The following is a 60,948-nucleotide window of genomic DNA, read 5'->3' as shown; positions in this document are numbered from 1 at the left end:
GGATTTCTATTTCTGCTTGATCTCAAAATTTAAAACTTCCAGTGAAATAAAAATTAAACTAACCACATATGTCCACTCATGAACATAAAAACTGAAAAATGCTCGAGAAGTAGAACATTCAAAGTTCACAAGCATCTCTTCAGAGTATTTTGCCTCCAGTTAGAACACTAAGGACAATCCGATTATAAGGAACGTCAGTCATTAATAGAGAACAGTTCACGTAAGTGGTAGACTGGAAAAGCATATGTAACCATAAAGATTTATGTGGTGACCTCCCTGCTTGCTAAAAATAAGAATCAAATCGGAAATGAAGCCACATTTCAACTGTTCATCTTATATTCTCCAAATTAAAAAATGTAACTTGGTATGAGCAGACCTGACTTAATATAATATGAGAAAGCAGCAAGCAGCCCTTCAATAGGCTAAAAAAGAGTTTATATTTGAATGATAAATCTATGAGAAAAAAATGGGAAAAAAGCAGTATCAACTCAAGAAAGTCCTTGGGACTGTTCCTCAAGTAAGTCTTGACCCTAGCAATGGTACAAGGCTTTAAAGACAATAAAGTTAAGTACTGAAAAAGCCTCCATTTGGTATCTGTGTAATGCTGAGATGTGGCCACTGTTACCTTTAAAAAACGGATTTAAGTCCAGATAATGGCTGAGAACTCAAACTCCTCCACAGTTCCCTTTTCCATAAACAGAGAGCAAGTAGGAATAAGTTTTTTAAAAATCACGGGTGCTGTACTGTATGTGGGAGAGAACACACCACGTACTGCAACTTTTAACTTCGTAAAGGACCCAATCAAGTTTTCAACCCTGAGTCTGAGTCTCAAGCATGTTCAACCTGATGTGCACATATGTTTAAGGCTTAATCCTGCAGTTCTCATGTTCAGAAGCATTCAAGTTGTGACTAGTCTTAATGCGTTTCATTACTCCTATGTAATATGCCACTGATGAAGAGTCGTTATATTTTGGGCAATTTTCCTGAAGACCACAAATCCTGCCGGGAAGGAATACTCACACAGTGGGGGAAACTGGAAGTTTTCAGATTGTTCCACAATACATCTCACTAAGAACTGTATTGTGTGACGTGCTGATTTAAAAAATCTGCTTCTGTTAAGGGTGGGGGTGATTATTTGCTTAATACCGGCTTTCCTGTGTAGCAGATACTTTCTTATGGCTATATTCACTCGAATAAAGAAATCACAGATGACTACCTGAATTTTCCAGTGTATACTCGCAGTACACCTCATAAAACGGTTGCTTCAATGGTCTCAAGTATAGAATTCAGAACTGGTGCCCTTTACTGTACGTTTATTTAGAATAAAATAAGGTATAGCCAATGAACTAGGCTGCAATTTACATCTCTAGTAAAAAGTGATTTGAGTATCATAGGCTTGGCCATGAGATAATGATGTCTACATAAAGGTGCAGACCCAAAGCTTGCCATGGAATTCCCAGGAGACTGAGGGAGCGACATCAGGTGGCCACCAAAGGTGGAACAAACAGGGAATTAACTGTCCTTTTTCGGTTGGGTACCTGGGTGTTCAAAGGATGTATACAAATATTTAAAGTAGCAAAAGTAGCATTCTTTAGAAATTAGATCCAAAACCAGGAAGAAAAGTGTGTTTTGAGATACTTTTCTGCCTCGCTCCAAAATTTGTCTATGCTCATTATAGAAGACAAAGGCAACAATCACAATGGGGGGAAAATGGACATATTAAACCAAAAAGCGAATAGAGAATGCAGTATTTTTAAAATAGGACTTAACCTCAATGGAAAAAGTTCAACTTTCCCCTCATCAGAGCTAATCAGCCAGAAAGGTGCTTACAGTATGTCCGCTGATTTACTACTAACAATAAATAAAAGCCGGGGTTCTGACTCAGGCAATGACTTACCAGCCGGAGGACAGAAAAACGAAGACATTTCAGGATTAACAAAATCAAGAGCGCTCCCCTTCGGCAGCACCTGGGCTGCGAGGACCGGTCCGAGAGGATTCGCTGCCTCTGCACAGGGACGACACGCAAACTCATGAAGCGTCTATATATTTTTAAATAAACAAATTTTCAAAAACCAAAAGAGGAGGAGAGAGAAAGTAAGGAGACTCCTAGCTTTGGAACTCAGTTCTCTGAGATGAAAAAGGACAAAAGTTTTAGTTGTACTAAATCTGGATGAATTTGATCCGTAAGTACATTGACGGTTAGCCCTTCTGTACAGCCTTGCCTACAATAAGCTGCTGGTTGGTTGTGCTTTCAAAGTTCTCCAAACTTAAAAAGGAACCTGCCGCAAGGTCTCAGAGAGGCCGCCCTCCGCATCGCCCACGCGCGCTGCGACGACAGGCCTGCAGAGCACAGGCCGGGCCGCAGTTCACGGTGGGAACGGGCTCCGGCCGTGGATCTGTGCAGTGACACAGACACGGCAAACTCCAGCTCTGTGTTCCCACCCACACTGCTCGGCCCTCTCACCGCCACGCTTCTGATCTTGGTGTGCTGCCACCTTTTCCTGACGATTCCAGAAAAATAAAGCGACCTCAAAATGAGAAGTGGACTACGAGACTTCACGTCACGGTTCCAAGGGAAGTGAGAAACAGACGTGACTGGGATGAGACCATCCCCACTACTTCCTCCTCTGGACAGTGAGCAGCTCTCCTCGGATTTTCGAAACAGGCCACTTCCGGCGACTTCCCTGGAATAGGCCCCACACTCTGCAAACTGTCCATTTAATGCGCGAACTGAACTGAACGAAGGCTGGAGGACAGGAGCACGTCAGTGAGCCCAAAGACACCGACTATTAAGCAGAGATTAAAAACTACGCAGGACTGACGCCAAGTTCTGAAAGCAAAGCCTCACTTCTGCAGTGGCCTGGTCTGGAGACCCTCTCACACATCTAGCCCCTGAAGCACCTTTGAGTTGTACGGATGTAAGAATAGTAACTTTGAACTATAGAAGTTATATGCATCTTTAAGAATCACATTTTGATGATTATAAATTTTTTTTTCTATTTTACACCATAGGTCCAGCGACACTGAAAAAATTACACCGCTTATTGAAATACATTTCATTTTAGAAACAGACTACTAAAGAAGTCTATACAAAAACTCTAAAATAATTTCTGTAGTAAAATAAAGAGTGTGTTAGGAGAGCTACACAAAGAAGAAAATTTCCATCTTTCTCTATAATGCTTGATATACTGTGAAAACGTGGCTAGCTCAACTGGGTAGCCAGCACCAAAAGCTGAAAAGAATTCATTACGATACACAGTGATACAATTAATGCTCTGGGTTAACCTCACAGTCTTCCCGATTAGTACAAAGGAAACCAGGCCTGTCCCCTCTTGGAGGAGACGTCCGGGATAGAAAAGCAAGCATACCTCATCAGCTGATATGAAATTATAAAATTCCACAGTCTGAGTGTTTGAAATTTATAAAAGTCACCAGAAAATGCAAGCACAGTGGGCTTTAGTTTGGTGGTTCCCCTGGTTTGGATGACGGGTCCCTCCGCGGCTCCAGGTGTTCTTGTTCGTCCCCTCGATGTGTTGATTCACCAAGACAGTGACGAGCTCCTGGGGGGCCGAGCAGACAGGGCGGCAATGCCCCCAGCTCGCCAGCTGCCTGTGGGCACGCAGCGTGGAGAACACCCTGGAGACGGATGTTAATGATGCTGAGCCGCGCTGTTCTTCTCGGCCAGGTGCCGCAGGAAGCTGTCCTCGCCCTGGCCCTGGCCGCGGTGGTTTAAAGGCTCGCTCTTGAAGAGAGCTGGAGGGGGGGGGAGGTGAGGGACGGGCGGGATGGGAAGGTGGTGCGGGTGGTGCGGGTGGGGGTGGATGTGCAGGTGTGAGAACGGGTGGGGGATGGGCCGCGGGGGGAGAGCGTTGACAGGGTTCATGTTGATGGGAGGGGCTGGGGTTGTGGGTGTGTTCACCACGGAAGGAACGGGGGCGGCGGGAGAAGTCGTCAGTGGGATCTGGACAGCAGGCGGCACGTTCACAGGGCTGGTCACCCGAAAGCACTTCTCCTTGTGGGCCTTCAGCATGTTGGAGAAGCGGAACCGCTGGCCGCACACATCGCACGGATAGGGCTTCTCGCCTGTGTGAGTTCTGCGGTGCCTCTTCATGTTGGGGCGGCTGGTGAAGCTTTTGCCACAGATTTCACAGATAAAGGGTTTCTCTCCTGAGATGAACAGAGACACACAGAAATGATCAGCTACTCGGTGTAATTATGTGCTCGTCATTCGTTAGATTAAGAAAGGAGATTACCACTCCTCTCCCTTATGGCATATTATATCCGAATAGCAAAACACGAGTCTCCCAAAGCGGGGACTTTTGAACAGATACGAGTAAAACGAACAGACAACCTACATCTGGGCTTGGTTTACAAAGAAGGCACCGACAGTAGCGATCGTTCGCGGCCTCCGGGGAGAACTGCTCACACAATGCCCTGGGCCCAGGAACCCACACCACAGACCAACCCCCGCCTCCAATCCAGGCAAGCTGGTCCGCAGGCAGGACCCGGCATTCCAGCCACAAGTGGGACTCCGCTGAAAATGCCCCGTGGAGCGAGTCCCTTGGTGGCCACTCGTGCATCACCCGCAGCCTGGGGCTTCCCCTTTGGACTGGACGGGGAAAGGGGCTGGACGCAGCCTTCCGTGTGCATTTCACGCTGCGGTGTTTCTGCACGGGAGCTACTGGCGCTTCTGCAGACGGTCCTTCATCACGGGGACTCCGCACGTCCGAAGGGCACGCAGCATTCCTGGTGCCAGCTTCCTAAATGCCCCCGAGATTTTTATAACAGAAAATGTCCCCACACCATTTCCGAATGTCCACAGGATGTGGAGAGCTGAGAGCGTGGATGTCTTCCTGAAAAGCAGTGAGTTTTGGTAAAGCAAACCCAATCAAACTTGAAGAGGACTGAGGGTATTCTATTTAAAGCAGTCAGTGTCTTCCAGCTTTTAAAGGTCCAGAACCCTTTCCTTAGAAAAAATACACACAAAGCAAGTTTCATACTATTTCAGGAGACCCCACGCCCCGAGTAAAGAATCCATTTTCTTGAAGGAACCTGAAGTTAAAAGGCACTAACAAGTAATCCTTTTTAAAACAGAGTTATAAAAGCCTAATCATTCAGTTTATAAATCTGAATTTTTATTTAAAGTGAAATTTCCACTTGGCATGAAAATTGGTGGTTTACGTTTTGAAATAAACAGACTCACAGGTGATCATCAAGTACTTGAGACCGAGCTGAACCTCCCCCAAGGAGCCCTTACCAGTGTGTGTCTTCATGTGCTCGTCGAAGTACTGCTTCATGTTGAAGTCCTTGCCACACCACTGGCACATGAACTGCTTGTGGCCGATGTGGATGCTCATGTGGGAGCGCAGCTGGTACTTGTACTGGAACCTCTCGTCACAGTTCTGCAGGGACACGGGGAGGCTTCTGGATGCCGAGCACAACGGCTCTCCTGGCCTGAGCCCACCCTCTGCACTCTGAGAGGCTTACTTTTCTTACTCAACACAGAACCTGCTTTTGTCAACTATTTGGCTCTGCTATAATTCTGCAGCTGAGTTATTCATAAAAGGGGACTTTCTCATATGATGATTACTGACTTACTAAAAGAAAAATAACTCATGTGTCAGTTCAAAATTTAACAATGTGTTAAAAAAGGACACTTCTCGTCCTGGCTGGTGTGGCCAAGTGGTTAGAGCATCCGCAGTGCACGGAAGGGTCTTGTGTTTGATTCCGGGTCAAGGGCACGTACCTCGGTTGCAGGTTTGATGCCCGGCCTTGACTGGGGCGTGTGTGGGAGGCAACCAATCCATGTCTCTCTCGCTCTCACATTGATGTTTCTCTCTCTCCCCCTCTATCCCTCCCTCCCACTCTCTCTAAAAAGCAATGGAAAAAATATCTTGGGTAAGGATTAACAAAAACAAAAACCACAAAAAAAGGACATTTCTCTACGGAGCAGTGAGATAACACGATGCTCAGAGCATGAGTCTGCAGGCTCTGTGGCCTCGCAGCCTGACGCCCCGCACCTCAGAACCCGCCTCGCGGCTGCCCCACACGGACGAATGCTACTCCAGCCCCGAGGCCTGCGCCTGGCGGTGGCACCTTCCTTACCTCACATCTGAAGGGCTTCTCTCCAGAATGCTGCAAGGAGTGCACCTTGAGTGACATGCTGCGTTTGAACGACTTCCCACAGGTTTCACATGTAAAAGGCATGTCTTTCGTGTGCGCTGCAACACAGAAGGCACTTTATTCAAAGTAAGTTCACCCAAAAGCTCCCACTGAAAAAGGTAGGTGTCCTACTGTAAGGCCTTCACACCATCTTACTTTCCCACACGCTAACATGGGAGGCTTTAATCTGAAGAGGAAATAAATAGCAACCGTGAAAAGAAACCTGGGTGTGAAGCCTGGACCGTTCAATTGGATGCTTCCTGACGACATGTTGCATTTGGTTTCAACCGAAGTGACTAAAGTGAGGCAGTGCCTCGTATCCTGCCCCGTACAGAGCATGAAACTCACCAAAGCACGAGGGAAAACTGTAGGTGAGAAGAGAAGCCAACAGAACTTACCGACCATGTGCTTCCTCACGTGAGCCATGGTGTAGAACTTCTTCTCACAGATCTCACAGGAGAACTTCTTTTCTGCGTATCCATGGACGATCTTGATATGTTCATGAAGGGACCAGAGCTTCTTGAATGACTTGTTACAGGAAACACACTGGGCAGGACAAGCAGAAAGAATCTTACTCACAGGGGCTGCGGGAAGCCAGACCGGCCTGCTGGCAGGTGACACGGTGTGCCAGGGTCCCGGCGCAAGGCCAGAACCCAAACACGTGCTATTCGGCCATGCAGTCCAGGTCCGACACCAATATCTGTGTGTCCTACTTTCCAAGATGCATCTTTTAGACACACTTTGGGAGTATGAAAACAGCGGCAAAAAATAAGACAGGAAGAAATGGGAAGTCCCACTAATATCAAAAAAGTGACTGCTTTTATCAAATCTGTGTTGTACCTATAAAAAGAACCTGCCAGCTTTTAAAAAATATATGCATTACCCAAAGCGGCTGCCTCCTACACATGGGTCACTAATAGGTATTTACCAGAAAATACAAACTAATTTAAAATTAACATAAATAAAAGAAGGAAAAACAAAATACATATTAATGGTTATAGATCTGCAGAAGTATATCAATATTTTTGTACCTTAGAGAATGTATTTGGAACCTTCGTTAACACAAATTACTGAGATTTTATTATATTTTTCCAAATGTAATTTGCTGTATTAACATTTCCCTCTGGCAGAATTTAACATAAGCTCTAACCGGTTAGTATCTTTCTCCCTTTTCCCTTATAGCCCAGCTCCAGATGCCTCATGCAAGTCCCTACGGCAGCGATTTTCAGTGGGTGTGTCACAGAGCTTTTAAAACATGCAATACCTGACTATTCAGTTAGGGGCACTGACCCCTTATCAGTGGTTCTCAACCTTCTGGCCCTTTAAATACAGTTCCTCATGTTGTGACCCAACCATAAAATTATTTTCGTTGCTACTTCATAACTGTTATGTTGCTACTGGTATGAATCGTCATGGAAATATCTGATATGCAGGATGGTCTTAGGTGACTCCTGTGAAAGGATCGTTCGACTGCCAAAGGGGTCGCGACCCACAGGTTGAGAACCGCTGGCTTAGACTGTCAAATAAAATATTACAACAGCCAACACGATAGCCATCCAGTGTGAATGAACAAAAATTATGCCTATATTTTTGTCAGATAGGCAGGAAATGTATTTCTTGATGTGCCGCAGAATTTTAGTAATTAGTTTATGTGCCACGAGATGAAAAAGGTTGAACATCGCCGACGTATAGAATGCAACACTGCTTAGCTCCTTGTGTTATGAATCATTAATGGTCTAGACCAGCGGTTCTCAACTTGTGGGTCGCAACCCCTTTGGGGGTCGAACGACCCTTTCACAGGGGTCGCCTAAGACCATCGGAAAACACATATATAATTACATATTGTTTTTGTGATTAATCACTATGCTTTAATTATGTTCAATTTGTAACAATGAAATTGGGGGTCACCACAACATGAGGGTCGCGGCATTAGGAAGGTTGAGAACCACTGGTCTAGACGATCAGGCATAAAGTGTATGAAAATAAAGTGCTTCTGGTTAAATCAAACAATACTAGAAAGTTCTAGGTAACAATCAGACTCTGAGATACTTAAGGAAACACGATAGAATTCACTGTAAATAGAATGAACTGGTGATTATAATAGAATCAAGGGTATAGAAAGGGAGTGGACTGACTATTCTTGGGGGGGGGAAAGGGGTGTGGGGGATGCGGGAAGAGACTGGACAAAAATCGTGCACCTATGAAAGAGGACAGGGGGTGGGGAGTGAGGCGGAGGGTGGGGTGGGAACTGGGTGGAGGGGAGTTATGGGGGGAAAAAAGAGGAACAAATGTAATAATCTGAACAATAAAGATTTAATAAAAAAAAAGAATTCACTGTAAATAAAGATCTTAACATCACTGTCACTTCAGGAAACAAAGACTCTGAGAAGGTTAAAAAGCTAAGCCGCTGACGAATACGCTTGAGAGAAGGACTGACAACTCCTGTAAACCATTCTGTGGGACAGGTTTTAATTTCTACTTGTTACTAGGTCGTCATGATCACGAGGATCCATACTGAGGAACAAAGCCGTGTTCCTGAGGAATGTAGAGAGTACATTCAGCAGCACCCCAGAACCTACACGCATGCTCACACGCATGATGGTGAGAAACAGTGAGGAAAGTCACAAAAGAAGATTCACCAAATGCTTCCATTTCTGTAACTTAATAAAGTAAATTTAAGTTAAAAAAAACCATATAAAGGTCTTCAAGTTCAAGATACACCTTTTCAGCAACGAACGCACCGACCTAGTGAGACCCCTAGGGTGCAGCACCACTTCACTCCCTGTGGCCTGAACCCTGGCAACCAATTCATCACCAAGCCATGACTCTGTTTTCTCCTATTTACCCAGCATTTGGGAGATCAAATCACAACTGATGAATCAAAAAGCAGTGAAATTTTAGCAAATATAATTTATATATATATATATATGTATATATTTAAAAAAAATTGATTTCAGAGAGAGGAAGAGAGAGGGATAGAAACATCAATGATGAGAGAGAATCATGATTGGCTGCCTCCTACATGCCCCCCACTGGGGATACTGCCAGCAACCCCAGCAAGTGCCCTGACCAGGAATCAAACCCTGACCTCCTGGTTCATGGGTTGACACTCAACCACTGAGCCACACTGGCCGGGCTATACTTGATATATTTAAAACTCTCTTTAAAGTAAACAATGATCTCAGTTGTTGATTAAAAGCAAGAGGAGCCGTAGCCGGTTTGGCTCAGTGGATAGAGCGTCGGCCTGCGGACTGAAGGGTCCCAGGTTCGATTCCGGCCAAGGGCATGTACCTTGGTTGCGGGCACATCCCCAGTTGGGGATGTGCAGAAGGCAGCTGATCGATGTTTCTCTCTCATCGATGTTTCTAACTCTCTGTCCCTCTCCCTTCCTCTCTGTGAAAAATCAATAAAATATATATTAAAAAAAAAAAAAGAGGAAATGTGAAAAATAAGGAGCACTCCAGGAAACAAACCAAAACAAAACAATTGCATCTTTTAAAAGAAATTTAGCGTAAATATGGTACAAAATATGTCTATTTTACATATTTTATGTAGGCATTAATAGACTTACCTTCATAAGTATTCATTGATATGCACTCGCATGTGTGAACCAATATAGCTCAGCACAGTAATATTATTCACTTGACAAAACATAATTAGCACAACTTTTACCCTATTGCAACACAGTTCTCTCAAGGCACCAGCCTGGTTTGAGCACCATGTTTTGTTACCTTAACCATATGGTACAGTAGCATTACATAGCCCTACTGCCAGGCGGGCAACATTTGCAACCAGCTCAGCCTCTGTTTAAAGTTTGCATATTCCCATGGGCTCAGCCTCTTGACAAATTTAGTGTTGTCATCTCTCCACTGGTGAAAGCAAACTCACTCCTGGAGATCTTCCATTTCCACGGGTCTGAGTCATTATGGTTTTTGTCCCCATCGGCTGCACCTGCACTAGAACCTGGCATCCTTTCCAGCCTAGAAAGGGACTGCTCTCTATTCCCGCACTTTGCCCAGTGCTTCCCACCTCGACAGAGAAGATGCCAGAATGAATGATAACAACTCTGAATCTCAGTGCAAAGTCGGCGTTGACTTCACCTACGGGGCAATCACCTACAACAGATCCCCCTTCCAAGTACCTGGGTTCCCACTAGTCCAGCGTCAGTTAAATTTAATGCTTTTGAATAAAATGTTAAGCCTGGGTTTGGCAAAGACCAGAGCAGGAGCTGTTAAAGAGCTAAACTGGCGAAATCTGTCCCTTCAGCCTCTAGTGTACTCATTCTCTCGGGCAGATACCAGGTGAGTCTGAACAGCCAGGCTCTATGCTGCGAAGCGTGCCCTCTCGGTGATGAGACAGACCTACCTGGATATTTTTCTCACAGTCTGTTTGCTGGTGAAGGGACAGCTCACTTTCCAGGACAAACTTCTTGCCACACTTATCACAAATCTGCATGCGCCTGTGAGTAACGTTCATGTGCTTCTCCAGGTACCAGCGCGTGTTAAACACCCTGGGGCACTTCTCACAGGTCAGAGTCTCTTTCTCTTCACACTTAGCTTTCTGGACTGACGCTTTGGGCTCCTTGGCAGCCCGCTTCTTCCGCTTAGGCGGCTCTACACTCTTCCTACGACCTCGTGTAGTTCTGGGCGTAGGGGAAGCGGTCGCTGCGGCCACAGAGGCAGCTCTCCTCGTCCTCCTTTGTGCAACGCCGACTTTCTCCGCGGCCTTCTCCTTTTTCTTCTGCCTCGCGTTCTCTCCATAGTCACTGCTGTTGTCCGTGGCCTCCTCCTCACTCTCGTCATCGTCCTCCTCGCTGCTCGTCTTAACAACAGGAGTCTCTTTGGACTGAGAAGAGACACCCTTTTCCCCTTTAGACACATTTAACGTTTGATTATTAAGGTTTACCTCCACGATGATCTGCTCCCTTTTGTAAGAGACCTCCTCCTCCTCCTCCATGTCATCAGAATTCTCCCGGTCTTCTTTAACAGCATGCACGTCAGAGCCGGCTCTGGTCTCCCTGAAATACGGCTGTTCCTCTGTCTCGTGGAGATGCGGTTTGCTCACCTTGGTGTCCAGTAACACGGAATAAGGACTTCCCGACTCCCTTTTGTACACTTTGGTGGACAGGTCAAGTTCTTGGTTGGCACCATGATAAAAGGTAGACGGCACCGGAGCACGACGGCTGTCCTCTTGTGCCATCCCTGCTACATGCGCAGCACAGTTTTCAACCAGCTCCTGACAGGAGCCGGCTGTGTGGCTCATTGGTAAGTGGTCCGATTTATGAAACAGTTCAGACTATAAAGAAATAGCTTTAAAACAGCGTAATTATCAAGACTCAAATCTTTTTCCATCCACAAAGAATCACTCAAATGAAAAAAAAAAAAAAGGTATTCCTGGAACCCGTGAGCAATTCTTCCAGTGATGCAGCACCAAAGCGTAAGTCAAAGGTTTGGTATTATGGCAAGAGCAGAGCTAGTGATTTTTCTTTTGAAGATCAGCTGCAAGTGACTTGGAGTATCTTATCTACAAAGAAAAACAAAGAAGAAAAAAGTCAGATACCACTATTTCCTTTGTATAACATGCACTTACACCATACAGAAAACACAGCCTAAAATGATCAAACTCTCTCTATATACAATTCTTTCTTCTGCTTTTAAATGGTTCAGTGTGGGCCATTATTTTACTGGGTTACATGAATTCAACAAACATTTTGTTAGAATTAGATTCTAAGTAAATTCTAAGGTAGCAGGAGTCACTGTCCCTTCACTGAGATATCTTTAGAGCTTAGCACAATGCCTAGCCCTTAGTAGGTGTTCAGTATACGTTTGATGACTAAATGAATAGCTGCTGCTGCATAGCACTCATTATCCTAGATGCTATGAGGCATACTGATGCGGCAAAATATATCTGTCTACAATTGAGCCTGGTTATATAAATGTGTTGTACATGGGACACACAAGAGCATTCTGCTGCTGGCTTTCTTTTCAATATCAGACACCACTGTCCACCACCGTGAGGGCTCACAGACAAAGGTGGTAGTGGGCTAGGCACTGCAGACCAGGAAATAAACCTGCTACTTGACATAACTACTGAAAAGAGAAAATGTCCCTGGCTTTAAGCAATTTAAATCTAGATATAGATTATTACTTTAGGTACTACTGTTTTTAGGTTTATCAGAATAATTTCAAAATTGCCAAGTATTTTAAAATTTGTTCTATGCATAGCTCACTAGATCCACTCAGTAACTGGGTGAGTCTTCACGTGTCAGTTGCAGAAATCTAAATTCTAAGAAACAGTAACCATCAGGTTGATATGGTTCCAAGAAAAATAAAACCATCACTTAAAAAAAAAAAAAGATCAGAGAGGCATGTAATTTGCTTTGTGACATACCTCACATTGCTGTTTAGCCAACCACCTAACCTCTGAGTCATATGAAATGACTGCAAACACATACCCTGTCTAGTTGACAAAAGAAGAAAACCAGTATTTACTGAATGCCTGCTACATGCACAGGCACTGTGAAGGTGCTTATTATCTATTATTTCTATTTAATAACCACTGCAAAACTTTGGGGTTGATTTTTACATTATCCTTCTCTTCCATTTTCTTTCTCTGTATGGATTTGTTCTTTAAAAATTATTTTACTTTCATTTTAGTGGAATTTCAGAAAGGAGTGGTGATAAATGCTACTATATTTTACTTGACATCTGCATAGATATATTTACTTTTTTGTATTTATTAATGAGAAAATTATGCTTCTGAGAGGCTTATTTGTCTAAGATCACATATCTATTCAATGACAAAAGCAGTGTTTGATCCTAGGCCTGCCTGACTCCAAAGCTCATAGTCTATCTCTACTATGACAAGTGACACTCCAAAAAATAACTTAAAATTAATTATTCCTGTAATCACAGATCTTTTTGCAATAAACAGTTTCACACTTCATATTTTAAGTAGGAAAATCCCAGTAGCTTTATTTCACATGTACCAAAACTTCTGACCCTGGAAATAATGTAAACTACTACGAGTACTGTTATATAAACTTACATTAATGATCTCAAATTAAGCAAGGGAAGAGAAACAATAAAATTCATCTAACCAGCAAAAGCTAAGCGTTAAATAAAAGTCAGGAAGACAAAAAATAAATAACGGAAGGAAGGAAGGAGGGAAGGAAGAAAAAGCCTCTGTGGTCGGCCATTAATACCTTCTTCCCAAATACTTCTGGGCACAGGGTAGGACTGCACTTTCCAACCCTGCCCCTGCCCGGCAGCACATCGGGAGTAGATGTGACACACAGAAGGCCAGGGCATCTTCTAACCAAGACGAGAGCCTCCAGACCTCGTTCCCTCTGCCACAGGGACCAGCGATCTTCAAGGTGATGACGGCTACCTTTGCTATCAGCTGGGGCCCTGAGGGACTAAAAGGACTTACAGGATATATGCATAGTGCAGTGGATTTTTTAAAAATTTACTTTTACAGAGTGTGTTTTTAAAGCCACTGGGATTCTGTGTTGTTTACGCCTACAGCGTAACCTGATCTATCCCAGCTTATCCAAGTGGAATCTGGAAGTGGGGTGCTGCTTCATCAAAATACCCAAAATACATAAAAAAGGATTAGGAAGCTGGCAGGAGGCAAGGAAACTGCTACTGGAGGCTAAAAGGGTATGATGCAGTGCTGAAATGATTGGTGAACTCACCGAATTACCTCATGAGATAGATAACATGCCACAGAGTGAAAGCTCTAGTGGGGAAATGGACTATAGGACTGTTAAGAGAGAGTGCTGGTTACTGTTGGTTGTATTTGAGATATTACTTCATGCAAAGGGTAAATTCACATTTCCATATCTAGAATAATAAGAGCACAATATGCTAATTAGACCGGACAGCCGAATGACCTTCCGGACGTCATTCCAGATGTCTGTCTGGATGAAGCTGCGGTGGCAGGGAGGCAGAGGCGGTTAGGGGCGATCAGGCAGGCAGGTGAGTGGTTAGGGGCGATCATGCAGGCAGGTGAGTGGTTAGGGGCGATCATGCAGGCAGGTGAGTGGTTAGGGGCGATCAGGCAGGCAGGCGAGCGATTAAGGAGCTAGCAGTCCCGGATTGCGAGAGGGATGTCCAACTGCCAGTTTAGGCCATCTCCCGCAGGGATCCCTGTGGGATCGGGCCTAAACCGACAGTTGGATATCCCCCGAGGGGTCCCAGATTGGGAGAGGGTGCAGGCCAGGCTGATCCCCTCCCTCCTCCCATGCACGAATTTCATGCACTGGGCCTCTAGTAAGATAATAAAAACCAATGTGCATTACTCATCACACAGTTGCTGAAACTACCTTAACTTTCACCAATAACCCCCTAGGGCCAAACAAGAAATTAAATACTAAGGAGGCTACACTTCAGGACCTGATGGTCACAATGTATATTTAAAACATCTTTCCACTGTTCAATTCCATTCACAAACATCATCGAAAGGAGAATATAATTTCACCAAAGAGTTTTTTTTATTTTTACTTTTTAAAAGTATGTTTTTATTGATTTGAGAGAGAGAGGAAGGCAGAGGGAGAAACATCAATTGGCTGCCTCCTGCACTCCCGTTACTGGGGATGGAACCCACAACCCGGGCAGGTGTCCCGACAGGAATCGAACCACAGACCTCTGGTGCATGTGCTCAACCAACTAAGCAACACAGGTCAAGGCAACAAAGGAATTATTTTTAAAAGAAGGGTAAGAGTTTTATTTTATCTTATTTATTTTATTTTGTTAATATTTTTATTGATTTCAGAGAGAACGGGAGAGGGAGGGAGAGATAGAAACATCAATGATGAGAGAAAATCACTGATTGGCTGCCTCCTGCATGCCCCCCAATGGGGATCAAGCCTGCAACCCTAGCATGTGCTCTTGACTAGAATTGAACCCGGGACCCTTCAGTCCACAGGCCGACGCTCTATCCATTGAGCCAAACCAGCTAGGGCAGGTAAGATTTTTATATTACTGTTAGCTTTTCCATTAAAATCTGACTAAGTCCTGGCTACATGAACATGCAAATAAAATCCAGTGCCCTAAAAACAACCAGGAGAACATATCCACAATATACATAATCTTGGAAGGTCTCAGTTTAGACTGACCAAATGTTGTTTTATGGAACACAATTATTTTAATGCACTAGTCCATTTTTAAAATGCTGTCAAGATGAGTATCTTGATAATTATTAATTGAAATCCCGCCTCTTAGCTTTATTAAGAAAAATAAGAGACTTAAAAGGCCTTGCGAATCTTCCTTTTCTTAAACTCTTACAAGGAACACCTTAGTTTAGACGGAGATATATTTAGCAGGATGTCCACACTGTGGCTACCTGTGATGTGAGCCATTATGAGAGGCCTAAGTACGTGTCAATTTGACTAGATCATTGTGAACTTGAATTAAAAACTCATTAAGAAAATGAAAATAAGTGAAGTGCCCTTATTACATTCCTATATTTTACAAAAATTTAAATCACAAATATTTTAGATGCTTAACAACATCAGGAAATTATGGAATTTAATGTATATACTTGACCTACCAAAAGGAATGTTATTGTTTTTTCATTAACAAAAATTAACACTTAGAAAAGAAGCTTAAATGAACTAATCTTAAGCCAAGGGGTATATACAAATAGTCTAAGGCAAAAATATTTGAAACCAGAAGGGAAGGTTTAACTCAAACCATAACATACCCAGAACATGGCCAATGGAAAAAGACAAATTGCTAATATATCACCTGCCTTTCCTTCCCATAAGTCTGTATGTTCCTCTCCTTAGCAGCAACTCTTAAACTTTGGAGAATCTTTAGAAAAGCACAAATCTTCCCTTTCATAAAAATGAACAGACAACATTTTGCATGTGATATCAAGGAGTTCGCCCTTTTCTAGAACTCTGTCCATGGGTCTCCTAGGGATCCCAAACCCCCAATCTAAGAACTCCTGCTAAAGAGCAGATTTAACTTTTTCATATTTGAAATGTACGTTTAGATTATGTTTGTAAATTAAATTCTTCTTTGCCTCCTTTGCTCTTCTCCCTGCCTTTTTCTTCTAATCTCTCCAGCATAACTATCATCATTAATGAATTAAATGAAAAAAATCTTTAAAAATAGAAATAAGAGATCTTAGTATGAACCCCAATATGCCACTTCACCAGGTATATCGCCTTGGACAAGCCAACTCATCTTACTCAATCTCAATGGGTTCCTTGTAAAGCTAGAATAACAATACCCACACCTATTTAATCTGATGACACAGGCAAACTTCCCAGTACATGTGGATTTCACTACTGGCTCCTTTCTCATTTCTATTTGAGAAGATCTTTCTTTTTAAAATATATTTTTATTGATTTCAGAGAGAAGAAGGGAGAGAGAGAGAAACATCAATGATGAGAATCACTGATCAGCTGCCTCCTGCACGCCCTCTCTTGGAGATGGAGCCCACAACCCTGACCACTTGGTTCATGGGGGGATGCTCAACCTCTGAGCCCCATGGGCTGGGCGAGAAGATCTTTCTTAAAGAAGTTGTAGATTACAGATGGCAGAGCAGAGATTTATGTAATTTTAGAATTGGGTACGTGCATTTTTCCACAGTGAACATGAGGTAGTGAAGATGAGAAAAAGGAAAAGATTGTGAAGAGAAATTAAGCTTAAAAAATGAAACAGACTACAAGCAAAGAAAGAATAAAACTGAAGTTTATAAAATTAAAAACTTTTGTGTGTCAAAGGACACTATCAAGAAAGTAAAGAGATGGCCCGGCCATTGTGTTCAGTGATTAGAGCACCAGTCTGCGCACTGGAGGGTCCTGGGTTCAGTTCCTGGTCAAGGGCACATACCTGGGTTGCGGGTTTGCTTGTGAGAGGCAATCTATTGATGTGTCTCTCTCACATCAATGTTTCTCTCTCTCTCTCTCTCTCTCTCGTCTCTCTCGTCTCTCTGTCTCTCCTCTTCCTCCTCCTCCTCCCTACCTTCCTATCATTCCTTCTGAAAAGCAATGGAAAAAATATCCTCATGTGAGGATTAATAACAACAACAAAAAACAGTAAAGAGACAACCCAGAGAATGGGAAAAAATATTTGTAAAACTAGATCTGATAAGGGTCTAGTATCCAGAATATAGGGAAAAAACTCCTACAATTCAACAATAAGAAGACAAATGCCCAGTTTTAAAATGGGCAAAGCATTTGAATAGACTTAAAAACATATACAAATGGCCAATATGTACAGGAAAATAATGCTCATAATCTTTTGTCATTAGAAAAATGCAAATCAAAACCACAATAAGATACTACTTTATACCTAGTAGGATGGTTATAAGAAGCAGCTGGCAAAGAGCTAGTGTTGGCTGGGATGTGGGAAACTGAAGCCTCACACGTTACTGATGGAATATCAACAGGTACAGCCACTTCTGAAAACAGTTTGGCAGTTCCTCAAACTGTTTAACAGAGAGTTACCATATGACCCAGCAATTTCACTCCTAGGCATATACTCAAGAGAACTGAAAATATACAGTCAAACAAAAACTTGTGTATAAATGTTCACAGCAGCATTATTCATAACAACCAAAAAGTGGAAACAATCCAAATATACACCAATTGATGAATCCATAAATAAAATATATATCCACACAGTGGAATATTACTAGTCATAAAAAGGAATGAAGCACTGAGAGATGAATCCTGAAAACGTTGTGCTAAGTGAAAGAAGGCACACACAAAAGGCTATACATTGTATGATTCCATTTATACGAAATAATCAGAATAAGCCAATCTATGGGAAGTAAATTAGTGACTGATAAGAGTTAGGGGTAGGAAGGTTCCAGGTTTCTTCTTGGGATGATGAAAATATCTTGGAAATAGATATTGGTAATGGTTGCATAGCCTTCTGAAAATACTAAAAGCCAATGGATTGAACACTTACAAATGGTAAATTATATGTTAAATGAATTATACCTCAATTAAAAATAATAAATAAAAAAATGAAATAGGCTATCTGGATGCTAACAGCCCAAAGGTGGTAGAACAATTAATTTCTGAAAACAATGATATTTTATCTAAAATGACTTTACTGACTTACTGGATAGGCCATACACTACAAACGGGGCTCTACCAGCCGTGATGCAATGAGACTGAGCGGCCAACCAGAACTTCCGCGGGGCTGAGTCAGAGGGTCTGGGCGGCTCTATGTGGCTCGTCCATACTCCTGGGCCAGTGACGTCACCTTGGAGCCCCCAGTTTTCTCCACTATACATGAAAGGGGTTCCCTCCCACCACTGACATTTACTGTTTGTGCTGACGATCTGTTTCCATTTTCCTGCCTGATTCACCTGGCTGCCTACAGCCACAGTGATTCCCACCCTTCCACATTAAGGGCTACCGTGTACTCCCTTATCCACCCTCCCACCCACTGCCATGTTCCCATGGAGCATTGTTTTAAAAAATTGTAAGACTGCATTCAGGTCGCATCTTTTTATTTTTTACTAACCAAATACAAGAATTGCCTATCATAACTTTTTGGCTAGACTATCTAGTTTTGCCATAATATCCATTTGACTTTCAAAAACAAAAATTAGCTTATGAGTCTCAGGTTGGGGGTGCCTGGGTCAAGGGGCTGTATTATCTACAGTCTTGGAAAAGGTACGACACTAAATGGGATTGAACCACAACCTAAACATGGCATAAGTAAGTTTCTCCAAAGGGTGGAAAGAGACATCACCACATTTAACACTGTTCCTTGGGTGGTTCCTTTCAATCCCATGCCTTCATCAGGAAGCATTGAGGCCCTGGCCAGTGTGACTCAGTTGGCTGGGTGTTGTCCCATGCATGGAAAGGTTGCCGGTTTGATTCCCGGTCAGGGTACATGCATGGGTTGCAGGCTTGATCCCCAGTAGAGGGCGTGATTGATGTTTCTTGAGAGACAGAGAGAGAGAGAGAGAGAGAGAGAGAGAAACAGTGTTGTGAGAGAGACATCAATCGGTTGCCTCCTGCACTCATCCAGACCAGGGCTGGGGATTGAACATGCAACCCTTCAGTGTGCAGGCCGACACTCTAACCACTGAACAACACTGGCCCAGGCAAGAAATAGTATTTTTTTTAAAGGTGCCATATAATTATTTAAAAGGACAAGAAAGATGTAGAATGGATAGGCTGTGGAAGGTCCTGTGCAGAGCATGAGCTGTGAGCTAGGTGCTGAGGGACGGGAGGGATCTGAAAAGGCAGAGGAAATGAAAAGACAGGCTGAGGAGAAGGCGACGTGAGTAAAGCTTCACCATGAGTAAGTGCAATATATCCAGGGCGTGATGAAGACACAGCCTAGCCCAAGCATCTTACAGGGGATTCAGTTATAATGTAAAGCGCAGGGACAGGAAACAGAGGGCTGAGGAATACAGGCATCACCGAAGGTGGCAGAGAGCCAAAAAGGGGGGGAGGTCAACAAAATGTGCTCATTAGATGTAACGGATAAAGAAAGAAAACGATCAAAGATGATTTAGACAATTTAAATTCCCATTCCTATTTGATAAAGACACAAGCTTAAGCTCCACATTTCAGAACATATCAACCACAAGAAAAAAGATACATAACAAAAGATAGCAATAGTAAATGAAAAATGCCTAATTTTCTCTTCGTTATACTATAAAGATGATTCTAATATAAAAACACAAACTCAAAGTACTAAACCACAAAAGCCCAGATACTTTAAAAGACAAGGAGATCTATAACATAGCTACCTAAAACCATTTGGAATACTTCCCAAAACACTTTCCCTCACCCATATGTTCTCAAACCTGAAGTATTGTTTAGGTTTTAAAGAGATAAATAGGTTTTGGGAGATAAAGCTTTCTATAAACTCGTGTATAACCACCACATAAGAAAATATTAAAATATGTTCATGTTCACTTCAGGAAATTCTAAAATTTAAAACCACTCCAAAATATGACCACTTCAAAGAAAAGGGGATAATTTCAAAGTCAAGACCAAATCAGCTTCTGATACAAACGGCATGTTTCAGAAACCCAGTTTCATTTTGAGTCTTGCGTGTTTGTTGCCCTCAAGGGATCTGCAACTTTCGAGCAAGATTTTTTCATTAAATAGCAGGTAACAGGTAAAGCAAAGGGGAAAAATCAATACATCTTCATGCTACAACACACCTCAGCTCTTCAGTTTAATGAAAGAAAAGCACAGTCCTTATGAACACACACACACACACACACACACACACACACATACCTGTATCATATGGACAGCATCTGTTACTTACTGTGACATCACACTAAATTAGCTCAAAGCTAAACTAAAGGCATGCAGGAGGCAGCCAATCAATGTTTTTTCTCTCATCGATGTTTCTATCGCTCTCCCTCTTCCTCTCTTTCTAAAATCAATAAAAACATTTTTTTAAAAGAAAAAAAAAGCAGAAGAACATGTGGCAATGTAACCCTCTGCTTGTGAGGAGAGAAACCCCCTCAGTGTCATATAAAATCATTCTTGGCTACGTGTTCCCCGGCATAACAACGTGTCAGTAATAACCTGAGCAGGTGAAGCTGATGTTCAAATATGCCATTTTTTCCCACATAGAATTCTAAATTACCCTTTTCCAGATTATGGTTCTCTATATTGAACTGTGAATGACAGTGCTTATTTCAGTAAGACAAAAATACCAAACCACCGTATTTCTGAATGAACAACCTGAGGCAAAACACTATCTCCTCATAAACACCAGAGAAGTTACTTTTAGGGCAACAATACACACTTTAGACATTTTTTACCCGCACTGGAATGCCTAGAAAATGAGCCTATGAACAGCAAAGGCATCGAGCCCAAGGGAAGTGAACAGACTCCTGGCTTGCAGACCAATGAATAGGTGGAGAAAACATTTACGTGGGGAGATAAATTTCATATAATGCCCCCCCGCCTTTTTTTGTGCTGGGAAAGGGACGGGGAAGAGGGAGAGGGGTGGGCAGCTGGGAGGGGGAGGCCAGGAAGGCGGGAGAGAGGGGGAGTGCGGGGGAGAAGGGAGCCGAGGCGGAAGTCCTCTAGAATTCTCTTTTAAAATTTTATTGAATTTATTGGGGTGATACTGGTTAATAAAATTATATAGATTTTAGATGTACAATTCTATAACACATCATCTGTATGGGCATCTGGGCTGCCTTAGAATCTTGGCTATTGAAAATAATGTTGCAATGAACATTTAACTTTCAATGTCGAATCAATGTCTCAGGTTTCTTCAGATATATTTCCGGAAGTGGAATTGCTGGGTCATAAGGCAGTTCCATTTTTAATTTTTTGAGACGCTCCATACTGTTTCCCAAAGTGGCTGCACCAATCTGCAGTCCCACTAACAGTGCACGAGGGTTCCCTTTTCCACGCATCCTGGACAACACGTGTTTGCTGACTCATTGCTGATGGCCGTTCTGGCAGGTGTGAGGTGACATCCCATGGTGGCTGTAATTTGTATTTCTCTGATTGGTGAAGCAGAGCATCTTCTCATATGTCTATTGGCCATTTGCGTGTCCTCTTTGGAAAAGTGTCTTTTCAGGCCCTTTACCCATTTTTTAATTGGATTGTTTTTTAGGTGTTGAGTTATACAAGTTCTTTATAAATTTTAGATATTAACCCCTTTCAGATGTATCATTGGCGCATATGTTCTCCCATTCAGTGGGTTTTCATTTTGTTGTTGTTTTTTTGTTGTGCAAAAACTTTTTAGTTTGATGCAGTCCCATTTGTGTTTGCCTTGCCTGAGAAGACATATCAGAAAAAAGACTGCTACAAGCAATGCCTGAGATTTTACTGCCTATGTTTTTTTCTACGATTTTTATAGTTCTGAGTCTTACATTTAAGTCTGTAACCCATTTTGAGTTTATTCTTGTGCGTGGTGTAAGAAAGTGGTCTAATTTCATTTTTTCCCCATATATCTGTCCCATTTCCCCAATGCCACTTATTGAACAGACTGTTTACTCCACTGCATGTTCTTGCCTTTGTCACATACTAACTGACCATAAAAATGAGAGCGTATTTCTGGCCTCTATTCTGGTTCCATTGATTTGTATGTCTGATTTTATGCCAGCACCATGCTGTTTTGATTACTATGGCCTTGCGGTATAGTTTGATATCAGGTAGCGTGATTCCTCCAACTTTGTTCTTCTTTTTCAAGATTGCTGTGGCTATCCGGTGTCTTTTGTGGTTCCATATAAATTTTTGGAACATTTGTTCTAGTCCTGTAAAATATGCCTTTGGTATCTTGAAAAAAATCGCATTCAATCTATATATTGCTTTGCGTAGTATGAACATTTTAATTATGTTAATTCTCCCTATCCACGAATACAGTATATGCTTCCATTTATTTGTATCTTCTTCAATGTCTTATGATTTTCTGAGTATAGGTCTTTTACACATCCTTGAGTAAATTTATTCCAAGGTATTTTTTAATGCAATTTTAAATGGAATTATTTTCTTAGTTTCCCTTTCTGATAGTTCATTATTGCTGTATAAAAATGTAACTGATTTCTAGAAATTTATTTTGTATCTTGCTACTTCATTGAATTCATTTATAAACAGTTCTAGTGTTTGGGGGGGAATCTTTAGGGTACTCTATATACAGTATCATGTCATCTGCAAATAATGACAGTTTTACTTCTTTTCAATTTGGGTGCCTTTTACAATGCTTTTCTTAATCTAAAAAAACAACAACACAGCTCTTCACAACATATATGCTATAAACAGTAAAAAATCCCGAATAAATATTAGTTTGCTCGCTTGTTATTTTGTTTTGTAAATAATTTCTGTCATAGCCCAAATCCAATGAGTGGTCAAGATAACCAAGCCAACATGACCAAACAGATTTCCCAGACCAGTCAGTAGCCTGGGAATGTATGACTAAGTCTAATTTCCCTTCATCTATGTTTGTTGAAGAAAAGATTTTAATTAGGAATGTGGGTTTTTATTGTAATATCTTCAAATGTACTTCCCTTACCAAAGTCAAAGAATTTTCACACTTTTTCTATTCTTTTTTTTTAAAAAAAAATACTTTTTATTGATTTCAGAAAGGAAGGGAGAGGGAGAGAGAGAGAGAAACATCAAGGGTAAGAGAGAATCATTGATTGGCTGCCTATTGCACATCCCACACTGGGGTTCCAGCCCGCAACCTGGGCATGTGCCTGACCAGGAATCAAACCGTGACCTCCTGGTTCATAGGTTGACAATCAACCACTGAGCCACGCTGGCCGGGCTACACTTTTTCTATCAGCACTTTGGCAATGTCTTTAAGAAATGTGGAGAGAAAAACCACAGATAGTTTTGACCATAGAAACATTGTTCAAGTAATCACTCCGTCCCTCCCAGCTCCTCCCTGACAAAAAAGGCCAACAGAAACAAAATACTACATTTATCTAAGCATCACAAAGTTCCTATCAAATAAGTATTTGTCTCTTTCATAAAGGGAGGAAATTAAGGCCCACTGACTAAAAGGTGAGTCACAGGGACTCTTGAGAGCAAAAGCTAGATGAGTATATAATCACAATTCCCTTTTCTTCCTTAAAATGAAATCCAACCAGAGAACAGATGATGTTGAGGGGGGCAGGTGGGGGTAAGGAAGAGTATCTAGATTTTCTAATGTGCCTACAATGAACATCTATTATTTCTGTAATAAACAAAACCACTAATCCTAAACTTGAAAAAATGAATGAATTCATCAAACCCATTCAAATTCACGTTTAAGATCATTTAGATGCAAGTGTGGATGAAAGAAAAATTTTAAAAAGTACAAACATAATGTAACCAAGCATGAAAACACTTAAAATGTACACTAAACCTCAAAATATCATTAGACTTTTATAAATGTCAACACATTTACTTATTTATTTATCTATTTATTTTGAGAGAGAGGTGTTGAGAAAGAGAGAGACACCGACTGGTTGCTTCCTGATCGCACCCTGATCAGGGCTTGGGGATCAAACCTGAAAGCCAGGTACGTGCCCTTGACTGGGATTCGAGCCCACAATCCTCTGGTTTGCGATTGAGGGCAGATGCTCTAACCACTGAGCCACTGGCCCGCGCTCAACACATTTATTGATCATCTATTACGTGTGAGATCTTCTAAACCAGCAGTCGCCAACCTTTGGGGGCTGGCGGACCACCAGTGGTCTGCGGACCACCGGTTGGCGACCGCTGTTAAACTGTATTTTCCTAAAGAATTTGGATCATGTAACTCCCTAGCTACAAACCCTTTACTGGTTTCTCCGGCCTTGGAATAAAGTACAAACTGCTAGCAAAGCATTACAAACCCTGCACCATCTGAGCCCAACTGACTTTTCAGTCCTTGCTCCCAAAGTCCTCCTCTGCCACCAACATCCTCAAGCTATTTCTCAAATGCACCTTGAACTTTCTCCACCACGGACCCTTTGATTATGCCATTCTTTCCTTCTGCCTAGAACACCCCACCGCCCATGGTAAAATCCTAGTCATCTTTCACATCTAGCTCAAATGCATCTCCTTGAAGCTTTTCTTGACCACTATTTTTCTTTTCCTAGAATGCTTCAGAGGATTTTTTTCAAAGGAAAATGTGGAATGCTAATGGAAGAAACACTCAAGAGTTCCACTGAAGCTGGGAGGAAAGTGATTTTTATAATTCATATCTACTTGGTGTTGTCAATTTCGTTCTCCTCTCCCTAAACTGTTTCAAGGAATGGTTCAAATTAATACAGTGAGTTTGGACATCAAGGTTTCAGAAGGAATTCTTTGCATTAGCAAATGTAGAGTAAAAGACACCCAAGTACTACCCTGCCTATAATGGTATTTTGCTTCAAGGCCAGCACCTTTTTCTTCTTCAAGAATCACTTAATACTTACATTCTTTCAGAGCAAGACATTACAGACAGAGAAACCATCTGGCAAAGTATACTCCTGACTATTACTTTCAATTAACAGACAAGTTAATTTCCTAGTAAACGAAAGGTGGCTATGTCCTATGTGCTCCTGGCGACAGGGACTTGTAACTGCATGGGCCAGAGCTACACTCATCCATGTCATAAATCATGTTTCTGCACGTTTTCCACACTGCCCTAAAATGGCCTTGGGCAGAACTGTCTGGAAACGTCAAAAGGTAAGTTTCAAAGATATCAATGTCAAAGGTAACTCTGTTTAAATAAATACAGAGATCCAGATACATTATATATGGTACATACATATGACTAGAAATAATCTATGAGCAGATAGTCAAGCTTATCAAAGTAGAGTTTAAGTAGAGTTTATTGCAAACTATAATCCTAGAAAGCGAAGATACAGCTATATTATAAAACATCGACATTAGACTATAGATTGTTAACTACAATATTACCTATGTAATTTTAACTTATAGATATGATACAGACCATCACTGTATTATTATGTTTAGTTCCAAAGGACAAACTGTAGCTGTAAATCAAGTTATTTCATATGGATTCGATATATAATTATGAAACAGTTCTAGATTTGGAACTGTCTAAGCCTGCAACAGTTGGTGTTTGTGGACATGTCTTTCAGCACTCAGTGTACCACCTGGCCCAAAAGACATAAATCATCTTTAAAGAAAAGAAAAAACCTAACTTTCAATTTGAGGTGACGAAAAGGTTGAGAGACTGGAAGGCAGGACAGACTATCTTTTGGATTTTGTGATAATACCAGACAAGTTAGAATAGATGCAGAAATGTATATATATTCTTTACCAGAACGAAACAGGAAGAAATTGCCATTTGAAATTAGATCTTTTTCTACTATGTATGTATTTTCCAAATTTAAGTTAAACATCTTCGCACTTAGCAATATGAAGTGTTTTTAAGGTTACCATATGATGTGAACTTTAAAAATATTTTATGTCAAACAGCTATAAAAGTAAAACTGTATCTGCTTTTGAAAAAACCTAGACCCCTAAAAGTAGTATATATAAAGATTATTCTTTTTCTCTTTGTGAATAACCTTTTAGATAACAGCTATATTCTAAGATAATCTGGCTTTTCCCACTAAGAAACTATAAATAGCCTATTAAGAAAAAGATGACTTGTCCACTAAAACTTATATTAAGATCAGTCTTCATATTAAAACTCTATTATTATTTAGAAAATTATCTCGCTTATTTCCTTCTCTACACTAGATAAACTAAAGGTGAGTTTCATATGCTAAGTCTAACGAAGTGCTCAAATCCCACCTGCCTAAAAGCATCAGTTTAATTAGCTGCTTCACAGAAGGGTTTCTCAACCTCAGCACAGTTGACATTTTAGACCAGAGAATTCTTTGCTAGAATATTTAACAACACACCTGGCCTCTGCCCACTAGATGCCAATAGCACACGCCTGGTCCCACTCGTGACAAAGTTGTGTCCAAACATTGTCAAATGTTCCCTGGAGGCAAAACTGGCTTTGGATGAGAGCCACGGCTTTACGTGTTTATACTTTAATTATTATTCCCATGTTTGGGCAAAAAGAAGGGGAAATGGCATTACTGCAATTAAAGCAAAAAATTTGATCCAAATGCAGTCTTTAATAGAAATGATGAGGCCTCAGCAGTTATTAAAGTGCAGGGTACATATAATTATATGCCACCACCGACTCATTGATAGGTCTACCTAATTTCTAAATATTCAAAACTAGGTTACCTATACTTAAGTTTTTCATGTTGCTATTTGTTTAAAACCCTGGGTTTCCAAAGAGTTTAAATATTTGGCAGTTATTAAAATTACATTAAGTAAAAATATTTTTAATAATTAGCAATTCACAAAGGATTGTGACTTCAATATTATGAAATGAGATAGTAAAATAAATATTTAGCAGTTACAAAAACAAATCCTGCAAGAGCGGTAATTATTTTTAAGACATTTTTCCATCATACTTAACTACTTTATTTAAGGATAAAAGAATACAGAGTTTTCTCTTAGGTTGGCTTGGGAACTCTCTTAATATTGTGAAAATATAAGCCAGGTCTTTGAGAATGTAAAAAGAAATGGCTTGAAATTATTTTGCCCCTCTAAGTATCTTAATATTTAATTTTAAAAAGAACATTACAATTTTCCTATGGATCAATTAGGGGACACTTTTATTTATTTATTTTTTATTTTTATTTTATTTATTTATTTATTTATTTTTAATATATATTTTATTGATTTTTTACAGAGAGGAAGGTAGAGAGATAGAGAGTTAGAAACATCGATGGGAGAGAAACATCGATCAGCTGCCTCCTGCACATCTCCCACTGGGGATGTGCCCGCAACCCAGGCACATGCCCTTGACCAGAATCGAACCTGGGACCTTTCAGTCCACAGGCCGACGCTCTATCAGTTGAGCCAAACCGGTTTTGGCTATTTTTTATTTTTTTAATATATTTCATTGATTTCTTACAGAGAGAAAGAGAGAGGGATAGAGAGTTAGAAACATCGATGAGAGAAACATAGACCAGCTGCCTCCTGCACACTCCCTACTGGGGATGTGCCCGAAACCAAGGTACATGCCGTTGACCGGAATTGAACCTGGGATCTTTCAGTCCACAGGCTGACGCTCTATCCACTGAGCCAAACCGGTTAGGGCGACACTTTTATTTTTTAAAAATCTTCATCTGAGGACATGTTAACTGATGTTTAGAGAGTGGGAGGGAGGGAGAGAGAGAGAGAAACATAGATGTGAGAGAGAAACATTGATTGGCTGCCTCCCACACGTGCCTGGACAGAGACTGAACCACAACCTAGGTATGTGTCCTGACCAGGAATTGAACAGACAACTTTTTGGTGTAGAGGACGATGCTCCAACTGACTGAGCTACCTGGCTAAAGAGGGGACACTTAAAAAAAAAAATAGCCCTGGCTGGTTTGACTCAGTGGATAGAGCATTGGCCTGCGGGCTGAAGGGTCCCAGGTTCGAGTCCCGTCAAGGGCACGTACCAGTTGGGGGCATGTAGGAGGAAACCAATCAATGTATCTTTTTCACATTGATGTTTCTCTCTCTGTCTCTCCCCCTCCCTTCCACTCTCAAAAAATCAATGGAAAAAATATCCTCAGGTGAGGATTAAAAATATATATATATATATTTAATAGGTATACATTCACATGAATCAAAAGTCTTAAGAACAGAAGAACATGTAGTAAATTGAGCATCATTACTCATGCTAGCCAAAACCAGAAACAATCTGAATGTTCATCAATGGTAGTATGAACAAATAAATGATAATATACTAGAGGCCCGATGCACGAAATTCGTGCAAGGGGCTCACCCCGCCCCCCCCCCCCGCGGCTTCATCCAGAAGGATGTCTGGTCTAATTAGCATATTACCCTTTTATTATTATAGATAGCATATAATGGAGTATTACATGAGAATAAACTATTGTTATATACAATATGGGTAGGCTATTCTCATTTCCTTCCTTCAGTACATAGTACAAATGAGTACATATTGTATTCCACTTATAAGAAGCTCAAAAACAACAAAAACAAGCAAAACTAACCTATGATGATAGAACTCAGAATAGGGGCAACCTTTGGGACAGCAGTCACTGGGAGGGACAGGAGAGGCTGCTTCTGGTTCTATAAATAACCCATGTAATCTGCTGACTATACAGAAGATTCTATGATTCTTCTGTGTATACCTATGAATTCCCTACTTTTCTATGTTACTGTCTACTTTAATTAAAATTTTACTTAAAAAAAATACAGCTACGCATCTCCTCCAAACCAGTTAGTTGCCTCAGTCACCCAGTTCACTCTCCCAACTGACAACCAATACAAGTTTCTGATAAAACAGATTATTTGTTTCTTAGAGTTATTCTGTAATATGTAGGGAAATCCCCACCCAACTTTTTTACAATCAGTAACACATTCTATGCACTGTTATATGCCTTGTTATTTTCATTAACAATACAGCTTAAAGATTTCCACAGCAATATATCGTTTCTTCATTCTTTTTGCAGCTATATAAAACCTGTTCTATTTCATGAATATACCCTAATTTATTTAACCAATTCTACACTGATGGGCATTTAGTTTTTTCTAAACTTTTGCTGAGTTAATTTAACTGATTTTACATGCGAAGGAAGGAACAAAGGAAGGAAGAAAAGAAAAAAAAAGGAAGGAAGGAGAGAAGGAAGGAAAGAAGGAAGGAAGAGAAAATTGTAAGGCTCTCTAATAGAACATGAACACAGGAAAGTCCCTGGGCATCGGGGTTACAGTCTTAAGAGGAACTGAAAAGAATACAGATTTGTCCATATAATTGAGATCACCAACACTCTACTTGCCACCTCCTCAAACACACACACTTTACTATGTGTTTCAATGTTCACAGGCCACTGATATTACTCTAGATATATTAAAATGACACATTCAAAAGGGTGAAAACAATTCATAAGGGTCTAGTTATAAATCTCATTTTATAAGTAACAGAGTGTAATTAAGAAGTTATGTCCCATTGAATCCCCCAAATGGAATAAAATATTTAAAGCTGAAAAGTATAAATGTAATAAAGACTATATTCGGAGAGACCGGGAAGATGGCGGCATAGGTAAACACCGGAGACTGCCGCCGTGGACAACCACTTCAAAAATACAACTAAAAGTCAGAGCAGACATCAACCAGAACCACGGGAAGGCTGGCTGAGGAGAGTCTCTTCAACTAGAAGCAAAAACAACAGCATTCCGACCCTCAGCGGAGGCGCAGTGTGGAAAATTTAAAGGTACGGCGGTGCGGTGGTGAGGGTGTGCGCGCAAAGCAGGCTGGCGGCTGTCGTTTTCAATCAGGAGTGAGTCTCAGACTCTGGGCTACAGATCCAGGCGAGTCTCTAGGGACCCAGACTCAAACGGGAGAAGCGGGACTGTCTGGCTACAGCCCCTCCGAGGTTTGCAGCGGTTGTTGGGACAGAGAGGCAGAGCCCCTGGGGACGGACTGAGAGCGGCCATAGCTGCTCCCTCCCCCCGCCCTGTTGAGCCCGCCCCGCCCAGGCCCTGCGCACAACCATTTGCCGACCGCCTCAGGCAAGGGCTGGAATAACGCCTCCCCAGAAGACAGACGTTTTCCACAGCTGATTCCTACAGCCAGTCGGCCTGGTGGTCAAATCCCTCTAGTGTTAACTACAACAATTAAGGCTTGGATAGAACAAGACTGCGCAGAGACCACAAGGGGGGGCACCAAGAAAGCATATAAGATGCGGAGACAAAAAAACATGACAGAAATGGAAGATATGGAGCTAAGAATCGCAATTTTGAGGGCTTGCCATAAATTTGTGCAGAGCCTCACGAAAACTAATGAGACCCTCGATGCTACGATAAAGAAATTAGAAAGTAAGCATACACGGACTGAAATAAAGAATATTATACCCAATCGCAGACCAGAGGAGCACAAGAATCAAACCAAAGATTCGACAAAAAACACCCAATTGGAAAAGCAAAATGAAAAAAGAATCCGAAAGTGTGAAGATAGTGTAAGGAGCCTCTGGGACAGCTTTAAGCGGTCTAATATCAGAATTATTGGAGTGCCAGAAGATGAGAGACAGCAAGATATTGAAAACCTATTTCAAGAAATAATGGCAGAAAACTTCCCCCACCTGGAGAAAGAAATGGACTTACAGGTCCAAGAAGCGCAGAGAACCCCAAACAAAAGGAATCCAAAGAGGACCACACCAAGACACATCATCATTAAAATGCCAAGAGCAAAAGACAAAGAGAAAATCTTAAAAGCAGCAAGAGAAAGAGGCTCAATTACCTACAAGGGAATACCCATACGACTGTCAGCTGATTTCTCAACAGAAACTTTGCAGGCCAGAAGGGAATGGCAAGAAATTTTCAAAGTGCTGAATACCAAGAACCTACAACCAAGATTACTTTATCCAGCAAAGCTATCATTCAGAATTGAAGGTCAGATAAAGAGCTTCACAGATAAGGAAAAGCTAAAGGAGTTCATCACCGCCAAACCAGTATTATATGAAATGCTGAAAGGTATCCTTTAAGAAGAGGAAGAAGAAGAAAAAGGTAAAGATACAAATTAGGAACAAAAAATATGCATCTATCAACAAATGAATCTAAGAATCAAGTGAATAAATAACCTGATGTACAGAATGAACTGGTGATTATAATGAATCAGGGACATAGAAAGGGAATGGACTGACTATTCTTAGGGGAAAAGGGGTGTGGGAGATGCGGGAAGTGACTGGACAAAAATCATGCACCTATGGATGAACTCAGCGGGTGGGGAGTGAGGGTGGAGGGTGGGGTGGGAGCTGGAAGGAGGGGAGTTATGGGGGGAAAAAAGAGGAACAAATGTAATAATCTGAACAATAAAGATTTAAAAAATAAATAAATAAAAAAATAAAAAAAAAGACTATATTCTTCCCTAGCATTAAAGACAAACGGAGCTACCCAATGCTGATACCTCTGTGAAATCCAGGTAAGAGTCATAACCCTCTGATGCCACATGCATAGTAAAGACCAAAAAATTCAGCTACAGAGTCATTCTTTGCATCATTCCTATTTGTTCTCTTCCAACAATCCCTTCTCACCACACACTGACTGGTTTATCTAGAAACTGACAGAAGCATCTAGTTATCTACTAGGCCATTTTACTCTAGGTAAACCAGAAAAAACAATAGTTAAAAAATAGCACCCCTCCTTCCCAAGAAAAAGTTTACTTAAAAAATATAGTATAGCCGAAACCGGTTTGGCTCAGTGGATAGAGCGTCGGCCTGTGGACTGAAAGGTCCCAGGTTTGATTCCGGTCAAGGGCATGTACCTGGGTTGCGGGCACATCCCCAGTAGGAGATGTGCAGGAGGCAGCTGATCGATGTCTCTCTCTCATCGATGTTTCTAACTCTCTATCTCTCTCCCTTCCTCTCTGTAAAAAATCAATAAAATATATTTTAAAAAATATATATATAGTATAGCCCTTGCTGGTTTGGCTCAGTGGATAGAACGTCCACCCACAGACTGAAGGGTCCGGGGTTCGATTCCAGTCAAGGGCATGTACCTCAGTTGCAGGCTCGATCCCAGGCCCTGGTCAGGTGCGTGAGGGAGACACCGATTGATGTGTCTCTCTTACATCGATAGTTCTTTGTGTCTCTCCTCCTCACTTCTACTCTCTCTAAAAATCAATGGAAAAATATCTTCAGGTAAGGATTAACTAAAAAAAAAAAAAAAGGTATTATAATTGAGAAAAAAATACATAACTCAATCATCCAAATTGTATTTGTTTAGTCAGTCTGGGTTCACATAGCATAAGTGCTATTATTAAACATTCTGGCCAAGATTAAGTTTTTTCAAGTGTTCTGCAAAATCAAAGGTGAGAGAGGCTAAGATCATTGTTTGCCAATCCGTCTTTATCAGCAATCCAATACCAGTGACTGATTCCACTGATGGGCAAGCCCCTAGAGCTGGCTCAAAAATAAATGAAAGTAAAGATTAGCAGATTCCCTTGAGGTAATCCTGATGTGTCTACCTTATGTGAACAGTCTCTAGGTAACTCGAGGGCTCACAGACTTATCACAATAACATCCTGCAAAAGTGACAGACTGAGAAATCCTATTTGAAAAGCTCTACGCACTGAATAAAACTCCAATCATGCCCTTGAATCTACTTTTCAAAGTAGTCAATCTCTTAAATTTTTTTTAAAAAAAGTCACAGTTTACCATAAAACTCCCTTTTTGGTTAAAAACAAGGCTGGGAACTACACACAATCTGTAGGAATAGGGCCTGAAGTGGAGAGTTGGTCAAATCTGATAGGTAAAGGGACCTAACCTTTGTTTCCTTCTCCCACCAAAGCAAAAATGCCGAAGGCACTCAAACCTCTAGCAAGCTCTAATAACAGTTTATAACTGAACCTCGGGAGAGCAAGAGGAATCTTTAAGAGAAAATGTTCATAAAGGTTTGTAAAAATCAAAGATACCTGCTATATAAATAAACAGATTAAAACAAGCATCTGATGTCGTCACTGATTCTAGCAAGCACTCTGTGGCTTTCATTCACCATGAAAATTTACACAAGGCTTTGCACATGATTCAACTGTGGACACAGAACTCACTGAGATACATTAATGTCTTAAAACACCCCTTTTACCATAGAAGCTTGAATAGGCTTAAAACAAGCACAGCCTGTGGGGAACGCTAGAACTAGGAGCCAAGTTTTATTGTCTCTACCAAGTTCAGCCAGCCATACAGCAACATATCAAAGTTCCAATAAGCACGCTGCACCTGCAAGACTGAGGTATGCTCCAAGACAAATATTTGCAATTTTTTCATCCCAAATCTGCACAAATGAAAGTATGCAGATTGCAGCACCAGACTTCTACATCTTGGAAGCCAAAACAATCTGTAGTTACACTCCACATCAACGGTGTCTTACCATTTACTGAGTCCTTAATACTCCCTCAATACAAGTGCTAGGAACTGTGCTAGAGGTTTTATGTATTGTCTCCAATCCTCACAGCAAATTCCAATCTGCTGATGAGGAAACTGAGACCAGCGAGGTCAGGGTGACTTGCCCAAGGCCATGAGCCAGTAAGTGGCGGAGCTGGGACTCAAACCCGGTTCTGCCTGGCTCCAAAGAAGCACCTCCCTGCTCCCCCTCCAGCTAGAGTCTAGCTGCTGGAGTCACTAACTGCAGAACCAGCGCACCTCTATCACAGTAAATTCACGTGCTCACTGCTGGACACGAGGACACGCAGCTGAGAAAAACATCACACCGCAAACCGAAGCACAAGACCCAAGAGTTCCCAGCAAGGAAATGCAGTCACCTCCTTGAGGATAACTAGTTCCAAAGGCTACGGTTCAAAATGCAAGAGAATCCACAGGCCTTGTAAACTGTGCTGTTGGCTGTCTCTCAACTGACTTTTTAGAACAAGGGAAATGAAACTCGAGAGTATTTTTGGTCAAATTATCTAAAACCCTTTAGAAAAGGGCTTTTTAAAAACAGTTTGCTTTTACAATTCACTTCAATAGGCTTCAGACAAGCAAGGACAAAATCACATCAGGAGCATTACTAATCAACTTTTTCTCTACAGACTTGAGAAGTATTTTCTTACCACACTACAAGGTGGCTTCCCATACTGAGAGCAGAAATGGAAACAGCTCTGGGTGTCACGAATCAGATCTTGAGGCCACAGTTGCAGAAAGTAGGTGCTGTCTCCCTCGAGTAGGAGCTGCTGATCTGAAACCTCCTACGGGAAGGGTGTCGAAGAAGAGTGTTGAAGGAACTACAGCGGGCTGTTCGCACTAATGAGGGAGCTGCTGGCACCACGACTCCTGGTGTTTCACGGCCATGCAATTGTTTTCCAGCTCCCAAGCCCTGAATCTGGCAGAGAGCGTGCTGTTCTCACAGCCATATGTGCTATATGATCAGCTGCTCTGCGGCATGTGGGTGTTTAACTAGGTAAGTGACTGGTCAGAAGAGGTTCTGCAATATTAAAAACCCTGTCCCAAGATGTTAATGATCTGTCACTATACTATGCTGACAAAGCAAAGTGACATACTAATATTTGCAACTTTGAAATGGTTTGGGTTCAGGACAGGCAAATAATTTCCGACAGTAAAATTTCAGGCATGACATGAACAAAAAACATAACCTGTAATATAAACCACTTCAAGCATGTTTATTAGACAATAAAAAATGTGATATTTGCAATCTCAGCATTCTTCCAAACTTCTTAGGGTACACTACATAATTTATTAGAATAAATGCTACTCTTCAGCTATGTGGAACAGGTTCTATGCAAGATTCCAAGGCTCCCTTGCCTTCCCCAAAGCTGTTGATGCAATGAATTCCCTCGCCCCGTGGTCGGCAAACTGCGGCTCGCGAGCCACATGCGGCTCTTTGGCCCCTTGAGTGTGGCTCTTCCTAAGCCTTAGGAGTACCCTAACTAAGTTAATAACAATGTACCTACCTATATAGTTTAAGTTTAAAAAATCTGGCTCTCAAAAGAAATTTCAATCGTTGTACTGTTGATATTTGGCTCTGTTGACTAATGAGTTTGCCGACCACTGCCCTAGCCTCTGAAACCCCCAAAATGCAAAAAAATTTAAGGTCTCAAAGGATTCTTTAAGTGAAAAATATTGTCAGAATTGGAAACTCCTGGAGAGCTGGAGACTGTGCTTCTTTAATGTCACTGCCCATCACGACACTTTCACGAAGCTGGAATGAAACATGATCACAATGCAGAGTGATTTAAAGAAGACTAGCTGAGGGCTGCCCCCTGCTTATTGACAGACTGGTGCAATGTTCATCCCTAGTTCTAGATTTTAAAACATGGAGATTAAACTCCCTAACCACAATTAAAATCCTTCCATGATAACAAAATTTAAAAATGGATGCTTTTGATGGCAACTTGTCACCCGGAATAAAAATATGCAATAATATTTAATAAAGTTGAAAAAAATCTTCCTCATGGAGCAGGTGCTCTACTAGGGGAACGATGAAGTCTTGTAAGAGATCAGGTCAACCTCAACCAACAAATAAAGGTTCTGGACAGGCATCATAAAACAGACCACTGACTTTGCAGCTGAAATTAGAATACAGTGCAAGGAACATACATTACCAAGTGGTCAAATGTAGACAAATTATTTTGGCTCCAGTTTTAACTTTGTGAAACTCGCACGTACATGCTTTTTATAGGAAGACAGGCTAATGATACCTTACAAATATCTAACTCACGGTAATAAAAATAACAAAACACAAGGAAGAATACATGTACAATCTGCTTTGCTGCTTATTGCTCAGGAGCAAAGTAATGTCAATCCTTAAGAAAAACAAAAACAAATCCCCCCCTCCCACGCAAAACTCAAGTTCCTTTCACTTTTTCATAATATAGATCTTATCCTGAGGTCCCAAGACCAGCTTCAAGATGACTGTAATTAGAAGCAAAACCATGTCTATTTCACCAAGAGCACCCAAAAAGGCTTCAGTGACCTCAAAGAAAGGTTAAGAACCCCTGAAGTAGGCATTTCCAGATACACTGAAACTCAGCAGTGAGCATTTTAGACAAAATTATACCAACGGCAGCGTCTACCAGTGGTTCTCAACCTTCTGGCCCTTTAAATACAGTTCCTTATGTTGTGACCCAACCATAACATTATTTTCGTTGCTACTTCATTACTGTAATGTTGCTACTGTTATGAATCGTAATGTAAATATCTGATATGCAGGATGGTCTTAGGCGACCCCTGTGCAAGGGTCGTTCGACCGCCAAAGGGGTCGCGACCCACAGGTTGAGAACCGCTGGCTCTAGCTAAACACATGTGCACAGTCCTGATGCCAACAACCAAGCTTTGCCTGCCGGCTCCCGGGATCACAGTGCAGCTCGCCACTCTCCACTCAGCTTCACATGGGAACATCACCTGCATTCTGCACGCGCACACACACACACACACACACACACGCCAGCCACAGCAGCTCTGCACTCCCTAGGCACACACATGTTGTCAACAAAGCATGTGTGTGCTTGTGGCCATTTCCAGAACAATACCGGCCTGACCATGGGGGGGGGGGGGGCACCATCTTCCCAAAATATTGCCTTATTTATTTACTACTCCTTGAGGATAGATGTTAAACATTACAGCCAAAGAAGAAGAAATTTCCCCTACACCATAGGTGTCTAAATAACCGGGCAAAAGCATCACTCAGGCTACTACTTGAGGGTCCACTGGAGACGCGCAGAAGGGAAACACTGTAATAACGCTGCTTGAGCAGGGGGACAATCAAAGACAGGCTCAGGGAGGCACATCCCGAGAACATGGTGTGGCCAGCACCCTTCTCCGAAGGCAAAAGCACATTCCTGTGATTGGGACAAGCCATTCCTGACAATGGATCGCGATGACAGTGGCTGCTCAGCAATCAGGAAGTGTGTGTGTGTGTGTGTGTGTGTGTGTGTGTGTGTGTGTGTGGTGGGGGAGGGATGAACTAGATGTGATCAGAGATTGGCCCTCTTCAAAGAAGAGCATATGGGATCTTAGATTGTGAAGGCAGACTTGGAGGGTGAGGCAGGGGCGGTTAGCTTTTCTACGGGAGACATCCTTCGACAATGAACACGCTATGTGCCCAGGAACAGGGGTGTCACTGCCTTCAGTGTCTCCCATCTAGGAGTCTTTAGTAGAGCTGGATTGGAGGGGAGGAGGAGGGGAGGTGGAGAAAGGTCGGCATTGCCCCCCGGGGTGAGTGTGGGGAGGCTGCACACGAGATGCATTTGATCTCAGGCGGCACAATACTCCGGGGGTGGGAGGTCTGGGCGCAACCGCTGGGCGGGGGAGGCAGTGGGTGCAAGCCGCCAGCTGCAGGGCAGCACGTTCGTCGGAGGACGGATGCAAACCTCCCCTCGGCCCGCGAACCCGTGCAGACCCAGCCCCCTCAGCCTCGGGGCCAGCGGACTCTGCAAAACTGAAGCCCAGCCCGGATCCGGGAGCTGAGGCGGGCGCCCCCGGCCCAAGCGCGGGGCCAGAGGAGCACAGCGCCCGGGGCCTCCCAGCCGGATGGGGGCTGCTCCGGCCTAGTGCACGCAGCTGCCTCGGCGAAGGGTTACCCCGGCGCCCGGAGCCCCGGCGGGCCAGGCGGACGGTGCACGGGGCGCAGCCGCCTCGGCGGCGTGTGCGTGGGGGGGGGCTGGGGCCCCTACTCACCCGGGCCGGCCGCCTCCGCCTCCGCCGCCCCGACCGCCGCCTCGGCGGTCCATCCTGCGGCGGGGGCCCTGTAGCCGCGGTGCTCGAGTAACAACCGCCGGCCGGGCCGGCCCCTCCCCCCTGCCCAACGTCCGTCCTCAGGGCCGCTCCGCAAACCCGGCCTCGGCCGCCGCCGCCGCCGCCGCCGCAGCGCTACGTGGCCGCCGCTCCGACGTCTCGCGACTCCCTTCCGAGCGCGCGAGGGCGAGCGGGGCCGGCGGGGCGGGCGGCGCGCGGGGAGGGAGGCAGGGGAGGGGGTGTGCGCGTGTGGATGTGTGTGCGGAGCGGGGGGCGGGGAGGAGGGGAGCGCGGCGGCGAGAGCGCGCGCGCGCCCGCGGCCCCGTCTCCCCCCCCACCCCTCCGCCCAACAGGGATCCCGACACCTCCCTCCGCCCGTCCCCCTGGCATCCCGGCCGCTGGGCGCGGCGGCGCGCATGCGCAGCCCCGGGGCCGGCCCGAGAGCACCTTTTCTCCCTCCCGCCACCGCGTGAGCGCTCCGCCGCCCAGATAACCGCCGGCTCCCGCTCCACCCCCGCCCGCGCCCACTCCGCCCACTCCCGCGCGCCCAGGTAAAGGCGCGCACTGCGCGTGCGCGGCGCCCTCCCGGGGGCTGGGGGCGTGGCTGCGGGAAGGAAGCCCAGCCGCCGAGGGGGCGGGAGCTGGGGGCGGGGGGTGCGGGACCGCACGAGACCGGACAGGGGGCGGGTGAGGATTAGGCGGAGGTGAAGTGAAGAAAGCGGGGGCCAAAGTTGAAAAGTGGACCCAAATGAGACTTAGAAGTAGAAGAGCCTTTGGCTTATGAGATAAAGGAAAAAAAAAGGAAAAAATCTTGACCGTGGCCTCCTGGTTACAGGAAGGGCGATGCGAGTGACAGAAGACAGACATAAAGGAGGCAAGCTAATACGCAGTGTGATCACTGGCCAGATGAATGAGAAAAACTAGTAAAAAGTGGAGACATTTAGGGATTGCCAGAATGGTGCGAAAAACAGTTTGAGAGCGGCGCCCGTTCCGTGGCCAGGAATAGGGAAGGGGATGTGTGTGGGCTTGAGACATGGAGCTGCTGCAAGGAAGGAAGCCTCCATTGTCAGCATTACCGCATTATGACTAATTAGCTATTAATCATTAATATAATTAATGCTACTATTAGCTAACAAGTTAGCACTTATCCCAGTTGAGAGCCAAGAGAGGGTATCCATAATGGAAGGTGCTTGGAGTAGAGAGGGGAAATGAAGGAGGCAAGGGTAGAGAAGCCTTAAGACAGCAACTTGAAGGATCTTGACCTTTTCTCACCATAATCCAAACTTCCTTGATGTTTTTCTTTTTAAAATACTTTTTATTTATTTTTATTGATTTCAGAGAAGAAGGAAGAGGGAGAGAGAGATAGAAACATCAATGATGAGAATCATTGATGGGCTGCCTGCTGCATGCCCCCTACTGGGGATCGAGCCCGCAACCCAGACATGTGCCCTTGACCAGAATTGAACCCGGGACCCTTCAGTCCTCAGGCCAATGCTCTATCCACTGAGCCAAAACGGCTGAGGCTTGATGTTTTTCAAATCTTATCCTAATTACATAATTCTCCTATTATTTTTAAAAATATATATTTTTATTTTGGAGGGAGAAGGGCGAGGGAGAGAGAAACATTGATCAGTTGCCTTCCATACACACCCCAACCAGGGATGGAACCTGCAACCCAGGCATGTGCCCTGGCTGGGAATTGAACCGGCAGCCTTTCGGTGCACAGGACAACACTCAACCAACTCAGCCGTTCTGGCTGGGCCTCCGATTATTAAAAGCACACTTAATAAATTTTCTTGCACTAAAGCTGACCTCTCCACACAGTTTTAATACAGATGCAGCCACTTCTCCCCAAAATAGCATTATATATATATATATATATATATATATATATATATATATGTAAAAATGACCTGAGTCTGGGATAAGGTTAGGGAAAACATTGAAACTTTATAAATAAAGGGGGTTCTTCAAGGTCCCTTCCAAAAGCAGATGCTTGGTGTTTATTACACTTTGACTCGAGACCCCAGGAATGGTAATTTGGCAACTTCGGGTCATGTTCTTCAATAGTGGATAAACACTAACAATGATATCCTGTTTCAGCAGGTAGAGAAATCTGTGGGTAGAACAGGAAGAAATAAGCTTGAAGAAGTAAAAGGAAAGACTTCGATCCAATGCAAGAAAGGACTTGGCATCTGTGGGGGCTGGTGAGCCCAGAACATCTGACTGAGACGTCGGCCTTTGCCTTCTGGGACACTTGATCCCTTCCCCACCCTCTCCCTGTCAGGGCTGTCCTGCCTGGAAGAGATGGGGTGCAGAGTGACGGCTAAAGAAACAAGGTGACCTTCTATTCTCTAGAACTCTCCACCCACAGGCCAGCGCTCTGACGGGTCCCTGGTAATTGGAACAGTAATATTCTTCCCTTCTGTGTGAGGAGTGCTTTATGGTGTTTTTTCAGGGAGGTTGGGTTCATTATCTCATCAGATCTTCCAGAAACCCTGTGAGGCAGGCAGGGCAGGTATTGTTCCCAATGAAGGATATTCAAGCCAAGGAATGTTTAATAGCTCAGCCAAAGCCACCCAGCCCAGTACACAATGGAGCCAGAACAAGACCCAGGTTCATCACTTTCTGTTCTTTCAGAGGGTTTAACAGGCCCGTTCTGAAAAAACAGCTACGTATTCCTGTGGAGTAAAAACGGGCAGCCTTGGCATTTGGTGGAGAGTAATTCTAATATTGCGTTCTACATCCGCATCTTCCTTATTCAATGCCCGCCTCCCCCTTCTTTCTCTCTCTAGGACCCTGGGACTTGCCTCCGTGTATTTGAAACCTTGGTGATTGGTGCTTTGGAAGGCCTTGGGCCTCAGGGCTAGCAAGGAGATTCTATTTCCTCTGCTCTCTCTTAACTCCTCTCCTTCACACACCTACCAAGAGAAGGGGGCTGCCAACCAGTGTCATCACTTGACATGTCACAAGAAGAGGCCATTTGCTCTTAGTCAGACTACTAATTTCAGTGCCTCCCTTCTTCAGCGCTGGCGCTGCAGTTTAGCAGTCACGGCAGACAACAGTTAGCACCCACACCTGGCACTGTTGGAAGATCAAACTTCTGTCAGCTGGTTTCCTGGCCATGGGTAGAATTCTTCACTAACGTTCTCATGAGGGCAGTGGTCAGAAACCAGCAGAACCCATTTTTTTTTTTTTTTATTAAAAAGTTTTAGGAAAAAGTTCTGTACACGTTGACAGTCCTGAAAACCTTCAAAGATTTCATTTAAAGCGCAACAGAGCTGCCTGGCCAGTGTGACTCAGTGGTTGAGCGTCGACCTCTGAACCAGGAGGTCACAGTTCGATTCCTGGTCAGGGCACATGCCTGGATTTCGGGCTCGATCCGCAGTGTGGGGTGTTCAGGAGGCAGCCGATCCATGATTCTGTCTCATCATTGATGTTTCTATCTCTCTCTCACTCTCCCTTCCTCTCCGAAATCACTAAAAATATATTTAAAAATAAAATGAAGAGCAAGAGAGCTATCTGGTTTCTGTAACGTGAACTGGATGGCTTGGCACAAGTCCCCTGTTCACTGTATTTCTTTTCCCCCCAAGTTTACAGGGATGTTCCCTTAGTCAGTTATAGTTCTTACCACCTGTACTTACAGAGGGGCCAGTGGCAGCCTGCCCACGCATTAACTGACATAGCCCCATCCTGGCACCAGACTTGGAGCCAGACCAGAGCCCTGGCCATGGTCTCCTAGGCTCTCATACTTGAGTGTTGTGACCTTTGCTCAATCACTTTACTTTTAAGCTTTGTGAAAAGAGGGGATTGTATGGTTCTTAGGGTCTTCCAGATTGGGTACCTAAAGTTCTACTCTAGAAAGCTGACCGTGTTCACTAATACCTTGTAATTCCATTCCTTTCCTAAGAATTACTACTCAATTCTCATCTCTGAGCCTTTCTTACAGGGAACTGCTGCTTTTACACAATGGAGAAAGCTGTCCTGGACTCCTCCTTTTTATTCACCTTTTCTCAGGGACCGTGTTGAGAGACAGCTCAGCAAGCTGGGCCTTTGGCTTTTCTTTCATGGGGTTTGGATGCATACGCGCACGCATGCACTCATATGCATGTAAATTAGAGGGGTATGGGCCCTGGGCCTCTGTGTTGTTCCCACTATTTGTCTTGAACAGATGAGATCGGGATTTGAAGGGTCACATGACCAGAACTATAAAACCTGGGTCTTCAGGTTGCAGATTCCCCACCCGGGGTCAGGGTCAGGGTTAGGGTTAGGGCTACCATTTGATGTGTTCCTCTCACCTCACCTCACTCTGTGCCCCTCACCGCCCACCACCCCCACTTGAATTCTAGTGAAAAGTTAAATGCCAGAACACCCTAGAAGTAAAAAAGAGGATGCACTAAAAAGCCAGCTGTGTGATGCAGCTGTTTTGCCCTGGGGATAGACATGAGCGAGGCTCTTGGGACAGCCAGTGTTGCCTGGGCCTCAAGCTAGTTTTAGCTGCAACATGCATGGCCGGGGCTGTCATGGGGTTCACAGCTACAGTTTCTTTATATCAGCTTCTCCGTTTGAAGCATCCCAGAGTTTGGATTTTGATTACTCTGGTGAACTTATCATCAAAATGCTTTTTAAAATCTTTTAGAGAAAATTTTTAGGAGTTTATTTGAGCCAAACTGACAACATGTGCTGGGGAACGAGACCTCCAATGTTCCTCAAAATGCATTTTATAATTTTTTAAAAACCATATTTATGTGACAATTTCTACAAATCTTCCTTTTGCATTACCCCATTTAATCCTTCCCTCAACAGGAAGTAGGAAGGGCAGAAAAATGTTGTTCCCACTATTTTTTTTTTCAACAGATGAGGTCTGGATTTGAAGGGTCACATGACCAGAACTAAACCCTGGGTCTCCAGGTTGCAGTTCCCCACCCCAGGTCAGGGTTAGGGTTAGGGCTAGGGCTACCAGTTGACGTGTCTCTCTCACATTGATGTTTTTCTCTCTCTCTCCCCACTCCTCTCTCTCTTCCATCTCTCTCTTCCCCTCCTCCCTCCCTTCTACTCTCTCCAGAAATCAATGGAAAAAAATACGCTAGGGTGAGGATTAAAAAAAAAAGAAAAGAAACATCTTCCACCATTTTCCTAATTCAAATCACTGCGAAACCACCAGGTAACCCTGCATATACCACCTTTACTGATAGAAAGAAAGATCAACTCAGTCCCTGTCTTATTGTTACAGGGCCTGGATTCATCTTTATTCATGCAAGATGGCCAGTGAGGACAGTGGGGAGGTGGGCTTTGGAAGCTGAGGGACATTGGTACTAACTAGTGAAGTGAGGCCACCATCCCACCTGCAACAGCTTAGCTTTCTGGGTATCGAAGCAAAGACCTAGAGAAACCCTGGTGTGGGCAGCTGAGGGCAGGGGCCCAGCAGAGCATCCTCTCTAAGTGTACCGCTGCAGCCCAATTCCTGGGGGGTGTGGGGGTGTGTGTGAGGTGGTAGAAGAGGGCGTAGATCCTGCCTCAGGCTTTGTCTGCAGCAGACTGCTCTAAGGTAGTCAGGCCCGAATTGTGTTTAAGTCTTTAAAGAGGCTCACCGATTCTTTAAAGCAACACGCTCAATTGTTGTCTGTAATTGAGGTGACATATGCCCCAGAGGCATGTACTGAGGTCCAATGGAAGAGATGGTTTTGTAAAAATTGGTGTTAATTAATTAAAGAAGGCAGTGGCACGGGGCTGTGAGTTAGTGCCAGACTTCGTAACCCTAAACCAGCCAACCCACCCAACCGGCCTCACCACCTGAGGAACAATCCCCAAGTTCACCAAGGTGGGGTGGGAGACCTGGGATGCAGGGCAGGAAGCGGGGACTGAAAGGAAGAAAGGTAGGGCTCAGGGAACCCTCTCTTAGTTTTCATGACCCCCCCCAGCTTGGCTCCTGAGAACTGTTTGGCCACCACCCTAAGACGTGTTGTGGGGGCTAGGAAACTGCAGAAAAGGGAAGGAAAAATCAAAGGAGGGAGGTGAGATTGTGGGCGAGGGTCAGCGAAGGGAGGAGAAAGGTGCAGAGCTGGCGTCTGGGCTGGGAGGGGGAGCTGTTGGCAGGAGTGAGGCATGATGGAGCCACTCAGGTAGAAACTGGGAAGATTCCAGGGTTGAAAGGACCCTGTGGGCGGAGCTCAGGGGAGATAGGACGTGGATGTGGGGGCGGCAACATGGTGCCTGGGGCCTCTGGCATTCAGTGGAAGTATTAATTAAACCCCTGACCTGAGGTCTTTAGCGGAGCTGTGGCAGCCTTTCATAGGCGCTGGGTTGAGAACAATCACAACAATAATAATAACAATTAACCATAATGAGACCTTATCTGCAGTAAGTTGTTTCTAGGGCTTTGTAGGCATTAAGTCATTAGTTCCCCAGGCCCCGGAGGGCCACCTTTTTTCTAGAAGTCTTGGAGGTGCAAGAGGATTCAGTTCGGCCTGCTGCCATTGGCTGGGCGGGTGAGTTCACTGACAGAGCCGTAAAACCCAGGGTTTCTTCGGGCTCCATAAACTGTTATAATCTTTTGCATTTAGAAAATAGTGCTTAAAAGGGCTAAGTTCAGAAATGTGGAAATCGGTCACCACAAGTATCTACACAACTTTGATGTGAAAATTCAAGTCCTACCTGAGACGGAGCCACGTGCTGCATCAGAGTGGCCTGGAGATGACCCAGACGCCAGCTCTGCACCTTTCTCCTCCCTTCACTGACCATGTTTGTGAAGCTCTAGCTGGAAGGATTGAGCCCTGGCCTGAAAATAGGGTACATGGAAGGACCTCAGGTATCCATCCCCACCCTCCTACCCCCTCCTCACCCCCCGACCAAGAAGGGAAATTTAGAAGGAGGGCTTCAGGGAAGTAAAAAGAGGAGGGTCATTCTAGAATGGGAGTCACATGGGATGGAGCCTGGGAGCCAAAGTCTCCCACGAACACCAGTGCCAACAGTTACTAGCCTTGCAGATTTCAACTGTTCTTGCGTTTGTGTTTCCTGTAACAGTGGTTCCTGCAAACTTTACACATTTGATTCAAAATCACACTGTCATCTGCATCTCAAAGATGATGAAAGTCTTCATCATCATCCTAGTCAAGATCAAAGACAACATTGTATAGCACCTTTTTTTAAAAAAAGATTTCAATGTACTTAGACAGATGGGCAGGTGAGATCCAGAGCAGGAACTGAGCTTGTCTGAATCTTAGAGTTGGGCAGCAGAAAGATTTCTGTCAGGGCTGAAGAGCCATCACCATTCATGACAGTGAATTAAGAGGGACCAGTCCTCATCGTTCTGACCCCCGCCATCTCTCTAGAGCCAGAGCCAGCCTTCCTTCCCTGGGTTACTACTGTACAAAGAAAGTTACCTGTAAGAAGGTACTGGGATTTTCAGGGCTTGAATACCAGTCAACCTTGTAGATTGCATCAAAGAGTAATCTGGTTAACAAAGTGGTACTAAAAATATCGTAACATTTGAGACAGACTCAAGTTATTCATGGTTTATCTGAAATTCTAATTTAACTGGATGTCTTGTATTTTATCTGGCACCACTACCTGCAGGTAAAACCACCAGGAGATTCATACTAACTCCTCTGGAGTTTCTTAGATAAAAATGCAATAGGAAGGAGAGAAATACTTTGATTGCTTCCAGTTCCTTGGTACTGGGAATGGGAGACAGAGAAGATGGCCAACGATGTATTAGGGAAGCAAGAGACCCAGACCCAGGTGCCCACCGACTCTGGTAGGCGCGCTCATGCCCACCCTGGGTGCGTGGGTCACCAAGTCTTTAACTGGCTCCGTGTCAGACTGCATAGTGGCTTCAGAGCCTCCAGAGAGAACACAACCTGCCCACACCTTGATTTGAAACTTCTGACCCTCAGAACTGTTAGACAAGAAATCTGTGTTGTTTTAAGCCACTAAATTGGTGGTAATTTGTTACAGCAGCATCAGGAAACTAAATCCTTATTGCCTAAAGGGAAATCTGAACGGCTTTGCAAGGCATTCAAGGGCCTTCTGTTATCTGCCTAACTGGCTCCCCTACCCCCACCCCAATCTTTACCCACAGAACTTCTCCAGGATCCTCAGCAGGTCACGCCCTCTCTTATTCCCATGCCTTTGCATGTGCTATTTCTTCCACCTGAACACCCTCTGCTCACGTGTTTGTCTGGCAAATTCCTCATCCTTTCTACAGCTCAGCTCAAATAATACCTCCTCTGTGAAGTCTTTCCTGCTTTTCCCTCGAGGAACTTAGGGCTCCTTTCCTGCTCCTCGGCTGCACTTCAATTGCGCTCCTGTTAAAGCAGGTCCATATGATAAGGGCCCAACTGTTCCCTCCCGGGACAATAAGCCATTTGAGGGCACGGAGCCTCTCTTTAGACCTTGGGTCTCCCTTAGCACTAGCACGGTGCCTGGCACATCAAATAAAGGTCCCCAGAGACTACAGCTCTTATCCCGACTGCCAGCGGGCCCTGGACCAGTGACGCAGCCCCTCCAGCCCAATTCTCCGTCCATAACAAGCATCGGGGAAACCATCCCTTCCCTTTCCCCAGGGAGAGATGATGACAAAGGCAATCCGACCTGGAAGTGTTTCAAGGCCGAAAAAAGAAAAAGGCGCCAGTCAGAGTTTGGTAATATTCCAGCTGTACCCACGGTACGTCACACTTCCTCTCCAAGTCTCAGTTCTTCAACGGGGCAGGTGCCGTGTCCGCCTCCCACCCCATTGTACCCCCACGTCTACACTGCTTTTTAGGATGAATTCTCTGGTGGATGAAGATCTTGGGGGAGGCTTTCCCACATTCTTCAGACTCGTGGGTTCTCTCTCACGTGCACACACCGATGTGGAGATGATCTTGACGGGAGGCTCCCCCACAGCCACGGCACTCACGTAATCAAGTTCCATGACACTGAGTCAGGTGTACCTTCCCAGCTTCCAACTCACCCCGAGGGCTCTCCCATGGACACCTCAGGTGCAGGCGCAGGGTTCTTTCCAGTAGGAATTATTATCTGATGTTGTATAAGATGGTTACTCCACCCAAATGAAGGCTTATTCACGTTTATTACACTTATGAATTTTTTTTCCTGTGTGAATTCTCTGATGTCTCATGGGAAGTGAAAGGCAATGAAGGTCTCTCTAAAGGCCCCTGATGTTCCCAGCTCTGTGTCCAGTGTGCGGAGGGACTCCGGCCTCTGAAAGTTCACAACCTGGTGGAGGAGACAACATGCATGCGCACGGAACCGCTGGGGAGCACGAGATATTGTGTAATCACACCGAGCCCCAGAGTGGAATGGAATTCAGAGATTGACTACATGGGAAGGGCTGCATGAAAGGCGTTAGACGTTAGCTCAACTTGGAAAAGATGGTGGAATTGAGGCTGGAAAAGAGAAGAGAAAGGCGTTCAGGAGGTGGCTTTAGAGCACGGACAAAGACATCCTTCTGTAGGGGCTCGCTGTTTTAGGTTCTGGAGAGAGAGACTGGGGGGTGGGTGTGGAGAGGGAGGAAGGAAGAAAAGGAAGAAAGGAGGTTGGAGGGAGGAAGAGACAGAGAGACAGAAAGAAAAAGAGAGAGAAATTCTGTCTGACGTAATGATTTGTCCCTTGATTTAGGAAACTCCCACAAACCTAGGCAGCAGCCTTTGAACATTTTATTTCTCTAATGCTGCTCTCATTTTACAGCTCAAGCCACTTTCTCTTTTACCTCAAAAGGAACCCAAGAAGGCACCTACAAAGGAACACTTTCCCCCTGCACTTCGGGAGCACAGGCCCCCTTTCCAATTCCGGGACCCATTCCAGGTCCAGGACTATGAATGGCACCCCAGGTGACAGAGGCCCCAGGTGGGAGAGAAGCCCACCCAGGAAGGGGCCCAGGAGGCCGCGTGCCAACACGTCGGAGCGCTCTCTCCCTCTCTCCCTGTATCACAGGCTCTAAAAAATTTCCACCCGGGATGTTGACATTTAGAGAGAATGAGGGGCATCCAATCCAAAGGCCTTTCCATTTCCGTTTTGTGGAGTCTTTCAGGAGCATTCGGCGTAGGGAATACTTGGTAACGTTCCCGCAGGGGGCGGCGGGCAAGCAGGAGGGTGGGATGTGCAGATCCCGTCTCGTCAGACAGTCGGGAGACGTTTCGACCAATTATAGTGGTTAAACGCTGACTCAACATCCAGCAGCGGCCTGAGGTGTCAGCCTTCATCCACGGACAAGTTTCAGAGTGAGACATGGGAGGACACGGGACCTGCCCTGGGCGATGTCGTCAGAGGACCGAGGAGTGGACTTCACGCCCAACAGGGCGGCTGCTGCTGGCGAGGTTGCGAGCCCTGTCATTTCCAACGTGGGGAAACGGGGAGGCGCCTTTTCTCCATGTCATTGCCCAAAGCGTTTGTTTGCATGTGGAATTCTTAGGTTCCTTTAAATATGATTTAAAAAAAATTTTTTTAATTTTAGAGAGAGGAATGGAGAAGGAGAGAGAGGTAGAAACATTGATGAGAGAGAAACATCCCTTGGCTGCCTCCTGCACGCCCCCTACTGGGGATCGAGCCCACAACTGGAGCATGTGCCCTGACCAAGGAATCAAACCGTGACCTCCTGGTTCATGGGCCCACGGTCTACCCTGAGCCCTGCCGGCCCGGCTGGGTGGACTTCCGAGGCTCTTCGTCCTGTGCCACTTCCCTAGGAGGCTGAGTTTGGGGAGGGAGGGGCCTCGCCCAGGGAGAACAGATTGGGGGCTGGTGCCTTTTGGGTGGACATCCTGTTGGAACGTTCTCTGTTCCTCCCAGCGAGGCACGCTTGGCTCTGTGAAGAACGCAGGCAGGAAGTGAAAGAGCTCTATGTGGCTTTCATGGGAGTGCCCAGCCTCTCAGGGACCCCAATGGTCATCCAGTCTGACCACGCACCCCATTCCATTTTCATTATTAGCATCTGTCTCGCCTGCTGGTGCATGGGCTCCCCCGGGGCAGGCGGCATGTCTGTTCTCGTCGCCATCAGAGCTGTCTTAGTACCTGTCACGGCGCCTGGGACACAGCAGCTGTGCATGAAATATTGGTGGAATAAGTCAGCTGTAAACGTGGAAGTGATCCCCTTAACAGAGCTCTTCCCCTTGGTCAGATGTACAGTTACGTTATGAATGCTGGGATCCCAGGGATGGGAAGGGACACTGTGGGGTAGTCATAACAATCAGAGCTAGAAACGTGCTGGGAGGGCCCTGGAAAATAGGCCAAAAGTGCAAATGGCATCTGATCAGGGAGCCACAGCAGGCTCTCGGGGTCACCAATAAGAGAAGGCAGACGGGCGGAGTCACTGAGGACCAGTGCGTCTTGGCGCGGCCTAATCACAGGGGTAAGCTCCAGAGATGCCTTTGGGGCTGAACATCAAGAAAGCAGCAGGAATTCTAGTGAGTGTTGCTTCTGGGTGAATTCAGAGAGCCGGCGGCGGGAACAGAGGCAGGGGCCAGCGCGGTCAGGGCCGAACACGTCCAGGGAGGAAGGAGATGCCTCGGGAGGTGGTATGCTGTGTGGAGCCAGGCGAAACCGAAAGGGAAAGTTGGCTTTTCTCCAGAGAGTGCCCCCCCGAGGGCAGAGACCATGTCTTATGCATCTACACCCACAGCGCCAGGCAGACTGCCTTGCATATAGTAGCTGCTTCGTAAAAGCTTCATAAATGAATGCTTGGCTGGCGGGCCGGCTCTGGGAGGCACTGAGGAGGCGAGAGCTTACGGAGGCCTCTGAGAAGCTGTTTACTGTTTTGTCTGTTCCAGCTTCCTCAGCCTACTCTTCCGTGTTGTCCCACCTCTGTTTCCTGCCCGAAGATGTTCTTGAAGATTGCTGCTCTCTGGGTGGACAGCAATAGTGGGGAAGGTGACTCGGGCAATCACAGGCTGGGTCTCAGCCTGCAGCCTGTCTCCCCACCCCCCCCCCCCCTTCTCCTTGGGCTTCTCACTGCCAGAGAGGAGCTACGTTTTGCAGGGTTCCACTGAGCCCCCCCACCCAGCCACCAGGTTCTTGTTCACCTTTCCTTCTGGTCTTTGATCTCATCGCGGCAGGCAGGGACATGTCGCCGCTGGAAGCCTAGAGTTAGCAATTGCGCGCACACACAAACACACGCACACACCGTTCCCTGCCTCTGAGCCATTGCCTGGCCCGCTGTCCCTGGGCCTGGCCCATCTCTGCAAGACCCGGTCTGTGTCCTCTGATGCAAGAGAGCTGGGCACTTTGCACATCTGCAGCGTTGGCCTCGCTCAGGGGCTGGAGGAAGCCCACCCAGAAGGCAGGACCTTCCAGAGAGACGCGCAGCCAGGAGCCTGACCTCCTGATGCCCACAGCGGCTGGCAAGGAGGGTACCAGCGCTGCTGTCCTGGCTCCAGCCCAGTTCTCTCTTCTAGATTCTACCCCTTCCCTGACTCCCCTCCAGGCTGACAAGATCTGCCCCAGTTGGGGAAGGATAGGCATGGCATGGCGAATAGAGGATGGCAGGGGAGGGAGGGGTCTCTCCCAGGACCTTGCTCAGATCATTCCCTGGCTCAGTGCCTCCGTTTCCCCTTGAGAAATTATGCCCATGCTTCCAGGGTTAGGAAGGTGCTCAGCTTCTGGAAGTTTCCTGAGCAAACTGGGGAAGCAACCCAGTCGCCTTGAGTTCCCTTGCGGCCAGAAGCTGTCGGCCCCGCCCCACCCCAGGAGGCCTTGCTAGTAGGTAAAGCCGGGCCAGCAAGGCAGGGTCCTGCAGGATGAAAGCTCAGCGAAGCCCGAGCAGGAATAATAATGATAATCATCAGCCTCGGCGTCCTAACCATCCTGGAATGCGAGGCCCCACGCCCTGCGCCTCACACCCCAGGACACTCCACGGGCTCCTCTCCCTTCCTTTTATTGCTTCGATCCCACACTCTGCCATTCCCAGCCCAACCCATCTGGGTTCCCAAGCACTGCAGCCCGTCCACCACCCAGTTCCATGGGAAGATTCAGCCCAACCAGGCCCAAGCCGGCCGCAGGGCAGGACGTCCAAGGACTTGGAAACTCGGGCTCCGGGCTTTCCCAGAGAAGCCGTCTGCCCGCCCCTGGCCTGGGGCGCTTTCCCAGGGCCCGTCTCTGCCTGGCCAGTGTGCGGTCCAGGAGCCTGCCTGTGCCAGTACAAATCCGAATTCAGGTCCTGGCTGGGCCACAGACTAACGCATCACCGGGCCCTGCGTGAGTTTTGTTTTGATTTGCTCTGGCTTCACTGCCTCACCTGCCCCACACTTTCCAAGGCTCCTCATCCCTCACTGAAGATAAACTCTGGACCCCGTAGTTTCTCTTTAAAAAAAGTCTATGTTTTCATTGATTTGGGAGAGGAAGAGAGAGAGAGAGAGAGAGAGAGAGAGCAACAATGAGAGAGAATCATTGATTGGCAACCCCGGGCATGTGCCCCAACGGGGAATCGAACCGTGACCTCCTGGTTCATAGGTTGATGCTCAACCACTGAGCCACACTGGCCGGGCAAGTCCATTTCTAGCCCACCTTTCCGAGCCCACTCCTCTTCTTCACCTTCCGGATGCCAGCTGGGAGTGTTTCTCCCTGATGGTCATACACCTCCCATGCTTTTCCATGCTGGGGCTTCGATCCTTCTCTGGGAGGCCATTGCCTCTCTCTCCACCTGGCCAGGCTCTCCCGCCTTCAGGGCCCAGGCCAGAGGTCAGCACCTCCATGACTGTGCCTGACCCTCGTCCTTGGAACGTCGGCGTCTCTTTGTCTGGATCTCTCAAGCCCACAGGCGGTGCCTATGTGCATAGTTCAACTTGCCCACTGCACCACCAGCGGGCCGCCAGGTCTTGTTCATGGCTGTGTCTCCATGGTGCCTCGTATAGCACCTGTGCACAGGGCACGTGCTCAATAAATTCGTGTTGGACCTCCTATTAACTTCTCCACATACATGTGCTTTGACAAAGTAAAAATAATAATTTTTTAATTATTTCCAATTCTTTTTTTTGTTTGTTTGTTTGTTAATCCTCACCTTAGGATATTTTTTCCATTGATTTTTTTTTAGAGAGAGTGGAAGAGAGAAACATCGATGTGAGAGAAACACATCAATTGGTTGCCTCCTGCACCCACCCGGCCAGGGAGGAGCCTGCAACCAAGGTACTTGTCCTTGACCAGAATTGAACCTGGGACCTGTTGGTCTGCAGGCCCATGCTCTATCCATTGAGCCAAACTGGCTAGGCAAAAAAAATAATTATTTTAATGTAAAATGTTATGTGTGTGTGTTCTTCCCAGCTTCTGTGGTAGTGGGTGAAGGTGGCAAAGTCTCCAGTGAGGCGTTGGCTCCTGGGCTGACACGTGAAATGCTCTCCTCACTAGTCACTGGTCCAATCTGATCTTGGGCTCTGAATAGCAGGAGCTGCGCTCTGTTCTCCTCAGAGCATGGCAGTCCCACTCTTGGGGGCTTCAGTTTGTTTAAGCTCCAGCAGCCTCCATGCCCCATAGGACGCATCCCCAGAGGGCCCCTGGGTTCCTGGGGTAGCAGAGACGAGTGGTCGATGTGTTTAGAACTTCTCACCTGGCTCCCTGTGAGAACCCCATGGAGCGGCATTCTCCACCGCTGCCTAATAGTGTTTGTAATAATAGTAACAATAACGTTGGCAACACCTTGTATTTACTTAATACTTTTCTCCAGGGAGCTCAGCTCGCCATTCCCTCATTTCCAGGAGGAAGAGAAGGACCGAGGCGATGAGAGAGCCATTGCGGCCACGCTCTAGAACACAAGCACCCTTTGTTCTAGGAGGTAACTGCAACACATGGTATTTCAGATGCAGAGACCTGATAAAGTAGGAAAGCAGTTCCTTCCCTGGGGCCCAAAGCCTGTGACTAAAGAATTTTTGCCCAAATCAAATCCTGCGGGAGATGAGAGCTCCCACACTGAGCAGTTACATCGCATCAGTAATAAAAGTGGAGCAGGCCCCCTTAATATATGCTCAATTATTTACAAACTGTGTGCATGGGCTACTGTCCTTCGTATCTCAAGCACAGGGTACACTCTGGGTGAGGTTTGCTTTTTAAGAATGATGGGAGTGCAAGTTCACGTTTCAAATAGTCGCCTTGGTCATTCCAAATGACAAAAAAAGGTTGTGGTCATCTTCATGTGAGACCTGATCAGATGGCCACTGTTTAGACCTCAGGGTGGGGCTGATGAAGAGCTCATGTGAGACGCTAGAGCCAGAATTGCCCTTTTCTCATGAACGAATGCTTGCTGAATTTGGGTGACCTTTTTTTTTTTTAAATATATTTTATTGATTTTTTACAGAGAGGAAGGGAGAGGGATAGAGAGTTAGAAACATCGATGAGAGAGAAACATCGATCAGCTGCCTCCTGCGCACGCCCCACTGGGGATGTGCCCACAACCAAGGTACATGCCCTTGACTGGAATCGAACCTGGGACCCTTGAGTCCACAGGCCGACGCTCTATCCACTGAGCCAAACCGGTCAGGGCTTGGGTGACCTTTAATCTGCAGTTTTCTACGCAGGAATTTTCATACATATACATATACATATACATATACACACACACATACTAGAACATCTATATATATAAAAGCCAAGTGACCGGAATGACAGAACGACCAGAACGGCTGGTCACTATGACACACACTGCAGCAGCCAACCAGCCCAAATGGCCCCCCAACCTCCCGCAGCACCTCTCCCCGGCCAGCCAGGCCCCCTGATTGCCCCCTCGCCACAATTGGGGGCGGGGCTGGCCAGCCAACCTCCCACGGCCCCTTCCCACAGCCAACCCGGCCCCTGATCACCTTCCATCAGGGCAGGCCAGCTGGACCCCACCCGTGCATGAATTCGTGCATCATTGGTCAGCTGCCTCCTGCACGCCCCCTACCAGGGATCAAGCCCACAACCTGGAATGTGCCCTTGACTGGAATCGAACCTAGGACCCTTCAGTCTGCAGGCTGACGCTCTATCTACTGAGCCAAACCAGGTAGGGCACGCAGCAATATTCTTAACCCCATTATTCATTTCGTGAAGGTGAATTTAGGTCAAGTTAGATAATATCCTATATAATAAAAGTGTAGTATGCAAATTGACCCCTCAACCGAGAGTTGTCTGGGAGTTCAACCAGGGGTGGGGCCGTCTGGGAGAAGGGAGGGAGGCCCTGGCTGGCAGCAGCGGCAGGCAGCTGAGGGAAGAGAGAGAGTTCCCAGCCAGCACCGCTAGGGACCCTTCCAGTGCATGAATTTCATGCACTGGGCCTCTAGTCCTATATAATAGAAGGCTAATATGCAAATCGACTGGACAGCGGAACAACCGTTTGCTATGAAGCACACTGACCACCAGGGGGCAGACGCTCAATGCAGGAGCTGTCCTCTGGTGGTTAGTGCGCTCCACAGGGGGAGCGCTGCTCAGCCAGAAGCCGGGCTCACGGCTGGCGAGTGCAGCGGCGGTGGTGAGAACCTCTCCCGCCTCCGTGCCAGGCAAACATCCCCCAAGTGGTCCCGGACTGTGAGAGGGCACAGGCTGGGCTGAGGGACCCCTCCTCCCAGTGCATGAATGTCATGCACCAGGCCTCTAGTAGTCCAGAATGTCATTGTACCAGGCAATGCATATTGTGACACTCTGCGATTTTCTAGCCATAAACAGAAGAGTGAGGGAGCCCTGTTCACCCGTCTGGGGCACGTCCAGGGGTCCCTCCGGGACATTCCACATGTCACACGTGGCCCACGTCTCAGTGTCCATCCACAGGTCAAAATGAGAGGAAGCTTTCTTGACTCATCCAAAGGGAGTCCTCATTTCCGTCCCTGTACCTACCATTTCTAACATCTCCAGGGCCCTCCTGGCTCTCTCAGCCAGCTCACCTCTCCTCTAAAACCCTCTTTATAAAGCCCACTTACCTCCCTCCAGTCTCTGTTTCCATGAAAGACACGGCTAAATGCTCCATTACTCAGACTGGAAGCCACAGAGTCCGCCTCGCTCCTTCCTCCTCGTCATTTTCCCAAATGAGTCCGCTTTCTAAGGGTCCCCCCGGCCCTGACCATTGGCGGGCCATTGGCTCCCTGCCACCAAGCTCTTCCGATCTCATTTCCTCTCCACATTTTGCCAGAGAAATCTCTCAAGTCCACAAGTCTGATTGGGTTTCCCCATTCCTAGTCTCTCCGTTGGCCTCATGCCTACAGGACAACGTGAGAACTGTTGGCAGTGCTTGCAAGGCCCGGCCCAACTCGCCTTTCCGAAGGGTCACCCTCAGCCAACCCCCGGGAGCCACCGCCTCGGGTACCACGCTCCCTCATGCTAGGACAGCTCTCGTGTTTTCTCTTCTCGGCCTGCTGAATCCCGTGACAACCTCTACGCCCGGTTTCCCTGGCGCCTTCCAAGCTCTGAGGGCAGAGAAAGTGGCTCCATCCCTCTGCACCCTAGCCCTGGGTAGGGAACTCTCCCCCGTTAGGCTGACACGGGATTGTTTAGTTGTTGGGATCCTCCTTAGGATACTGGTTCCTGAACACTTGAGCCGGTGTTTTATTTCCCTCTATACCCTCCTTCCTCCGCGCCTTCCTAACCTGGGGGAGGGGCGGGGGGCAGGCTCTCTGTGAAGGGCTGTTGGTTGACATGAGGTGTTAGGAACTTCTTTCCCACCCACCGCCTGCCCTGCCCCCTCCCCCACCCCCATAGCTAACACTTAAAAAGCTACGAACTAACAGCTACTGGATATAGTCACTCACTTAATCTCCGCTTTACAGATGAGGAAACTGAGGCACAGGGGAGTTCTGTGATGGTCCAAGGTCGTGCAGCTGGTAAGGGACAGAGTCAGGAGTCAAACGCAGCATCTTAGACCCAGAGCTCGGATCCTGACCTCCACGACAGGGTCAGGGCTGTGCCCCCGCATTCAGCCTTCCCGCTGCTCCCCCTTCCACCCCGAGGTGGCTGCTCTTCCCAAGACCAGCTGAAACCTGCCACCCCGCCCAGGGCTGAGGGTCTGCTGGCTTAGGAATCCCTCCTGCCCCCGATCTCCCCCACAAGAGAGAATGACAGGCATGGCAGGCTCCCTTCCGGTCACCCGCACCCTACCTCCTAGACCAGCGGTTCTCAACCTGTGGGTCGCCACCCCTTTGGCGGTCGAACGACACTTTCACAGGGGTCGCCTAAGACCATCCTGCATATCAGATATTTACATTATGATTCATAACAGTAGCAACATTACGGTTATGAAGTAGCAATGAAAATAATTTTATGGTTGGGTCACAACATGAGGAACTGTATTGAAAGGGCCAGAAGGTTGAGAACCACTGTCCTAGAGGGAGGCCCTCTGACAGCCCACTTCGTTCCAAGAGGCATCGAGGAGATGGGACTCCTGGTCTCAGCGGCCCGAGTCATTTCTCTGGGGGGCCCGCCTGACCCATGCCCCTGACCCCATTCCCTGCCCAGCAGCACCCAGGCACCTGGAGGCCGCTCCCTACCTGGTCTACCTGCTCAGCTTCCGGCCATTGCTAACATCTTCTCCTTCTCAGAGGCTCTTTGTCTAGTCTGCCTTGCCTCCCCACACTTCCTTCCTGTTCTTTCTCTTTACACCCAACTGGGTATTTTTAACCTGAGGTTTCCACTCCTCTCGCTGTCCAGTTGGTCGTGGGTGGGGCTGCTTGTGCGCTGGAAGGGCTGGGAGTGTTTGGCCAGCCTCGGAGCCTACGATGTGTGTCTCCCGCTGCTGGGCCCAGCCTGGCCCTCACCCTTACCTGTCTCTGTTAAGCTGTCCCTTCTCTGCTTCTGGAATAAATGCCCTAAAGCAGCTGTGGGCTGACGCTTTAGAAACTGCACGTCGGGAGCCAAAGTCCCCCCACTACCCCTCACCCCCCACAGGTGATGCGGCAGAGATTGGACCTGGAACCAGGTGAAAATCAAGGAGTCCCTGGACCAGCCCCAGGGCCATCTCTCCGTCCACCGTGCGGCCCGCATCACTGATGCCCTTCGGAGCATTAGGGGGCGTCCGGGGCTGCTACTTCCTTCCCGCAGTCTTCGGAGCTGGGCACTGCCTCCCGCCCTCCCTACCTTCCCAGAGGCCTCTGCTACCAGGGCCTCCTCCCCGACCCTGGCCCACCGGCTCTCCACTCCACCCTCACCTGCTGCTCTCTCACCTCCATGAGGCTCAGCTTTTCCGCAGCCCAGGTGCTTAACGGAGAAACCTGTGTTTGAAGCTGCAGACTAGAGCTTCGGAGTTCTTGTTGTTGGTGTTTAAGTTTGGTTTTGTGTGTGTGGGCCCAGCTTTCTGAACAGTAGCAACTAAACACGTTGATATCAGAGATTTTTCTTTTTCCAGCAACTGGCAGTGACTCACGGCGGCTGCTGGGCCCAGGGCTAATGTTCCCTAAAGTCATTGATGAGCCTAATGATCGCCCCAGGCAGGGAGGGAGGCGCCTGCCGCGCTGAGTCACCGCAGAGGATTAAATATGCTCAGCGTTGTTTTTTATGTTGACTGTGTTTTTAAAAAATTTAATTCCTTAAGAAACGGGCGCCCGTGTATAATGTATTTAGTAACTAACTGATCGGAAAGCGGGGACCTGCTGTTCCGTGGGCCTCGGGGACCTTCCGGACTTGTTCACCAGACAGAATATTTGTAGCTCTCACCTCCAGCCTCCCCCGCCCCAGCCGCACCTGGGCCTCACACCTGTAACTGTGCCCACCACTCCCTCCTGGTTCAGCTGCCCCTGGTCCCAAGTGGCAAGCCTTCTGGCCCCACCGTGAGCTGTGACTGCAGCCCTTTCCGTCTCCCTCGCCCCCTGGCACTCCTGGTAGAGTTGGTCAGCCCTTCAGTCGACAGACATGTATTGGGTGTTCCCAGGAGCGGAGAGCAGCCTGCGGGGTGGGTACTGGCTCAGGGAGAAACGTCTCCCACCACAGACCCCCAGAGAGCGGCTACTACAGCTTCAGAGCTCCATCTCAGAACTGAAGGAGGAGGGGGCCCCGCCCAGGGTGGGGTTTATCAGAACAGGTTCCCCCCACAGGAGAGACCTGGGCCTCCCTTTGCTTGTCAGGAAGGCTGTCCAGCTGGGCACATAGGGGCAGAGAGCTGGGGAGCCTGCCCTGGGTGGGGCCCCAGAATTCCCCCGCCACCTCTGCCAGGAAGCTGCCTTGTGAATCCTGGGCTAATTGGGCGCCAAGGCGGGGGGACCAGCCCCAGCAAGGAGGAAGTGGACTGGCTTCCTGTTTGTTTGTAAATCTCAGAGCAGCATCGTGTGGCCATGAACACCAGCTAATCAGAGCAACCTTGGTCTGAGGCAAGAGCCTCAGAGAGCCCGCCCGCCCGCCCGCCAACCCAGTGAGCCCTCAACCAGCTGGGAGATACAGGGACTCCAGCCCAGGGCAGCCACGCCGGGGTGGCTAGCCTGGGGAAAGCCATGCCAGTGTGGCAGGGACAGGAGGTGGAGTAATGACTTCCGCAAAGAAGTCAGAGTCACACATTCACAGTAGGGAGCCTCCGGGCAGCTCTGGGGGCTCAGGCATTGCCATCTCCCCACCCCGAGGGCTGTTTCCTAGGCCCCTGGGTTCCGCTGGTTGGTCTTGGAGGGAAATCTGGTGCAGAGATCACTGGGCCCCTTTAACCATCGGGCAGCATGCATTGTGGTTTTGTTTGCAACAGCGAAATACATGAAAACCACCAACAGGTTTGCAGAAGCCTACTGGTGACAACAAAACATGATAGAGCCATCCCAGGGAAAGGGTGTAACCATTAAAAAGAATGGGGTGGGCCCGCTGGCGTGGCTCAGTGGTTGAATCAGGAGGTCACGGTTAGATTCCTGGTCAGGGCACATGTGCGGGTTGCGGGCTCGATCCCCAATATGGAACGTGAAGGAGGCAGCCGATCAATGATTCTCTCTCATCATTGATGTTTCCACCTCTTTCCCTCTCCCTTCCTTGCTGAAATCAATAAAAATATAGTTATAAAAAAAATGGGTGGCCCTGGCCGGTATGGCTCAGTTGGTTGAGTGTTGTTCCATGCACCAAGAGGTTGTCGGTTTGATTCCTAGTCATGGCGCATGCCCGGTTGCAGGCTCCATCCCCAGTAGGGGGCGCATTCATGTTTCTCTCTCTATATCCTTCTCCCTTCCTCTCTCACTAAAACTCAATAAAAATATATTTAAAGAATGGGGTGGCCAAAACCGGTTTGGCTCAGTGGCTAGAGCGTCGGCCTGCGGACTGAAAGGTCCCAGGTTCGATTCCGGTCAAGGGCCTGTACCTGGGTTGTGGGCACATCCCCAGTGGGGAGTGTACAGGAGGCAGCTGATCGATGTTTCTCTCTCATTGATGTTTCTAACTCTCTATCTCTCTCCCTTCCTCTCTGTAAAAAATCAATAAAATATATTTTAAAAAAAAAAGAAGAATGGGGTGGATTTGTATGTGCTATTGTGGTGACATGACCAAGATATTTTGATCAGTGAAAACAGCAAGGTGCAGAACAGTGTAATCCCTTTTGTGTCAATAATCAGAAGAGCGGAGGAATGTTCTCTGAGGCGTAGAAATGCACTTACTGCGGAATGCCTCACTTTTTTCTGGAAGGAAATTTACGCATCCTAACAGTAGCTCCTCTGGGGGAGAGGAACTGTGGGAGAAAAGCGTGAGAAGGCTTTCACTTTTCATTGTTTATCTTTCTGTACTATTTGCATCTTTTAGTGATGTTTACATACTTAAAAAATATTACCTGTAGGCAATGGCATTATGATTCACTCTGTTCTATTCTTCACATGTCCCTATTATTTACAAGGAGTATTAGATCACTGAGTGTTATTTTTAAGGCTTAAAGAATCAGGCAGCGTGCATTTGCAGAATGAAACAGGGTAGAGAGAGGCTCACACCTTCTCCAGGAAAACTGAGGGGAGGAGACGGGGGAAAAGGGTTGGCTTTGAGGTCTGTACACATCGGGAACAGACAGAATAGCCAGTTCCACACTCCACTTTGTGGACTCCTGATGGCAAGCGTTTGCGCTGTCTCTGGCTTCCTTCCAACCACACCTTTCTCTGTCTCTCTCCACATTTCACAATCTTGTCATTTACATTTAGACTTGAACCAAACAATGAGGAACAGAAATCTGAAGGAAGAAGGAAAACATAATGCACCTCAATGCACGGGACCTGATCACCTGGCATTTGGACTATGCTGTTTTGGCCCCTTTATATAAAGGACCTGCGTCGGATTCATCTTCTAAGCGCCTGAAGTACATAGCCCAGGACTGCACACAGTGGGGACTCAATAATCAACCACTGGGTGAATGAATGGACCAACTTGTTTACACAACACCTGTCTTTTTAGGTCTGTTCATTCATCGAGAACATCCACGAGATGCCCGGCCGGCGTTGCTCGGTGGTTGAGCATCAACCTTTGAACCAGGAAGTTGAGGTGCAGTTCTCAGTCAGGACACATGCCTGGCTTGCAGGCTCCATCCCCAGTCGGGGGCATGCAGGAGGCAGCTGGTCAGTGATTTTCTCATCATTGATGTTTCTATCTCTCTCTCCCTCTTCCTCCCTGAAATCAATTTTAAAAAAAAGATGTTTTTTTCTCTCCTTCTCCCTTCCTTTCTGAAATCAATAATATATACATATATATAGTTTTTAAAAAAAGAGCATTCACAAGATGCAAGGCCAAGCCTCCCCCAATTGCCTGGCAGCCTCTTACATTTAATTTTGCTCCTCCTAAATGTTTTAAAGAAATTAGAAGAAAACTCGTGGGGCTTTAGAAAGAGAATCTGAAGTCCCCTCTGCGTCTTATTAATTCATTAACAAATGGGTGAGCTCCACAAACTGACCTCAGGTCTGCCAAAGCCGAGCACCCAGCGCCCTGGGGTAAGGAGGCGTTACAGCTACACTGGGTGGCACTCCCCCGGGTAAAGCGAGGGGGAGCACCAGCTTGGCCGGTGCTTGGGACAGGACAGCGGTGTGTTTACAGCCACCGGTGCCCAAGGGGTTCTACATCCGGAAGTCACCCGGACCCGTGATCCGCACAGTGGCTGCTAACCTCCCCCAGGCCCTTCTCTGGGATCTTTTTCTGAACATCCTGTGCTTGTTGACGGGCCTGGTACCCGCAGCGGCAGGCAGGCTGCTGCCACCTGGTGGAGAAGCGAGGCACAGCCTTGCGGGGCTCAGTCTGAGACTTGAGAGAGAACAGGAACCTTTGA

The 60,948-nt window shown here is 46.1% G+C and overlaps 1 protein-coding gene and 1 long non-coding RNA gene across 2 annotated transcripts; one reads left to right on the top strand and one right to left on the bottom strand.

Annotated features, from left to right (window-relative positions):
- Positions 1 to 1,293: 1,293 nt before the first annotated feature.
- Positions 1,294 to 38,037, bottom strand: ZNF652 (zinc finger protein 652). Its single transcript, XM_070394736.1, has 6 exons — positions 37,761 to 38,037; positions 10,528 to 11,685; positions 6,561 to 6,708; positions 6,106 to 6,221; positions 5,258 to 5,402; positions 1,294 to 4,167 (listed from the first exon to the last, which is right to left on the bottom strand). Exons 2-6 carry the CDS (start codon positions 11,422 to 11,424, stop codon positions 3,650 to 3,652), a joined length of 1,824 nt encoding a protein of 607 aa, XP_070250837.1. The 5' UTR covers positions 11,425 to 11,685; positions 37,761 to 38,037; the 3' UTR covers positions 1,294 to 3,649.
- Positions 38,038 to 38,260: 223 nt separating this feature from the next.
- On the top strand, positions 38,261 to 41,210 carry LOC138994690 (uncharacterized). Its single transcript, XR_011468463.1, has 3 exons — positions 38,261 to 38,368; positions 39,924 to 40,156; positions 40,613 to 41,210. It is a non-coding gene; the product is annotated as an uncharacterized lncRNA (long non-coding RNA).
- The last annotated feature ends 19,738 nt before the right edge of the window (positions 41,211 to 60,948 follow it).

The sequence above is a fragment of the Myotis yumanensis genome, unplaced genomic scaffold (genome assembly GCF_028538775.1).
Source record: "Myotis yumanensis isolate MYYU_CA2020_CCGP unplaced genomic scaffold, mMyoYum1.0.hap1 SCAF_16, whole genome shotgun sequence".
NCBI lineage: Eukaryota > Metazoa > Chordata > Mammalia > Chiroptera > Vespertilionidae > Myotis > Myotis yumanensis.
The sequence above is the reverse complement of the archived record's forward strand: the minus strand, read 5'-3'. Positions and strand labels throughout refer to the sequence as shown.

Coding starts and splice junctions, on each gene's coding strand:
- ZNF652 (XM_070394736.1), bottom strand. CDS start 11,424: ATGAGCCACACAGCCGGCTCCTGTCAGGAGCTGGTTGAAAACTGTGCT. Junction 6,709..10,527: donor ACTGTGAGAAAAATATCCAG/GTAGGTCTGTCT, acceptor TGTCCTGCCCAG/TGTGTTTCCTGTAACAAGTC. Junction 6,222..6,560: donor CGTGAGGAAGCACATGGTCG/GTAAGTTCTGTT, acceptor TCTGTGTTGCAG/CGCACACGAAAGACATGCCT.